The 66,740-nt window shown below is 50.2% G+C and overlaps 8 protein-coding genes across 12 annotated transcripts; 4 read left to right on the forward strand and 4 right to left on the reverse strand.

Annotated features, from left to right (window-relative positions):
- Positions 1-3,680: 3,680 nt before the first annotated feature.
- On the forward strand, positions 3,681-7,030 carry Snx32 (sorting nexin 32). Its single transcript, XM_027408602.2, is given in 14 exon segments — positions 3,681-3,776; positions 4,167-4,196; positions 4,198-4,288; positions 4,351-4,475; positions 4,610-4,732; positions 5,052-5,189; positions 5,297-5,360; positions 5,444-5,513; positions 5,694-5,733; positions 6,426-6,519; positions 6,609-6,767; positions 6,844-6,853; positions 6,855-6,971; positions 6,973-7,030. Coding segments are annotated over 14 exon segments (1,215 nt in total).
- A 1,394-nt stretch (positions 7,031-8,424) lies between these two features.
- Positions 8,425-11,817, reverse strand: Cfl1 (cofilin 1). The gene is made up of 4 exons (XM_027408601.2): positions 11,662-11,817; positions 9,528-9,835; positions 9,247-9,323; positions 8,425-9,083 (listed from the first exon to the last, which is right to left on the reverse strand). The coding sequence occupies exons 1-4, from the start codon at positions 11,662-11,664 to the stop codon at positions 8,971-8,973; spliced, it is 501 nt and encodes a 166-aa protein (XP_027264402.1). The 5' UTR covers positions 11,665-11,817; the 3' UTR covers positions 8,425-8,970.
- Positions 11,818-13,702: 1,885 nt separating this feature from the next.
- Mus81 (MUS81 structure-specific endonuclease subunit) lies at positions 13,703-19,830 on the forward strand. Of its 4 annotated transcripts, none has more exons than XR_003483979.2 (16): positions 13,703-14,109; positions 14,193-14,322; positions 15,143-15,228; positions 15,657-15,755; positions 15,873-15,944; positions 16,107-16,192; positions 16,679-16,819; positions 16,958-17,053; positions 17,153-17,274; positions 17,356-17,453; positions 18,147-18,263; positions 18,352-18,447; positions 18,614-18,742; positions 18,819-18,922; positions 19,144-19,279; positions 19,353-19,830. XR_003483979.2 is itself a non-coding variant. In XM_027408599.2 (16 exons), the coding sequence occupies exons 1-16, from the start codon at positions 13,975-13,977 to the stop codon at positions 19,417-19,419; spliced, it is 1,659 nt and encodes a 552-aa protein (XP_027264400.1). In that variant the 5' UTR covers positions 13,714-13,974; the 3' UTR covers positions 19,420-19,830. The 4 variants fall into 4 exon arrangements, 3 of the variants coding, with proteins under 3 accessions (XP_027264401.1, XP_027264400.1, XP_027264399.1); XM_027408599.2 differs by having other exon boundaries at positions 13,714-14,109; positions 15,876-15,944; positions 19,196-19,279; XM_027408598.2 differs by having other exon boundaries at positions 13,715-14,109; positions 19,196-19,279.
- Positions 19,831-20,439: 609 nt separating this feature from the next.
- Efemp2 (EGF containing fibulin extracellular matrix protein 2) lies at positions 20,440-27,639 on the reverse strand. Its single transcript, NM_001244849.1, is given in 10 exon segments — positions 20,440-20,734; positions 21,538-21,733; positions 21,927-22,053; positions 22,143-22,262; positions 24,036-24,155; positions 24,284-24,400; positions 24,642-24,764; positions 26,130-26,336; positions 26,954-27,002; positions 27,239-27,639. Coding segments are annotated over 10 exon segments (1,332 nt in total). The 5' UTR covers positions 27,350-27,639; the 3' UTR covers positions 20,440-20,572.
- Positions 27,640-33,745: 6,106 nt separating this feature from the next.
- Ctsw (cathepsin W) lies at positions 33,746-37,364 on the forward strand. The gene is made up of 10 exons (XM_027408603.2): positions 33,746-33,899; positions 34,489-34,573; positions 35,356-35,469; positions 35,795-35,949; positions 36,048-36,144; positions 36,221-36,301; positions 36,386-36,511; positions 36,691-36,755; positions 36,837-37,052; positions 37,130-37,364. Exons 1-10 carry the CDS (start codon positions 33,819-33,821, stop codon positions 37,238-37,240), a joined length of 1,131 nt encoding a protein of 376 aa, XP_027264404.1. The 5' UTR covers positions 33,746-33,818; the 3' UTR covers positions 37,241-37,364.
- Positions 37,365-37,530: 166 nt separating this feature from the next.
- On the reverse strand, positions 37,531-41,878 carry Fibp (FGF1 intracellular binding protein). Of its 2 annotated transcripts, none has more exons than XM_027408604.2 (10): positions 41,705-41,878; positions 41,327-41,525; positions 41,054-41,180; positions 40,177-40,277; positions 39,292-39,446; positions 38,891-38,999; positions 38,753-38,816; positions 38,393-38,479; positions 38,208-38,305; positions 37,531-37,664 (listed from the first exon to the last, which is right to left on the reverse strand). In XM_027408604.2, exons 1-10 carry the CDS (start codon positions 41,787-41,789, stop codon positions 37,595-37,597), a joined length of 1,095 nt encoding a protein of 364 aa, XP_027264405.1. In that variant the 5' UTR covers positions 41,790-41,878; the 3' UTR covers positions 37,531-37,594. The 2 variants fall into 2 exon arrangements, with proteins under 2 accessions (XP_027264405.1, XP_027264406.1); XM_027408605.2 differs by having other exon boundaries at positions 39,313-39,446; positions 41,705-41,877.
- Positions 41,879-44,612: 2,734 nt separating this feature from the next.
- Ccdc85b (coiled-coil domain containing 85B) lies at positions 44,613-45,648 on the forward strand. The gene has a single exon (XM_027408607.2). It carries the CDS (start codon positions 44,800-44,802, stop codon positions 45,406-45,408), a length of 609 nt encoding a protein of 202 aa, XP_027264408.1. The 5' UTR covers positions 44,613-44,799; the 3' UTR covers positions 45,409-45,648.
- Positions 45,649-46,243: 595 nt separating this feature from the next.
- On the reverse strand, positions 46,244-55,010 carry Fosl1 (FOS like 1, AP-1 transcription factor subunit). Its single transcript, XM_027408606.1, has 4 exons — positions 54,659-55,010; positions 52,328-52,525; positions 47,814-47,921; positions 46,244-47,301 (listed from the first exon to the last, which is right to left on the reverse strand). The coding sequence occupies exons 1-4, from the start codon at positions 54,761-54,763 to the stop codon at positions 46,873-46,875; spliced, it is 840 nt and encodes a 279-aa protein (XP_027264407.1). The 5' UTR covers positions 54,764-55,010; the 3' UTR covers positions 46,244-46,872.
- Positions 55,011-66,740: the final 11,730 nt, after the last annotated feature.

A 66,740-nucleotide genomic window follows, 5' to 3' on the forward strand; every position in this document is an offset into this window, starting at 1 on the left:
AAACAGACAGAGGAGCACAGTGAGGAAATACTGGACCAAAGCAGGATAAAACCAGATGGGCAAGCTCCAAACTCTGCATCTCCATGTCTGATGTCAAAACGCTCTTCAGATCTCCAGTGCCTTTCAGCTTTGTTGACTGTAACACATTTCTCTCTCTCGGGCTGGTTCTACTCCCTGTTAGCAGCTCTCCTCAGCAGGTATCCCATGGCTCTGGCATCTCCAACATCTTAGGGTCTCCAAGTCAATCCAGGCCTCTCCTTTACAGCTTCATGCAATGGCCTCTCCAGGCCTCCATTCTGGGACACTCCTGACACATGCCTGGTCTCAGTGGCTTTCCTTAGACTCAGAGACAAATTCCATAGCCCCTTTCTTCTATCCTTAACTCCAGAACCACATGACAGAAACTGCCAATTTCTACTGCCTACTGGGTCTGCAACACGGTCTCCTCATTCAATTATATCTTCACCAACTTTCTACTTTTGAGGGTGTCCTTCACTGCTTACACTTGGCTGTCTGAAAACTGGATCTGTAGACCTCAAACTCAGAGATCCACCTGCCTCTGCCTTCTGAATATTGGGATTAAAGGTGTGCACTATTAGAGCTTATCTCTAATTCCTTTTCACAAATTGGAAATGTAGCTGAGTGGGATCTTACCCTGAGGTCAACACTGCCTTTATTTCATTTCTTCATCTGTTTATCTCCTTGAACACAGAACTTAGCTCCACCCCACTCCCTGGTGCTCCTTTTCTCCTAAAATTGTACATTTAACCACATGACTAGGTTGTTTTGAGATTCCCTTTGCCAATGGAATTAATCCAAATCCCTTCACTTTAGCCTCAGGCAGACTCTTGTGGCAAGGACAAAAAGCAGTCACTTTCTTCACCAAAACATCGCAAGAACAATCTCTAGGCAACATCCTAAAATTCTTCTCCTCTGAAACCTCTTGACCCAACCCTCCACAGTTCAAATCATTCTCAGCATTAACTTCCATGCTCCTACTAGTATGACCCGCTAAGCAGTGCTTAAAGCATTCCACTGCTTTTCTAGCCCAAACTCCCAAAGTCCAAATTCCTCCAAACAAAAACATGGTCAGGTCTATCACCCCAGTCCCTGGTACCAACTTGCTGTGAAGAGACACCATGACCACAGCTACTCTTATAAAGGAAAACATGTAATTGGGGTGGCTCGCTTATAATTTCGGAGGTTTAGTCTATTATCATGGTGGGACATGGCAACATGGAGGCAGACAGGGTGCTGGAGAGGGAGCTGAGAGTGGAGGAGGAGTTCAGACAACAGGACAACAGGAAGTGGAAGGAGCTGAGAGTGGAGGAGGAGTTCAGACAACCGGACACAGCAGGAAGCGGTCTGAGACACTGGGTGTAACGAGCAAAGGAGACCTCAAAGCCTACCTCAACACTTCCACCAAGAAGGCAACAAGGCCACATCTACTCCAACAAGGCCATAGGTCCTAATAGTGTGTCTTAGTTAGGGTTACTATTACTGTGACGAAACACCATGACCAAAAGTCAAGTTGGGGAGGAGAGGGTTAACCTGGCTGACACTTCAACATCACTGTTCATCACTGAAGGAAGTCAGGGCAGGAACTCAAACACAGCAAGACCCTGGAGGCAGGAGAGGATACAAAGGCCATGGAGGGGAACTTTTTACTGGCTTGTTTTCCTGGCTTGCTCAGTCCACATTATTATAAAACCCAGGACCAGCACCTCAGGATGGCAACACCCACCATGGGCTGGGTCCTCCCCCACTGATCACTAAATGAGAAAATGCCTGACAGCTGGATCTCAAGGAGACATTTCCTTATCTGAGGCTCCTTCCTCTGATGTCTCTTATTTGTGTCAAGTTGACACACAAAACCACCTAGTACATAGTGCTATACCCTTTGAGAGTATTTTCTCTCAAATCACCACAACTATGTGGAGGTCAGGGGAAAATCTGAGGGAGTCAGTCCTTGCCTTCTACCGTATGGTTCCTGGAGATCACACTAGAATCATGCCTGGCAGCAGGTAACATTACCAGATGATCCATCTCACCAACCTCCAGCTCTCTTTTCTTTTTATGGGCCAGTGTTTTAAATGAGTCAGGCTGGCCTTGAACTCACTACATAGTCAAATCTGACCTTTAACTCTGTCTAGTCTCTTGAGGTTATTATGGGCTTGAACTCTTGATCTTCCGGCCTACACCTCCTAAGTGATGGTGTGCTTTGCCACACCCAGCTGAAACAACATTGTCTATCAGAAACAACCAAGGGTTTCCTTTATCACCACACCTACTGCTTATGCACTGTAGTGGAGAACTAGTAAGTCAGGAATAGGAAACAAAGGCTGGAAAGGAAAGAGTAAAACTTATTTAAGTTATAGGATTATATAAGTAATAAATAAATAATATAAGTAATAAATAAATCCAAAAGTGTCTAAAAACTAATGATAAATTTAGCAAGGTATTGTAATGATTTATAAAAATAAGTAGAGCTGGGTATAGTAGCACACGCCTTTAATCCCAGGACTGGGGAGGCAGAGGCAGGCAGATCTCTTGTGAGTTTGAAGCAACCTGGTCTACATAAAGTTCAGAACAGGCAGTGGGCTACACAGACAGACCTTGTTTCAAAAATAAATATGTAACCAAAATAAAATAACTAGGGCTGGAGTTTAGATCAGTGGTAGAACCCTTGCTTTGCAAGCGTGAGTCATGAGTGTATACCCTGCACAAGAGATAATAATAGTAGTAATAGTAATAGTAATAATAATACATGCCGGGCGTTGGTGGCGCATGCCTTTAATCCCAGCACTTGGGAGGCAGAGGTGGGTGGATCCCTGTGAGTTCAAGGCCAGCCTGGTCTACAGAGCGAGTTCCAGGATAGGCTCCAAAGCTACACAGAGAAACCCTGTCTCAAAAAAAAAAAAAAAAAAAAAAAAAAAAGAAATCCAAATCCCTGATAAGAGCATGATATGTTGTTCAATGGGTAACAAAAGTTAAAACTCTATGAACTACCGCTATGCATTCTCTAGTACCTCTACGAACGTGACCAAAGTGAAAACTATCACATATCTGCTAGCCTTGAATGCTTGGTCCTCTTACCTGTAACTTCATTCCTGGCTGTTGTTTTGTTTTGCTTGGAGCAGGCTTTTACTCTGTAGCATGCTTGACTGAAACTCATTATTATATTTAACCGCAGGCTGGCCTTAAACTTACAGCAATCTTCCTATCTCAGTTTCCCAAATACTGTGATTATAGGCACGAGACGCCAAGCCAGGCTTAGAAAGTTTTTTGTTGTTGTTGTTGTTGGTTTGTGTGTGTGTGTGTGTTTTTGTTGTTTAGTTTTTTGAGACAGAGGGTTTCTCTGTGTAGCCCTGGATGTTCTGAAACCAGGCTGGCTTCAAACTCACAGAGATCTACCTCCTCTGCCTCTCCAGTGCTGGGATTAAAGGCATGCACCACCACTGCCCAGCACAAAGGCATTTTGCATTAGGTACTATAAAGCAGTTTTCATACTGACAGAAATGAGGACTCAGGGCCTTCAAAAGAGCAATGAAGGCATTCTACCTGTCTCTGAGGATGGGAGCCAGGGAAATGGTACTGCTATGAGCAGGATCTCCAGAGGGAGAGGAGCACAAAGCAGCTTCACTTAGCCACTTTGCCCTCTCACCCCACAGCCTTCCCCCATGCTGCTGGATCTGCAGGGAGACAGCTCCTTACAGGTGGAGATTTCTGATGCAGTGAGTGAGTGGGACAAGGTGAAGTTCACTGTTCAAACCAAGGTAAAGTGGACTGTTGGCCAGCAGGTGGATTGCCTTTTGGATTGCCTTTGGTTGAGACCCCACCTTCCTGAAGAAATCACAGGTTTCAAATGGGGTACAGGATGGGAATGCCAAGAGTGGGTGCTTAGCAGTTTGGTGAGGGCAGGTTTGGGGGAGATGAGATTTTTTTTTTAAAGATTTTATTTATTTATTATGTATACAACATTCTGCTTCCATATATATCTGCACACCAGAAGAGGGCACTAGATCTCGTAATGGATGGTTGTGAGCCACCATGTGGTTGCTGGGAATTGAACTCAGGACCTCTAGAAGAGCAGTCAGTGCTCTTAACCTCTGAGCCATCTCTCCAGCCCGGGAGATGAGATCTTATGCAGGTCTCTGGGCTTCCAGAGTGGTCTCCCTCACTTTGCTCATCTGGAAATTCTCAGTGGTTCGGCAGCACAAAGAATTCATCTGGCTACATGACACCTATGTGGGAAACGAGGAGTATGCTGGCCTCATCTTGAGGAGGGGCTAGGCTGGGCTGAGGGCACAGGGATTGGCCTCCTTGGCAATCCATCCCTCCTTTGAGCAGATTCCCCCACCCCTCCCAGGCCAGACTTTGAGGCTTCAAGGGCAAAGCTGCAGAAGTTGGGTGAGGACAACAGCTCCACCACCCAGGAAGAGTTTGCCAAGATGAAGCAGGAGCTAGAAGCATGAGTGTCCAAACCCCATCCCTGCCCTCCCCTGAGCTCCAGGGTTCCCTGACTATGACAGATGTCCAGAGAGTCTGACCCCAGGTCTGCTGAGTAAGAGGGGGAACCTAGTGTGGTTGTTCACGCTCCTACAGGAAGTACTTGGCCATCTTTAAGAAGACTGTTGCAATGCATGAAGTCTTCCTACAGCACCTGGCAGCCCATCCTGTCTTGCATCAGGATCACTTCTTTGTCTTCTTAGAATTCAGCCAGAGCCAGGCAGTGGTGGCGCACACCTTTAATCCCAGCACTTGGGGGGCAGAGGCAGGTGGATCTCCGTGAGTTCGAGATCAGCCTGGTCTACAAGAGCGAGTTCCAGGACAGCCTCCAAAACCACAGAGAAACCCTGTCTCGAAAAACAAAACAAAACAAAAAACAAAAAAACAAAGAATACAGCCAGGATGTGAGCTGTTTGAGAATGCTGGGATCTGAGATCATCAGGGTGGGGGAATCAGGCCTGAGAATTCCTCTCAGTTTGCTCCCCATGTGGGAGAAGGTACAAATGCCCTATGCTAGCATCCCACCTCTCCCATGTGCTTAGCTGAGTGTTTGAGAGAAGAACAGAAAGGAGGTCTTGGGAGGTTTCCTGAGAAGCATTGTCAAATCTGCAAATGAAGTCCTCATCACCGGCATAACAGGGCTCAAGGTGACCTTCTGCCTGGGGCAGGGGAAGCCACTGGTTGGGCCTACCCTGGGCTGCCAGGAAATGGTGACACAATGGGTGTGCCTGTGCCACCATGTTCCTGGTGACTGGATAAGTAGTGTTCTTTTTCCATCCCTTAAGAGGACCACCACACCCGAATCTGAGGCACCTGCCAGAGGGCCAACCGAGTTATGCACTCCCGCAAGTGTATGAGGGGTTGAGGGGCTCACTCCATGGATGGAGCTTGACATGTAGATTTAGGGGCCCTGATTGGAATTGTTCTCCAACAGGCCTGGCAGATGAACTCTGTACTGCTGCTCTGAGCAGTCTTGGAACCAGGGAAGTCAGCCAGCTGAAGAGGTAAGGTCTCACATCCCTATCCTCTCCCTGTGCCTGCAATACTGCCCATGCCCATGATGGGCGTGCACTCTATAGCTTGTGCAGAAGCTTCTAATGGGGTTAAGGAAGAAAAGATTCCAAGGAGCGTTTGAGGGCAGAGAGGCGTTGAGCTGCCCCAGATCCCTGCTTTCCACCTTCCAGGAGCTTTCTGAACCTGGCAGAGCTCTTTAAATGACTGAGAGTAAGTACTGCCTTCTGCTCTCAGGGTATTCTGTAGAGAGCCTTCTGTGATGGGTAGAAGGCTCCCACTCTAGGCTACTTTACAAAGAAATGGAATGGAGCCAGGTGGTGTGGGCCTTTAATCCTAGCACTTGGGAGGCAAAGGCAGGGACATCTCTGTGAGTTCCAGGCCAGCTTGGTCAACAGAGCTAACAGTTCTAGGACAGCCAAGGCTACAACAAAAAAACTGTCTCAAAATAGAAAGAGGAATGGAGCCATTTTAAACGAGTGTATGATGTAGGTGGGTGTTGGGAGTGGATAGCAAGGCACAGGGATGTACACACAGCTCTGGGTGACTTCCTTGAGCATAACAAACATCCTGTAAGATACATGATTCACACTCTTCCCAAGTAGTCGTGGAGTATGCCAATCTCTGAAATGTGTGCTCAAGGACCTGCAGGGGATTAGTCTACTTCAGAACCTACCTAAGATAAAGATAAAGCCTTAGCTTGCCCTTTGGGTTATTTTGTGATCTGGTCATGGCCACCCTACTACTTGCTTATGAGTATGTGATCACGAGGCTTGCACACATGCACACTTTCCTGACCTGCCATCTGAAACTCATCTCCAGTAGTTACCAAGCAGGTCTCTCCTGGGTATATAGTGGAAGGATATTTCTCAAGCCCCCTTCCCAGTCTCACCTTCCTGACACAGAAGCTGGAAGGCAGGGTAATCTCTGATGAGCACCTGAAGCTATCTGCATGCTGAGATACTACAATGCAAGACTCCCAGGCAGCCAGGATGAGAGGTGCCCCTAGGTACTTCCAGGGAGGGAGGCCATGTAGAGACAGGCAGGCAGCAAAATCCCAGGCAACGGTCTTGTGCTGATGACCTTAGGACCTGCTGTGCAGGTGCTTCAGACACTGGCTGACAGTGAGAATGCTAACAAGGCATTGGACAAAGCTTGCAAAAGGAGCCGGTAAGTGCAGCCAGCAGAAAGCCACCAGAAGCTGTGCTGCCAGCGCTTTGAACACCTCTCTGATTTTGCCAAGCAGGGTGAGCCCTGAAGTCAGCATGGTCCCAGAGAGCATCCATCCTGACTGTCCTTATTCCTTTTCACCCTTCTCCCTAGAGCTCATGGACCAGGTCCAACAGGGTCTCCTCTTTCTCATTTGAGTGGGCAGAGCTGGAGCTCAAACAAGCCAAGGTGAGCACTCACTGCCCCTTTCTCCATGTGCTCTCATGCTGCTCCCACCTTCTTCCCCATTAAGGGGGGGGGGCGTGGTGATGGCGAGGCAGCAGTGTACAGCCAGGCTTAAGGTGGAGGGAATGCTATCTCCTGGGGGGCGGTATGTTTTCCTTTTCTTCATTGGGTGGTAAGAAGGAGCTGGAGGCTGAACAATGTAATAGAACCAGCCCTCAGAGAACTCTAAGGGCTTTTCTTCTGCAGGCCAGCACCCTTGCTGCCCTTAATGGAGAACCTCAGTGAAACCAGATGCTACTCTGGGAACTTAATGACAATATCCTTATCTTTTACCCTCTTCCCAGAGATGCCCCCTCCTTCTCTACCATAGGAGCCACTAGCCACAACCCCACTCAGGAACCCATTTTTCCTTGAACAAACCCAGGCCCAAAGGCAGTTGATCATGCCTGATGGAGCAGCATGGGGTCAAAGGTAAGCAGTTTCCAGTCAAGTCTCCACACCACCATCCCACCTCTGGCTTTTGAATTCCCACCTATTCTTCACAAATAAACAGCCTGGTTTTATAGCCAGGGGATCTGCTTGCCTTTACTTTAACAAGACATTGATGGAGACAACACTGGGAGCTCAAGAGGCAGTCCTGAAACCCCACCACTCTTTATCAAATAGGTTTATACTTTTGGGGTCTGTATTACTCTCAGCTTCTAGAAAGAACACATTCCCAATCTGCTGGTTGCTATAGCTCAGGGGTAGAATGCTCACCTACTATGTATGAGACCCTGGGCTCAATGCCTAGCACTGCAGAAAAATAAAGCTAATATCCAGTATTCTTCCTGTAATCGTACACAAAACAGAATGGGCCAAACTTAATGGGTCTTTGTGAGAAATCAAAGCAACATGTAGCATAAAACCTCAAAGGAAAAAAATAAAATAAAAAATCCCTATTTGGGTGAGGCTAAGGAAACCACCTTAGTGGCAAAGGAAACCTGACTGGGGGTCCTACACCCCAGTTCACCTGCCCTGGGGCACAACTTCTACAGTACTCTGGGAACAGGCTGGACTCCACAGAAATGCTAGCAAAATGTTCAAAGCTTTATTCTGGTAATAGGTGGGGCCCCAGACATCTGGGTCTGAAGTCCTGGGCTCCACCTGGCTGACCCACCCTGAATGAACTCCAGCCACAAGTACAGGAGGCCAAAGGCTCAACTTGGGGTGAGCCAGCACCTCAGGGAGAGGAAAAGCAGAGATCTAACAGAACCTTATAAAGCAGAGAAAATAGGTCACCTGAGTGAACTATATTTAACCCACAGGTGGAAAGGGGCTTAGTCCAATAGCAATGAGTTTTAGGTGCGACACTCTAGGCCCAACCTCCTTGGCACACCAACTGTGATACCCCACCTAAAAAAGGAAGCTCAGTCACTGGGGTCTGGGCTAGGGGTGCAGTAAAGGAAAACTACTGATCCTTACCAATATTTCCACCATAGCATCCCCCCAAATCCTAAACCCAAAAAGCCACCTTGTTAATTAGCCTTTTTATTGGTTTTGTTTTGTTTTTTTAAATTGAAGGTCCCTTACTGGTCCTGCTTCCATGAGTGGCCAAAAACAAGGGAAAGGGGAGGGCAACCAGCTGGCGCAGGGAGGGTCATTTCCACATTTCATTTACACACAGAACTAAACAGACAAGCACAGTCACTATTGTGGTTAGAAGTTGGCAGCATGGGATGGGGCGGGGATGAGGAGTAGGGGTGTTAAAAAAAAAAAGAAAAAAAAAAAAGCAGGCTCCCCCCAAACTGGGTGCCTGGGAAGGGACTTGGTCCGCTTCAACCCAAGAGGAATCAGAGGATCAGAAGCAGTTTGGGATGGCCAGAACCGTCAGGGTGGAGGGAAGAGGACGGTCCAGGGGGTGGGGAGGACATTTGGCAACTGGGGTGAAGGGATTACCCTCCCCCTGCTGGGATCCCCCCAGCCCCTCCGGTCTGGCAGGAAAAGGGGCAGCCTGCAACACCCATGAGCAGGTCTGGGGCTGCTAGATGCTCCAGGCAGGGGGCTGGAGGCGGCTCACAAAGGCTTGCCCTCCAGAGAGATGACGGCGCTGCCACCTAGTTTTTCTGCCAGGGTGCAGCGGTCCTTGACCTCCTCGTAGCAGTTTGCTTGTAATTCGTGCTTGATTCCTACAGAGAAAGAGAATGGTGAGCAGGGAGCACTGGGATGGGGAGCTTTGTGTCTGGGAAGCAGCCATCTGATCAGGAGAATGGAGGACCCATTATTGTCATCAACCCACATGGCAGTCTCGACTCACACAGAAGGGCACATGAAAAGGAGACCCATCCTTACCTGTCAGCTTCTTCTTGATGGCATCCTTGGAGCTGGCATAGATCATTTTGCTCTTAAGGGGTGCACTCTCAGGGGCCCTGAAGACAAAGCAAGGAAACTGCGGCAGCTATCCCCAAATAGGTGTCTCCAGAAAAGAAACTTGTTTAGGATGCTCAACATGGGCTCCCTGACATGTTCCTCATTAGTTTTGTTACAACCCTGACCCCCAAACCTAGGATGATTTCGGTTAAGCTCTCCTGAGAAAGAGAACATGTGGCAGAGAGCTTCAATGAGGAGCTCACCAGAAGATGAACACCAGGTCCTCCTTCTTGCTCTCCTTGGTCTCATAGGTTGCGTCGTAGAGAGCATAGCGGCAGTCCTTGTCGGGCAGCATCTTGACAAAAGTGGTGTAGGGGTCGTCCACAGTCTGCCCCACGTCTCCCACCAGGATCTCCTTGCCCTCCTCCAGGATGATGTTCTTCTTGTCCTCACTCAGGCAGAAGAGCACTGCCTTCTTGCGCTTCTTCACTTCTTCTGGCGTTGAAGACTTGCGCACCTTCATATCATTGAACACTTTGATGACACCATCAGAGACAGCCACACCAGAGGCCTGAGGGGCAAACCAAATAACAGGAAACCTCAGTCAGGATACCAAAAGGTATAGCTCTGAGCCCCGCAAAAATAGTAATGTCCCTGCAGACATACGATCCCCAATACAATCCATCATCTAAGGATTAGGTGGGTCAAACCCCTACAAGGGAGAGTACCAATTATCTAGCTCAACACCCCCATGAAAGGTTAGAAACAGCGCTTGTTAAAAGGAAAACATAGCCAGGAGTGGTAGAACATGCCTTTCTCGGAGTTCCTGGGCAGTCAGGGTGACAGAGAAAGTCTGTCTCTTAAAAAAAAGAAAAACAAACAAACAAACAAACAAAACAAAAAGCCTTTGCTGACTTAACGCCAAATTCAAAGAATCTGAAAGTTACTGATTGGGTTGACACCACTCAGCCGCTAAACTAAAATGCTGACTTTGAAGGAAAACTGAGCACCTGGGCCAGACTCATCTTCGGGCAAGAGGGGACCAGAACTTCGCAAAGACCCAACAGATGCTCAACAGTTCATTAAGTTTGCCAGAGCCTTCATTGCATAAACGACACTCTCACCTGCTGAGATCTCCCAAACAAAAAAATTACAACCCCTAATTAGGGCCCTGCCGGACAACTCCCTAAGAGTGGTGTCCTAAAGATCACTGACAAATACGTCAAACTGTAGTGCCTCAAATCGTCAAAAATTTTTTACTTTGCATGGCCCTGGGGGCCGACCCAAACAGAAATCTGTAACCAACCCCCCAACCATGGAACTGCAGAGGAAGCTAGCCACGTGATTAGCCCTCTTCCGGAGTAGGCGGGGAAAGGAGGTTGGGTTAGGCTCAGGGCCTTCCCAAGAGACAGTCGTATCCCAGAGGCGGCGGGATGTACGAGGTCTGAAAGCCTAAGAATCGCCTTTAGGAATAGCCGTGAGCCCCGTCAGCTTTGAGAGGTAGCACGGGCCAGTCACACAAGCATCAGTTTTCCAGGCCCTCGGGCTTAACATAAGAGTTGGGTGGCTTCCGGGCGGTACCCGCCTGGGTCACTTCCCTAAACGCGGCTCCACCCTCGGCCCCATCCGGCAGAGCCAAAGGCCTAGCTCGTCCAGAGCTGCGGCCGGGATGGCAGGGCCCAAGCATGTGCGCACGCGCTGGTGCACAGTGCCGTTCCAGCCATATCCTGAAGTACAGTGAACAGAAAAGGCAGTGTGTTATCGCTCTTTCTAGAATGGGGGCTAAAGCCCGTATAGGACCCACAACACCACGACCAGTGCAAGGTCCTAGTCTCCGGAGCCAGTGCCTCAACCAGGTCTCCGATGCGCTCGTACCCCCCCCCCCGCCAGCCAAGTTGCCCCCGCCCCTCCCTGGTGGCATCCCTGCCACCTGCTGTGGAGACAAACCCATCCGCAGAGGGAGGATGATGCGAGGAAAGGAACAGCCCTTGGGTGGGGCGCGCGCCGGCACCTCGCGCGCGCTTTTCCCTAGCGGCCCCGGGGCAGGGTTTGGATGCCGCGTGCTCTGGTCCAGCGCGCGCCATCGAGAACCGGCGAGCGTTGCCCTAGGCTCGGCACACTGGACCCCTCCCCCACGGCCAGTGACCGCGCGGGCGCAAAAGCGGAATGGGGGAGGGGAAAGGAGCCAGGGGGCGCGCTAGCGACGTCCAAATCGGCCCTTCCCAGCGCCCACGGGCGCGCACGCGCGGCCTGCCCTTCAATGCAAGACCCTTAATCTCGCTCGGGGCGCTGGGGGAGGGGATACTGAGAACGCTTCTCTGCCGCCCCCACCCCACCCGGCGCGCTAGCGACTGGTCACGAAACCGCCTCCCTCGGGCACAGTGGCCTAGTGCTCACCATGTTTCCGGAAGCGAAAGGGAGACAGGGAGAGCGACAGAAGAGCTGAGCCGCCGCAGCTGCTGCCGGGATCCGACTGAACGCGGCCTCTCCCGGCCCCTTCCGTTTAGTAGGAGCCGCACAATGAGGGGCGGGGCGGGCTTCCGGCGCTCGCCGCGCGGGCCGACGGGAAATGAAGTCCAAAGATTTTGCACCGATGTGGAGCTAAGCTGCTCCTGGGTTCTGCAGAGCCTGAGGCGCGGGGGAGTAGGTGGAGGCAGAGAGGCGGGGCTATTGCACGGAGAGTGAGCCCATTGGTGCAAGGGATCAGGAAACGCTCTTAGATGAGCAAGAGGCCCATGGCTTGATAAGATGACCTGAAAATAATTCTGTCCTGAGTCTCTCTTAATCCCAAAGTGAAGTGGATTCCCGTTATGTATGGCTCCTATTGATCAATGTTTTAATTTTCTGAATCACTGGCTTGGGATCCGCTTCCAAAGAAAGGAGGATCGCAATTATAACGGTGTCTCCAAGCCAGTAGACAAGCTTCCGTGAAGTGTCCCTCCATGTGGAAAGTCACTGTTGTCTCCCAAGAGGTCGTATGAAATTGCAACAAAAAATAGGATTTTAACAAACGGAAAACGTTACAATAGAAAGTTTGAGAGCTTCGGTTTGTTTAAAGACATTTGGCAACTTCTTGGGTCAAATATAATTCATGTGGGAAGGGTGAAGAGTTATGTATTAGAGACATATATTTCCTTTACCAGGCGATAAGAAAAGGAATATTTACTTGAATTTAGCTCTCGAGTTGATAGGTTTATGGTTATTTTAACAACAACAACAACAAAAAGAACCAGACAATCTCTCTGAGAGCAAGAGCTTAAAATAAACTGGGGTGGGGACTCGAACATTTCTTTGACCTCGAACAATGATCATAGCTTCACAATCGGCAGGAAAAGAGGGCAAAGTCGCAAGCAAGTTACAGGCGAAGGAAACTGGGGCCCTTGACCCGCCCCATAAGCCGAATAAAGGGTGTGTATGAAGAACAACCCCGTCGAGAGTGAGGCAACTCGCAGAGCATGCCGGGGGTTGTAGTCAGAGTCAAGCCGGCTGCACTCATGGTTTGAGCGGCGGAGCTCCCGGTGCAGGCGAAGCCTGACACCCCCCCACCCCCACCCCGTGCCCCTCTTAAAGAAAAGACTAGCTCCACCTTTTTCGAGCCTCGCGGTTTCCCAGAGCAACGTGGGGAGGGGCTACAGTTACCCTGGAGACGCGCTCCTTCCGCCCCCGGCCACGAGATGCCCTAGATGTCCTTATTAGGGAATGAGACTCCAGGGGGCGTGCCCAGCCCGAGCGCCAGCTTCTGGCTCCTTATAAGGCTGCCCGAGGAAGGAGGAGGGTGCGGAAGGCTAGATTGAAAAGAGGGTCGGCCAGTGAGGTGGACAACGACTTCCGGCATGACAGCTGGAGATCGTGGGCTGTTCCAATCCCTGAAGAGACCCCCTCCTGTGCTTTATTGATTATCAACCTGAGCTATCCGCCCACCCCCGACCCCCCCCCAAGCAAAGTGCCCACCTTCAGCCTCCCTGAGGCTCCTGCACTTTCAGTGAGCCGCAAAAGCGACGCGTCTGCCAGTCTCTTCAGGATCCAACCTCCCCATCTGCCAGGACGCACCTCACACCTCACACCACACACCCCCTCGCCGTTCACGTAGCCTGAGCCTTCGGTGTACATCCCCGACTTTGCCCCCTCACATTTCGAGATCTTTCTGCCACTTCTGCTTTACCTTTATTTCTTCCCTTGCACCCCTTCATAGACGTCTGTCTTGCACTTGTGTCCGTCCTGCCCCCCCCTCCCTTTTCTCGAGCCCTCTTTTTCCAGTCTCTTCTACAACAGCCTGAAATAGCCTTAGGAGACCTTGAGGCAAGCCGAGATCAGGCTCCTGTGCGTCTCCCCAGCCAGCCCTCCCGGTCACAGGGGGCGCTGTCCGGCCTTTCAATGGTCAGCACAAAACGATCCTGCCCTCTCTGGAATTTTGGGGTGAGAGGAAGGGGCGGGCCAAAGCCCCGTAGCCTGGGTGGGGCCTGTGCAAAGGGCAGGTGCTGCCGGGCAATGGGGGAGGTTCTAGGGGAAGGGTGGTACAGACCTAACTTTCCCTCGCCTCTTACTGTGTCACATAGAGGCGGGAGGGGAGGACACTCGGTGAGCTAGTCAGTCCCCTGCTAGAGTGCAGAGGTCTTACCCTCAGTCAGGTGTTCCTATACCAGCTGCTGAACTGTCGGGGTCCCAATCTCAGGGTTTCTGAAGGGCTCCAAAAGAGCCAGTCTAGATCTTATGGCGGCACGGATCCGCTTGGGCCGGAAGCGCCCACTGCCGGTTTGCCCCAACCCGCTCTTCGTTCGTTGGCTGACCGAGTGGCGGGACGAGGCAGCCAGCAGAGGGCGCCACACGCGCTTTGTTTTTCAAAAGGTGAGTCCCAGCTGGGTCTTCTGGAGCGGAACCAGATGATCCATGTAGCCTAGCTTGATGAGTTCCTTTCGTATGCTCGCCAGGCACTGCGCTCCCTCCGACGGTACCCGCTACCTCTGCGCAGCGGGAAGGAAGCCAAGATCCTTCAGCACTTCGGAGACAGGCTCTGCCGGATGCTGGACGAGCGACTGAAGCAGCATCTAGCATCAGGCGGTGAGAGCCTCAGGGAGTTGGTGATCCCCTAAATTTCCTGAGTGCAGGCTGTGTCTGCCTTGGATATCTTGGCTTCAAATTACCTACTATCAATGTGGTTGCTGTTGGACCCAGGGCTAGTGATTGTCTGAAAGCCTCGTAGTTCCTACGTACCAAGCTAGACGACTGAGACTGGGTGGGTGGCGTTGTGAAACAAGTCTGTAACCCCAGCATTAGGAGGTGGGGGAAAGAGGACTAGAAGTTTAAGGTCAGTCTCAATTACATAGGGAATTCAAGGGTAGCTTGGACTACTTGAGACTGTCTCAAAAATGACAAGGAGTTGGGCATGATGATGTAGTTTGTAATCCCAACACTCAGAGGAGGCAGAGTCATGAGGATCTTTTTGAGTTTGAAAACAGCCAAAGCGTCACACAATGAGACCCTGTCTCAAAACCAAACCCCAGTTCCAGGGGATCCAGCCCCAACCTCTGGCCTCTTCTGGCATTACGTGCAAGTGATGCACAAATATACACACAGGCAAAACACCCATACAATCAAACAAAAAATGTTTTTTAAATATGACAGCGGAGCCGGGCAGTGGTGGCACACGCCTTTAATCTCAGCACTCGGGAGGCAGAGGCAAGCAGATCTCTGTGAGTTCAAGACCAGCCTGGTCTACAGAGCGAGTGCCAGGATAGGCTCCAAAGCTACACAGAGAAACCCTGTCTCGAAAAACCAAATAAATAAATATGACAGCGGAATTCACAAAGTGAGCAGAAGTATCCAAACTCCTTCTGGCAAACTCCAAATTGGGTGCAGGACTGACTTTCTTCCTTTACAGGTGACCATGACCCCAACCTACCATCTGGAGAGAAGAATCAAGCAGATGAAGAGCCACCTGCTCAAGTCCAGGGCTCTTCCCTGCCGGTGAGGATTAGGAAAGAATAGGAAGCTAAATGGGAGGGTTGAGAGTTGGACTTGTTGGTTTGAGGCCCATGTCCAGCTGTTACTGACATAGACTGGCCTAGGATAGTCTCTTCCCCTCTTTAAGAGGCACTATCTTAATTCCTAAGTAGGAGTAGGGTTATGAGCCAGGAGCAGATGGAGCTCCAAAGGACGGTGCTAAGAGACCCAATCGAGAAAGTTGCAGGACTGCTACAGTGCTCTTGTTCTGCTGTAGTGGTAGCTGCAGCTGGCCTGGCACATACCCCCAGTCTTTGCTCCTTCTCTGGCTGTCATCATGTTCCATATTTACAGGGGTTTACAGCACCTCCCTCTCCGGGCCTATGTAGCCTACTGAAACCTCAGCTGACACTGACAGGCATTTGAATTCAGAGCCCTGCTGTCTCTCTCAGGTTCCCACCCAGCCTCAAGCAGGAAGTGCTGGTGGCTATTGGCCAGCACAGAACTCAGGTGCCCGTGAGGTCCTGCTGCAACTCTACAGGGAGCACCTGGTAAGTGTCGCCAAATATGAGTTGTGTGGGGTGAGGAAGACTCACAGAAGGACCTGGGCAGTGTTCGTACCAGCCGCTCTGGCCTTGAACCTACCCTCATTTCTACCATGCTTTCAGAAGAACCCTGATGGCCACAGCTTCCTAACCAAGGAGGAGCTGCTGCAGAAATGTGCCCAGAAGGCCCCCCGGGTGAGCATCCAGCTGTGAGCAGGCTGGTAGAGCCCACTGTAGTCTTCCTTCATGGCAGGCAGCCTTGCTATGAAACCTGATCCAATAATGGCATATGGCTAGGAGCACAGGAAGTTTAGGGAGTACTGGGGCCTCTCTGAGGGTCTCCTTTCATTTTCACAGATAGCTCCTGGAAGTTCCAGACCCTGGCCTGCCCTCCGAGGTCTACTCCAGAGAAACCTAGTCCTCAGAACACATCGGCCATCCAGGTGTGGGCAGGCTGCAAGGGGCACAAGAGACAGGGATGGGCACATGCAGGAGTTAGGACATTCTTAGGCTCTATAATGATGCATCAAGTCTCAGACCTGGTGCTGCCAAGGTTGGGAAGGCCAGCCTTCCCACTAAAAGCCTGAGGGTGGAGGACCTGGAAAGTACAAGCCACTGAGAGGAAAGAGGAAAAGTTGGTTATTAGGTGCAGAGAACTGCACAAACATTTGGTGTGTCTTAAAATTTGGCTGATTAGAGATGCCAGAATATTCTAGGGAGGAAAGTATGGCGCTGCATAAAAAGAGGGAGAAGGAGTTGTGAGACATGCATTGCAAAGCTGAGACAGCGTTAGGGAGGCCCTGAGGGACAGGGAGACAGAGGAGGTGGGGAGCCATTAACTTACACCAAGGAGGGTAAAGCTCACCTAACTTAGGGCAGCAGAGCTTGCCAGGTATAAAGAAGGTAAAATTGTATCTTCCACCTCCCAGGTATGCACTGACACCAGAGGGCCTAGAGCTGGCCCAAAACCTGGCCAAGTCAGAAGGCCTGAGCACACTGAACATTGCCATTAGGCCAGAGGAGCCCCATGGAGAGGAGTCAGCAGCCCCAGAAGCCACCTTGTCAGAACCGTAAGAAGGGAGGAGAAATAGGGGCAGCCATATCTCAGGGACCTGTAACTGTTGAACCACAGTTGCTGCTGTGAATTCTGGGGGCCTGCCCTGGTACTGAGAGTTCTAGCCTTATGCACAGCCCCCACTCCTTCACAGTGGCACCAGTGAAGGTGTTGTCCAGCAGCCACCACTGGAGCTGAGGCCTGGCGAGTACAGAGTGCTGTTGTGTGTGGACACTGGAGAAACCAGAGGGTGAGTGATGTGGGGGCAGCCTTGAAAACAACTAGAAGATGCTGGAGGGTGGTGAGTACTGGCTTACCCTGACCTTGGCCTTCTTTCTTGATATATTAGGTCGGGACACAGGCCAGAAATGCTCCGAGAGTTACAGCGGCTGCATGTGCCTCACACAGTACGAAAGCTGCATGTTGGTGACTTCGTGTGGGTAGTGCAGGAGACCAGGCCCAGAGACCCAGGTAAAGGGTCATGGGCAGGCATGGGAGGCTGGCCTGGGTGGGTCAGGGGAAGACAGTAAAGACTTTTTTACTTCTTGACAGCAACACCTGGGGAGTTAGTCTTGGACCACATTGTGGAACGCAAGCGGCTAGATGACCTGTGCAGCAGCATCATTGACGGCCGATTTCGGGAGCAGAAGGTGTCATAGTCTGAGCACTCCTTACTCCAGTTAGACAGTGTTGCTGGGCGGTCTCAAAACAGGCATCTGAGGCCTCCAGCCACACCCACTTTGAGCCCCTTATAAGCCATGTAGGTGCACAAGTTGGAACCCAAGGCTATCTAGGCTGGCCTGAGAGACGTAAAGGCCCCTTGGGTACCTAACCCTAGAGATCTCAGATAAACAAGAGTATTAGAAATGCAGAAGCTATGCCCAAGTCTCAGCAGTGGGGCTCACCCTAGGGTCACAGAGGCCAGTAACTGGCCAAGGGAAGCTTGGAGAATGTGTAATGTCCAGAAGTTCAGGGATTTCCTACAGAGTCATAGCAAGAGGCTCTGTGGAGGCTCCTCAATGACAGGCAAGGCAGGGTCTCCTTGCAATATCGTGTGTGTGTGTGTGTGTGTGTGTGTGTGTGTGTGTGTGTGTGTGTGATTGTGCGTGTTTTGTCAGCATGTATGTGTGTGTTAGGGTGTCAGATCTTAGAGTTACAAACCGTTGTGAGCTGCCATGTGGTTGCTGGGAATTGAACCCAGGTCCTCCAGAAGAGCAGTCAGTGTTCTTAATTGCTGAGTCATCTCTCCAAACCCATCTCCTTGCAATGTCAATATGATATGATGGCTGGCGCAGACATGTAGGCATTTGGGCCTGACCCACCGTTTCTGCCTGCCTTCCCAGTTCCGCCTGAAGCGCTGTGGCCTGGGGCACCGGATATACTTGGTGGAGGAACATGGGTCTGTCCACCACCTCAGCCTTCCTGAGAGTACATTGCTGCAGGCTATCACAAACACCCAGGTGAGCTGAAGAGGGCAGGACCAGGCTGACAGATTTGTAGTCTTATGGATTAAGCCAGGAGCCACCTCCCTTGGGTCCTCTTTTCCAGGTCATTGATGGTTTCTTTGTGAAGCGTACCATGGATATTAAAGAGTCAGCTGGCTACCTGGCCCTTTTGACAAAGGGCCTTGAAAGACTATATCAGGTGAGCAGATGCCTCCAACCAGCACTGGGCCCTCACCTGGGTGTTTGCTGCCCAAGGAAGGGTGGGTGAGATCTAGTTTCTCAGGTTTCCCACTGAGACCTGGGAAAGGAATAGCTGGGGGTTAACCCTTAGAGCCTACCCTAGCCTCAGTCCCCTCTTCTGTCAGGGCCATACCCTACGCAGCCGCCCCTGGAAAACCCCAGGGGATGCTGAATCAGGAGCAAGGCCTTCTACAAACCCTCTCTGCTCACTCCTCACCTTCAGTGACTTCAATGCAGAAGCTGTCAAGAACAAGGTACCACCCTGGCCTTGCCTCTGCTTAGGTGGCCTGGTCCCAGGTCACCTCTAATACAGGCCCATCCCAACCCCAGGCCCAGTCTGTACGGGAAGTATTCGCCCGGCAGCTGATGCAGGTTCATGGACTGAGTGGGGAGAAGGCAGCAGCCCTGGTGGATCGGTACAGCACACCTGCCAGGTACATCCCAGACAGCTGCTTAGTGCCTCTGCCTTTCCTGTGTCGAGTTCCACTTAACCCGTGCTCCTGGAGAGAGCATGGCTGTGTGGGAACCTTGGAAGGCTGTCCCAGTGTTTGCCAGGAAGGGAGGGCAAGCAGGATGGAGGAGGGCCTCTATCCAGGATCAGGGAATGTACAGTGTCTAGACTCCTTCACTCTAGACTGAACCCCTCCTGCTTTAGCTCTCATGATGCTGGCCCAGATAAGCAGCCATTGTATGCCCCCTCCCTCCAGTCTCCTGGCTGCCTATGATGCCTGTGCCACCCCTAAAGAGCAGGAGATGCTGCTGAGCTCTATCAAGTGTGGGCGTCTACAGAGGTAAGACACAATCTGGAGAGGAGACTGGGTGGCCTAAGGCACCAGGCCAACCTTCTGATTTGTCTTCTTACAGAAATCTGGGACCTGCTCTGAGCAGGACCCTGTACCAGCTCTACTGCAGCCACAGTCCACTGACCTGACCTATACCTGGAGACACACCCAAGTACCCATCTTCACCTCTGCCAAGGCTAGCCAGCCTTTGAACTGGGATCCTTTGGGCTATAATACAAGCTAAATGTTTGTGGTCTTAGGAGTTAAGGAAGCAGTGCCAAGGTCCTTATGAAATATGTAGGTACTGGGAGACTACACCTTGTAAGCCAGTGGTTTTGTTTTGTAATATTGGCAGTGAAACCCACAGCCTCATGCATGCTAGGCAATTCCTCTTCCATACAGCAATGATCTGCAGCCTTGGACAGTGTTTCCTCCCACTCCCATCCCCTCCTAAAACCCAGCTTGGCCTAGAACATGCTATGTCCCCAGGCTCTCCTGGAATTCCCAATCTTCCTAAGTCCACCTTCCAAGTCCTGGAATTAAAGGTGTGGACCACTATACCTGGCCCATATGGTTCTTTTTAAGGCACGCTCCTGGCTAAACATTGTGTAGTTATAATAAGCACTTAACTTGTGTTAGGCCAGACCCTACACATAGATAGATAGATGATAGATAGATAGATAGATAGATAGATAGATAGATAGATAGATAGATAATGCTCCTTAGGGGTTGGGCATTCCTGGTTAAGGAGATGGAGTCAATGGATCACTGTATCTTTGAGTGTAACTAAGTGGCCCCTGATCAAGAAAATTTCTTTGACAGAGGCACCACAACTTGGGATAGAAAAATGTTCTCAGTCCAGTCACCTCATTTTGGCGATTGGAAAACAGTAGGGCTTGTCCAAATGCATAGTTTGGAGTGGAGTCCCAGACCTGGCACTGACTTGAACATGGTTTCTGGGGCCTGTCATCAGCCAAGCTCTGAGTTACGGCCTGAAGTGTACACTCCTTAGAACTCCCTGCTAAGGCTGATTCTGAAGGATGACTCTTATCTCTGGAACCTTCTCAGCCCAAATGCAGACAGGACCCTTTGGGTGAAATCTGCCTGCTTCTCTCACAAACCCAGCCCCTTCCCAGGCTGAGGTCACTCACCCACCTCAGCCACTAGGACTCCTTTCTCCCTTTATTGTCCTTCACATCATTGTCTCTTTAAGCAGAACAGTCACTCCTCAACCCCAGGCTCCTTAAGCTATGAGAGGGAGAAAGAGGGGGGCCCCACCCAGCCCTTCCCTGAGGGTCTCCTTCAGAAGGTGTAGGCTCCCACAAAGACGGTGAGTCTCAGTACAGAGCTGGCCCGATAGCTCATAAGAGAGTTCATGGTGACCATCTCCAGGTCCAGCACATACTCCCGGGGTCCTGTCACTGGCCTGGCAAGGACCAGCATGGCACTGACATTGTTGATTTGCTGCAGAACATAGAGATTGTGTTAGCCTATGAGCCAGGACCCTACTCCAGCATCACCCCCCTGCCCTATGGCTGTGAACCTGGGAAAGAGTGACCTGGCTGCTGCTCACATTCTTAACCAGCTCTGACTTTTCTCTTCCCCTCCAGTATCCATGTCCCTGCCCTGGTTCTCCCCTGACCCTATCCACCTTGATTTCCCTCCACCATGACCACATGATGACTCAAGTGGTGGAAGTGATAGGCCTTTGGTGACCCAGGCTGGCACACGTCCCCTTTTCAAAGTATGTCTGTCTGTCTGTCTGTCTGTCTCATTGTTTTGGTGCTGGGGAAGGAACCAAGGGCCTGAATAATAAGCACATGTTCTGCCATGGAGCTGTGCCAAAGCAATCTGAAAGGAGAAATAAGTTCTCATGCTCAACACCTCAATGCTGAAGACAGCATAAAGACCATGGATTCCAGGTTCTTAACATTGCACCAGCATAAATGCTTTCTTCCACTTGCTTGTGAAACTGGAGTCTCTAATTCCAGCCCTGCAGGAACCATATTTCTTGTTTTATGAATAAGGATATCAAAGCCAGATAAGAGAAACCAATACTGGGACTCAAACCCCATTAACCAACTGCCTGGTTAGAATTGCCTGGGACACGTGTATTGGGAATGTAGAAATCTCTGACTTCAAACATGAGCCCAGCTTCCTAGGACAGGGCTTTGAGAGAAGAGGCAGGCAGCTCTCACTTAAATGGCTTCAGGCATACTGTTTTAGATTATTCAAGCCAACTGGGTGTGAGCCAAGAAGCACCTTACCCTAATGTAGAAGTCCCCCTGCGTGTTTCCAGCACGGATCTGAAAGGCATTGTAGGCGCCAGGGTAGACGGAGGTTGCCTGGATCTGAAACACGTCTGCAGGCACACTTCGCTCTGAGGTGATGCTCATGTAGCGGTGCACAATGGATGAAGGTTGCTCTCGACACAGGGGGTTCGAGACAGGGCAGAAGCAGCGGCTAGAGACCCCAAGAAGGACCCCAATGAGGGCCCATTTCCCATATACCCACCTCCTAAAGAGGAACCCAAGCATATAAGACTATAACTCCCATGACACTTCATGGGTACTCACCAGCCCGATTAAACCAGTTAGCCCCCACAGACCTCTGGGAATTGTAGTTACCACAGGAAACTGCCATCTGGTTGACTCACTTGTCCGACACTTGGACATAGGGCTCCACGCAACGGTTGGTGTCCACACAGCGGTAGCCCCCATGGAAGTTCACACAGGTTTGGGCCTCAGAACACTGGTGTGCACCTGTTTCACACTCGTCAATGTCTGTACCAAGGAAGGTGAGGTTGGACTCTGGGACTGACAGTAAGCTACCAGACTCTAAAACCCTGCCCACCCACCAGAAGCACCTGTACCTTGGCAGAGCCTTGTGGCCAGCAGCTGGTAGCCTTGTGGGCAGTGACAGGAGAAGCGGCCCGGCTCATTGACACAGCGATACTGGCAGAGGTAACTGGAGTAGCTGCACTCATCGATATCTGAGGGAGGGTGAGGATGAGGACCCTGGGCCAAAGGTAGTCCTCACCACTGAGTCCCATGGGCATTTACTGAGAGAGCCCCCCCCCCCCATAAAGCTGGATGTGGGAAGAGAGAAGGGATGAGGAAGACCCAGTAATGCTCAGAAGGGGGACTGACATGTCAAAGGAGGTTAGAGGGGCTGGGGATACAACTCAGAGGTAGAGTACTTGCCTAACACGCTGGAGGCTCTAGGTTCCATCCCAGCACAGAAAGGAAGAGAAAAAAAGAAAAGAAAAAGAATAGAAGCTTGGCATGTTGCTGTAGGTCTATAATACCAGCACTTGGGAGGTAAAGGCAGGAGGATTATACCAAGTTCAAGGCCAGCTTGTCCACACAGGGAGTCCAGCCAGGATTATATAGCAAGTTCAAGGCCAGCCAGGGCTACATAACAAGACCCTGCCTCAAAAAACAAATGGGTGTTTGATCACAACACTTGGGAGGCAGAGGCAATCAAATCTGTCTGAGGCCAGCCTGGTCTACATGAGAGACAGCAGGCCAGCCAGAGCTACAGACTGACATTCTGTCTTAAAACAAGAACAGACCTTCCAGCTTAGAGGGGCCCTCTCTTCCCCAGAACATTAAGAATACTTAACACACCAGCCCAACATGGCGGCCTGTGCCTTTAATCCCAGCATTACTCAGCAGACTCTGTAGGCTAGGCTGGTCAACATAGAGAGCTTCAGGACAGCCAGGGTTACATAGACTCTGTATCAAAAGGCACCAGGAGGCTGGGCAGTAGTGGCACACACCTTTAGTTCAGCATTTGGGAGGCAGAGGCAGGTGGATCTCTGAGTTTGAGGCCGGCCTGGTCTATAGAGTGAGTTCCAGGACAGCTAGAGCTGTTGTACAGAGAAACCCTGTCTCGAAAAACAAACAAAAAGGCACCAGGAATCTAGAGGCTTGGGCATAAGTCCTACTAACTGATTTTAGGAAAGGTCCATTTCCATGCTGGTCGAATGAGCGGGTTGGACTAGAGGAGTCCTAGGGCCTAACTTCTGTTTTTCCAAGTCCTGTGATCTACACTTAGAATCCCCAGACTTCTGCTGAGTGTACACCCCACATGCAGTGCACTGCCTCTTTGCATCCATTCCTTTCAGGCAGCTGAACACCAATGATGTATTTCACAGAATAGCATAAAATAAATGGGGGGCACGCTGGGCAACATGGCGAGAAGCCTGGGATCAAGCCCTGGTCCCATCTCATCCTTTCTGTCTGGACTTTGACAAGTCACTTCATCTCTAAGTGGAAAGATGAAAGGTACCATTTTCTCTGGGCTTTTTGCTTGCTTTTTTACAATTCTGCCAACATACCTGGAGGAATTAGTGTCCTGTTTGCAAAAGCAAATCACCATTGACCAGACTAAATGAGAATGTAAGTTATAAACAAGTGGTGCTCCCCACTTTTGCTGCCTGAGACTTGATGAAGCCTTTTATCATGGTCCCTCTCCATATCCAAACAACCTATTTACAATAGAAATGTGCCCAGAAAGAAGAGAGACTTGTCCTAGTGCAGGATTCCAGTGCAAGTCAACTCAACTTCCAGGAAGACTGGCACCTACATCCTTTCCTGTCTCTCCAGCAAGCTTCAGTAGGGCCTCCCATAGCATCCCCACCCTCAGCGACCAGCTCAGGATACAGAGAATGAGACATGGAAGCCTCAAACAAACGACTGTGTGACTAGAGTTGGTCCTGGGAGGACCAATGCACTATCCAGCAGCACAAGTGGACTCTCACCACTGCAGGAGAAGCCATCCCGGTGCAGTTCATAGCCTTGGTTACAACGACACAAGAAGGTCCCATAGGAGTTGAAGCAGCGTTGCTCACATGGGGCTCCCATGTCACACTCATTCACATCTGAGGATGCCAGAGAAAACAGGAGTGGTGAAAGCAGAGGCACTGCCCAGAGTCCCACTCTACATGGGCTTAGTGAGGAGATCCTGCCCCTATCCCATACATCTCTACCTAGGACCCCAGAGTCTCACCCACACAAGAACGGTTGTTAGGACCCAGCTGGAATCCTGGCTCACACTGGCAGCGAAAAGAGCCTGGCAGGTTCACACATCGATGCTGGCAATATCGGTAGCGACACTCGTCTATGTCTGCAATGGAGGCAGGGGAGGGGTAAGCAGGACACAAGTCAGGTGGGGCCTGAGCAGGCCGAGACAAAGGCCTCAGCACGCATGCTTACTCCTGTCTTTTTCAGGGACCTGAGTTGAGCCACCGACATATAGTCTTCTGTGTCTAATGACAGGAGGGTACCAGCAGCAGAGGACTAGGATAAGGATAAGGTCAGACCAAAGTCACAAAGCAAGAACTAGGAAAGCCACTCTCTGAACTCACCCACGCATTCGGGCCCAACTTTTCGGTAACCATCAGGGCAGGTGCATTGGTAGGAACCAGGCAGGTTATGACAGTCTTGGCTAGGGCGACAGTCATGCAAAGCCTGGGCGCACTCGTCCACATCTGTGGGAGACACCATGCAGCCCTTACCCAGAGTCCCACATGTTACTGACCATGTCAGCACATCAACTTGGAAGGAGGTGGCTCACACCAGACTTCATTCACATGGGCACATGGGTAGCTGGCACCAAAATATGAAGATAGGATATAGGTCCTCCCAACAGCACAAGAAAACAGTCCACCAGGAAAAGCACCCATTAGCTGAGCATATAAAACAAGGCCTTGTCAGGTCTGGTGGCACACACTTTTAATTCTAACACCCAGGAGGCAGAAGCAGGAGGATCCCTCTGAGTTCCAAGCCAGCCAGAGCTATAGAGTTCCAAGCCAGCTAGAACTGGCTTAAAAATAAATGAGGCGTTGTCCATTCACACCCTCAGCTGACTCTAGACCAGGATCTTCCCTCCTCCAAAGCCAGCGGTTTCCAAGGCCGAGACCTGATAAAGAGCTGGCAAGAGGCTGGGAGCAGAGCTCTAGCATGTCTGCACAGGAAGTGAGGGAGCTGCTGGGGACTTCCTGGGCCAGCAGACCATGCACCAGGCCTGCTGCAGGTGAGGGTTCAGATGTTTCTCTGAGGAGCCAGAGGCTTCTCTCAGCAAGGAAGGAACATGAGGTCTGCGGTATTTAGTGTGGAAAATTACTTTATTTATGTTAGTTACTGCTTTTGAGATAGGCTCTCATGTAGCTCAGGGTGGCCTCAAACTCCTTATGCAACTGAGGTAACCTTTAACTTCCAATCTTCTTTTCTCTACCTCCCTGGTGGTGGGATTACAAGTGTGTGCTGGGGATCAAACCCAGAGACTCTGTCTCAAAAAACAAAGTACACAGTCCTGCAGTGGTGGCACACACCTTTAGTCCCAGCACTCAGCACTAGGGAGTCAGAGGCAGGCAGATCTCTAAGTTCTAGGCCAACCTGGACTACAGAGTGAGTTCCAGGACAGCCAGGGCTACACAGAGAAATCCTATCTCGAAGAACAAGGTGCTAGGGAGGGACAATGAGAGAGAACAAATATGAAGTGTGTCAGGAGAATGATACCATGATTTTAAAAACTTTCACTTTGCTTCTTTTATTTATTTTTAAATTTACTTTTTTATTTTATGTGCATTGGTGTTTTGCCATGGGTACCAGGTCCCCTGAATTAGAATTACAGACAGTTGTGAGCCACCATGTGGTTGCTGGGAATTGAACCCAGGTCCTCTGGAAGAGCAGCCAGTGCTCTTTACCTCTAAGCCATCTCTCCAGCGCCCCCCTTTGTTTTCTTTTGGTTTTTACTTTTCTTTTTACTTTATACACTAAATACAAAATTAATTTTAAAAAGACATGTAAGAGGTCTGGAAGCATTGGTGCCAGCCAGCATGGCTCCCACTTACCCACACAGCTCTCCTGTTCATCAGGTTCATAGCCTGGTGGGCAAGGATTGGGGTGTTGAGCAGGGGGCACTGGTGGTGGAGGGCCTTCGCCATGTAGATCATTAATGACAGCCGCAGATCGAGGCAGACACAAATAGCCCCCATAGTGGTTGATGCATTTCATTTCGCCCTTGCAGGCCTCGGGGATGGTCAGGCACTCGTTGACATCTGCAGAAAGGGGCCTGCTGGGCACAGCCAGTCACCTGGGCTGGCCCTGGAGGTAGTGGGAGGCAGAATCCCAGCTTGGCCTTCTCTAAGCTGAGCAACAGAGCAAGGTTTTCTCTCTGCTCAGCAAATTAAGGCTGATGACCCAGAACCCCTCCCAGTGATTTGCAGGACTGGGGATAGGGCCACCTATTTTCGCCGTTGTCCCTATTCTCCTGCCTCCAAGTGAGTTTCCATTCCTCCTCAAAACCCTGCCTCTACCTCTGCCCCAGAGTAATTTGCAGGCCTCCAAACCCACAGAGTGTGTACTGCTCTCCCAGGTTGCACTGGGATAAAGAGCTGGGCTAGGAGAGTAGAGGGCAGTTGGCGGAAGGTGTGCAGATCTCCGTTTCTCTGGGCAGTCACCAGGTGCTCTCCTGTCTACTGCAAATAGAGGCAGAGTTCATTGCACTTCTTGAAGGGGTAGGACTCCTAATTGAGTGGCTGGCTTTGGCTCAGCCAAGCTGGACAGTGAAAAGGCCATTAGGTTCCTGCAGCTGGTCTAGGAGCCAGGTTATCCCTGGGAAACAATAGTTGCCTTCCCAGTTCCTGAAAATGGCTAGTATCCCAGGCATACTCACCCCGGCAGTGCTGGCTGTCTGCGTCCCACTCATAGCCATCTGTACATTCCTGGAAGGGGACCCCAAGTGGCCAGTGACCACTCTGGAAGTCTCCTCCAACTAGCCAGAACAAGGCCAGGGCCTGAGCTCAGTTATGCTCGGGTCAATTCACACAATGACTCCCAGTCTTCCACCAACCAAGCAGAGGAGAGTCTTCCCCAGGCACCCCAAGATCCTGGTCCTTCCCATCCCATCCCATCCCATCCCATCCCATCCCATCCCATCCCATCCCAAGCTGGTCCCCACCGTGTAGCTGTCCGGCTCTTCCGAATCCTGTGGAGACGCTGCTCCCAAGAGCAACAGCAGGAGCGCCCAGAGCAGTAAAGACCCGGGAAGGCAGGAGGCAAAAGGGAGCATCCTGGGGCTGGGAGGTAGTGGGCAGGGGTCAGGGGCCTCTGCCACGACACCCCCCATTCCCTGTATCAGGAAGGGGACACTGGATTCCCGGCTGTCTCAGAACTGTGCTGGGAGCACCGGAGCCTTCCAGAGTTGGGGGCCGAGTCCTTTCGCAGGCCTGGGGCTCGCAGGCCCGCAATCCCGGACCGCCCCGCCCCCGCCCCGCGAGTCGTGGAGCGCAGGCCTCTCGGCTTGGCGTAGCGCGGACCCGGCCGCGACACGGCCCGCGCCCTCCCTCCGCTGGCGGCCACTCACTCGTTGACTCCGGCAGTGCCTGCGGGCGGACGGACGGACCGGACCGCGCAGCTCGCTGGACGCGCGGCCCCAGGAAGCGCCCCCGCCCGCCCGCCCGCCCGCCCGCCCGCCCGCCGCGGCCCACCCCGGCGCCTCCGCCCGCCCTTCGGCGGATTCCTGAGCCCGCGCCAGGGGGAGGGACCCCGACCCCCCGGCTTCTCCACCCCGGGCCGGCCACAGGCCCCCACCCGGTCCCCCGCGGCGCCGCCTGGAGGCGCCTGCGGGCGCCCAGCCAGAGTTCCCTAACGCTTGGGTCCCGGGGCCACTGACCTTGATGTTTGGCCCCCAAATTCACCTGGGGACCCCGGGCCCTCATTCAAAATGTTGTCCTAGCCACCTAGACCCTATCCAACCTGGTCCTCTAGAATCCCTGAGTGTGCACTCGCACCTCAGCTGTAGCTAAACACCCAGACCCTGAATCTGCGCCTCTCAGAACCTACTCGCCACTTATTTTCTCAAACCTCCAAATCCTACTACTTGCAGAATTTTATCCTGTGCTCCCCACATCATCAGTTAGATGGTCTCAAACATTCATCCAAGGTTTCCGGACATAAAGTTAATTGTCCCTCTCCCTCCGGCCATGAGCTCCGCGGCCTCCAGGTGGTCGCTCTACTCAGGGCACTGCTTCCCCGGAGCCTGCCTGCACAAAGCTACGCTAATGTGGGGGTGAGGGCAGCTGTCGTCTTGGCCCGAAATGAATGGAACCCCCGAGAAACTGGCAAACTTGAACTTGGGCGCAGAGGACACTAGGGCCCACTGCCAGCCCTTTTCCGACCCTCTTTCCCTTCAGGTCCCCCACCCAGTTTCCGTCTTGGTCCCCAGCAAAGATCATGCCTTGAGGGAGGAGCCGGTGTGCCTCCGGCTCCCAGGAAGGGGCGAATGGGCGGGACTTCGCGTTGCCCACGTCTCAGGGCGGGACTAGACGGGAAAGGACTGCGTGTCCAGGGTTCCCTTGCCTGGCCCTTGCTGGTTACGGCAATAGCCTGACCTTCCTTTCCCTTACCCAACCTCTTTCCAGTCTTTCTTTCTTTGTTTTATCTTTTCGAGACAGGTTCTCACAAGTAGTTCTGGCTGTCCTGGAACTCACTATGTAGATCCACCTGCCTCTTGCCTCCCAGGTGCTGGGATGAAACGCGTGTGTCACCATGCCCAGCTCTGCCATGATTTAAAAAATGTATTTGCCTCATTTCAAGGACTTGTCTATATGTAGTATATCCCTGTGTGCCTACGTACCAGTGTAGGATATTGTGTCACTGAATCTAGAGTTCACTATTTCTGCCCGTCTCCACCTCCCAGGACCTCCTGCACTGGGGTTTCACACAGGCATCACCACCACAATTGGCTTTTGTGCTGGTGCTGAGAATCTGAACTCAGGCCTTCATGTTTTGTAGTGAGCTACCTCCCCGGCTTCCATTGCCTTTGTTTTTTTTCTAAAGAAAAATATTTTAATGATGTGTTTAATTATGTGTGCATCTATGTACTGGTATACATACCTGAGTGCAGGTGCCCAGGGGCCAGAGGTGTTCCCTGGATCTGGAGTTACTGACAGCTCTGAGCTGCCTGATGTGGGTGCTGAGAACCAAATTCAGGTCATCTGAAAGAGGAATACTGCAGCCATTTCTACAGCCCTGTTTTTTGTTTTGTTTTGTTTTTAAAGCAGTAGAGGAGTAGGGGTGTATCTCAGTGGTACCATGTTGTTTAGGATGACGAGGACTCCAAGGTTCAATCCCAGTACACACACACACACACACACACACACACACACACCACGTAGAACAAAGCACAGAGAGACAAGAAAGGCATGGGGAGTGAGTGAAGTCTTGAGTGAATGTGTATTATTGATATTAACATAGCCATGTCAAGGACCCCAACCCCCCAGACCTGTGGGTATGGCAGGACCTTTTCCAGGTCAGGCTCAGACGAATGGGAAGGCCTTCCATGAGTGAGTGCAACACCAACAGGGTGTGCATTTTTTAATTTCAGATGACTGAAGCATGAAACTGCTTCCCGAAGAGACCCCCTAAAGAGATTAGCAAACTCTCCTTCTTCAGCTCAAGTAATAAACTGGTTGAGTTTCCAGGCTGCTAGTGTGTCTCCCTCAGAACACACGGCCCACCATAACCCCCTATGCATGTCTGTTATTTCTTCATTCCCCATTGCCCAGTCAGGCCAATCTCAAAGCCCCGCTAGTGGAGACAGAGAAGAAAAAAGAAAAATAAGAGAAAAAAAGCCTGGCAGGGTGGCACATGCCTTTAAATCCAGCACTTGGAGAGGAGAGGCAAGCAGATCTCTGTGAGTTTGAGACCAACCTGGTCTCTTTATTTCTTTTCCTTTTTTTAATTTAAATTAGAAATAAGCTTCATTTACATATCAATTCCAGTTCCCTCACCCTCCCCTCCCTCCAGCCCCTCACCAAACCCCATCCCATCCCCTTTCTTCTCCTTAGAGAGGGTGAGGCCTTCCTTGGGGGGATCTTCAAAGTCTGTCATATCATTTGGAGCAGGGCCTAGAACCTCCCCTGTGTGTCTAGGCTGAGAGAGAATCGCTCTATGTGGAGTGGGTTTCCAAAGTCCATTCGTGTACTAGGGATAAATACTGATTCACTACCAGAGGCCCCATAGAATAACTAGACCTCCAAACTGACACTGACATCCTCGTTCTTTTTTCTTTTTCTTTTTCTTTTCTTTCTTTTTTCTTTTCTTTTCTTTTTTTTCTTTTCTTTCTTTTTTTTTTTAGCTTGGTTTTTCAGACAGGATCTCTTTGTATAGTCCTGGGTGTCCTGAAACTCACTATGTAGACGACCAGACTGACCTCCGATGCAGAGATCCGCCTGCTACTGCTTGTTTTTTGTTTGTTTGTTTTGTTTTGTTTTTGTTTTTCGAGACAGGGTTTCTCCATGTAGCTTTGTAGACCAGACTGGCCTTGAACTCATAGAGAGAGATTCGAGATTTGCCTGCCTCTGCTTCCCAAGTGCTAGGATTAAAGGCATGCGCCACCAGCACCTGGCTGCTACTCCTTCTTGGGGGCTAGAATTAAAGGAGTGCACCACCCATGCTGCTGGCTTACACACACACACACACACACACACACACACACACACTTTAATATTAAAGGTAAATTGCAGCTGGTCAGTGTTGGCACACGCCTTTAATTCCAGCATTTGGGAGGCAGAAGCAGGTGAATCTCTATGAGTTTAAGGCCAGCCTAGTCTAAATAGTGAGTTCCAGGGCAGCCAAAGTAACAAAGTGAGACTCAGTCTTGAAAATAGCAACAACAAAACCCCAAAACCAAAAAGTAAATTGCATAGTAAATGATTTATAGCTCAGTTAATCTGTTTGTTTGTTGGTAGCGGGGTGGTGGTGGCACATGCCTTTAAATCCAGCACTTGAGAGGCAGATGGATCTCAGTGAGTTCAAGGCCAGCCTGGTCTACAAAGCTAGTTCCAGGGTTGTTACACAGAGAAACCCTGTCTTGGAAAAAAAATCTGTTTATTGGTGTACTATTTGAAACAGGGTCTCATATAACCCAGGCTGGTCTGGAATTTAGTATGAAACCAGGCTAGCCTTGAACTCCTGGCATGCCTCTTGTCTCAGCCTCCCATGTCCTGGAATTATAGGCATAAGCCACCATAACCACCCACTATAGCTGTTACTAATGCAAGTAAAAACTCTTCATTACCAAGATCTAACCATACTAGGCACAGGCAAGGACACTCTACAATCCTCTTGTCAAGCCAGAGATGGTATGCAATTGCTACTCTACTTCACAGATGACAGGGGCAGGCAGATTTGTCCCACATGACACCAAAGTAACAAGAACAGTGTTAGAACTCAAGTCTCTGACTCTGAGACTTAACCTTGTCCCCTATTAAAATGAGAAGGAAGGAAAAGAAATAAAAGAAGAAAAAAAAAATGAGGAGCTATCAAGTCAACACCTGGCCAGGCTCTTTGAGTGTCATCCCACTCAAGAACTGTTGCTGTCACTTAGAGGCACTAAGATCCAGAGAGAGATGACTCAGAGCATAGTTGATGACTAACTTGGGTATGAACATCCAATTTCGTGCCATTAAGCCCCTTGGAACTGCCTTCCTGAGGGCTTCCTCTGACCTCTGGCAACCCAGTGACTACCTAACATCCCTGGATTGGCATCGAGTCCCTCTGAAGCTTCCTATTTGGTTGCTATCTCTTTCCTAAATAGTGAGAGGTTCCTGGGCTCATGGCCTAGTCATGTCTGGTTGCTGGGCAGGAGCAACAGGATAAACATGAACAAGTGATGAAAAGGGGAGAATCATTCATTCATTCATTCATTCATTCATTCATTGTTTGCTGAGTGGTTACTGTTGACCAGATGTGCCAGGCACCAAGGATACAGCACTGACCAAAACACATCAAAACTTGTCCTTGAGAGCTCATGTGTGAGAGATGGAAGGGACAAAGGAAAAAGCCCGGCCCCTTCCTTTCAGCCTTCCACCAGAGAGAGCTTGAATGTCAGATCCACTTGGGGCACGTAACTGGGCTCTAGGGCCATTGGGCTAGGCATCTGTGAACATCCTGCCCACTGTATTTTAATGAAAACAGCATTGTTTTTTTTTTACTTATTTTCCTTTCTTTTTTTTTCAGCATTATTTTTTTAAATAGTCTCTCAGCTTACTGTCCCAGGAAGATATATGAGTGGAGTTTAGTGGAACATAACAATTCTAAGACAATTCCTCATTCGGAGATGAGGTAGAAAGCATGTAAATGGATGACCCCCCCCCCCAGGATAAGGCCCCTCCTCCTTGACCCCAACCACAAAACCTGGGAAGCCAGTTCTTCTACCTATCTACCTTCTACCAGAGGGTCTTGGCTGCTGTTTCCCAGCCTGGAGGTCGGTTCAGGGAGCTTCTTCTTTAGCCCACTTAGAATGGAGGCACTAGTTAATAGGTATGAAGGCGCTGCTGAGTCCCTGACACACTAGCTTTGGGCTTGTTCTTTCTGTGATACTTTCTTTTTTTCTTTTTCTTTTTTTCTTTTTTGGTTTTTTGAGACAGGGTTTCTCTGTGTAGCTTTGTATACCTGGCACTCGCTCTGGAGACCAGGCTGGCCTCAAACTCACAGAGATCTGCCTGCCTCTGCCTCTGCCTCTGGAGTGCTGGGATTAAAGGTGTGCGCCACCAACACCCAGCAGCACCACCAATGCCCAGCTTGTCTTTCTTTCTTCTCATTCATAGACCATGGGACAAAAGCTGACTATAAGCTTTCAGTCATCCAATACACACTGATGTCTGTAATTAAAGGACTCAGGTCTAGGCAGCAGGATCTGGAATTAAAGGTCTTCCCCAACTACCTAAGTACTTTAAGGCCAGCCTGAGCTACATGAGACCCGGTTCCTTCCCTCACAAAAGAAACCCCAAACTGTCTGGTATGACAACACTCTCCTTTAATCCCAGAACTCAGGCAGAGCCAAGCAAATATTTGTCAATTTAAGGTTAGCCTGGTCTACACAGCTGGAGAGTTTTACACCAGCCAGGGTTACATAGTGGGACCCCATCTCAAATACATCAAATGAAACAAAACAACCCAAACTAACTGAGTACTCACTAAGCCTGCCTCCTATTTCCAGATGGTCTAGACACAGACAGACTGGATACTCCTGTGTGGTTGGAAGATAAGTGGACAGAAGTATAAAAGGGGCTCAAGAGGCTATAAACAGCTATACCTGAGGCTGGGGTCTCAAGCAGAAACAGCTTCTAAAAGATGGTGGCCCTTAAGTTGCCTGAGTTTCACAGGGTTAGGGTTAACCTAAGAGTGAGCCCCTAAGGGATCCAGACCACAGCTGACCCCTATCTGAACAGCAGGCACCTATGGCTTGTCCTGTCTAGGTTTTTCATCATGGTGGTGATGTCTGTCATCACTGTCCACTTAGATCTGCCTCCCTGTCTCCTTAAAAGCAGGTTTGTGCTTATATTCCCAGAATTTTCTGGAACAGGGTAGCCAAGAGCTGCTACTGAAAAAAAGTTGGTGGGGGAGAGCCAGTCAGCTGGAAGGAGGGTCTACCTTCCACCCCCAAGCCTGGTTTCCCCTCGTGGTTTCTCCAGCCCCGCCCTTTCCAACTTGGTCTACACAGCTTCCTGCCCGCCAGCACTTGTGGCTGCACCATGATGCTGACTGCCCACCTGTCCTACTTTCTGGCCCTGTTGACAGCAAGCCAAGGCCTCAATGACTCCTTCCTCACCAAGGTAAATAATTCTAATCTGCTCTCCATGCCCTCCCCTGCCCATCCCAATGCCTAGGGTCTTCTCTTTATGAATTGGTGTATGTTTTGTCTTTTTAATTTTCTTAAGACAGGGTCTCACAGGGAATGGTGGCAGGAGGATCTCTGTGAGTTTGAGGCCAGCCTGATCTAATAGTGACATAGTAAGTTCCAGGACAGATCGGGCTATATATCTATGTAGAGAGATTCTGTCTAAAAACAATACAAAAACAAACAAACAAACAAACAAACAAAAAACATCTTACTTTGTAGCTCAGATTGGCCTTTATCTGTGTAGCCCAGACTGATTCACTGGCTTAAAACTCTCAGATGTCTTTCTGCCTCAGCCTCTTGAATGCTGGGATGAACATTCAATTACGGGGATGAGCTGTTCTGTGTGGCTTTATCTTTCCCATTTCTTAGAGGGAGCAATTGAGGCTAACATGTGATTGCTCACATTGAGCAAAGAGGAGAATGCCTGATGACTCCTTAGCTCCGTCCTTGTACCTTGGTTGGGTACAAGGTTGAGTTTATGATTCTTTCCTATGCCTCTCCCCACTTTGGCTCCTTGCTAGGATACAGGCCCCCGACCACTGGAGTTGATAGAAGTCTTCAAGCTATTCCAGATCAAGTACAACCGGAGTTATGCAAACCCAGCAGGTATCATGGGTGCGGATGCTTCCAGTCCCTTTCCCTCTGTCTACTTAAGAGATGAATTAGGGCTTGGGATGGGGAAAAGACCTGGCCCAGGCCACTGAGTGGGAAACAGGGTCCATAGTGTACTCTTTGGCTTCCCTAAAGTATGATAGGTATGGAATGGTTCTCACTCTGCAGCCACCTAACTGTGACTTCCAGGTGGGGGGTGGAGGACCACCATCTAGTCACATTTTCAGTCAGCAAATATCCAAGGATACGCACTTTGTCTCCAAGGTGTCAACTCTGTCCCCCATCCTTGCCCTGTTTACCTGGACCAGCCCCAAGCTACTGGCTGTTCTTTCTTTCACTCTGGGGTTTCATCTCCCACAAAAGGCTGTAGGTTGTGTGTGTGTGTGTGTGTGTGTGTGTGTGTGTGTGTGTGTGTGTGCGTGCGTGTGTGCACATGCACATGCACGAGCTCATCTTCACACCCTACCCACTCACCCTCCATACCTGTGGTCAGATGTGAGAAGAGGAGGCAGAGAAGGTACAGCCCACAGGTACAGGAAACTTATCTCAAACCTATTTCCTTTCCCATTTACTGTCTTTCCCACCTTTCCCCTAGAGGGGGCCTCTGGGGGAAATTCTAACCTCATGTGGGATGGATAACCACTTTCTTGCAGTGGAGAGATAGTGATTGGTGCTATAGGAAAGAGCCAGCACTCACCTGGGTGGATGTGGGTGACCCAACCAATGGCCACTTCCTGCTCTGAGACCTATCGGCAAACAACTCCTTTTTGGCCTAGAATATGCTCGCCGTCTGAACATCTTTGCCCACAACCTGGCCCAGGCTCAACGGCTGCAGGAAGAAGACTTGGGCACAGCAGAGTTTGGGGAGACTCCATTCAGTGACCTCACAGGTACCAGAACCCTCCTAGCCCATAGGTAGGGCATCTGGCAGAAAGACAGAGCCAATCTTCCCCTTTCAAGGCCAGCCTGGGTGACTGCCCCAAATCCCAGAGCACAAGGCAGGAACTCTATGGCCCGTGTCCCAGCTTGGCTCACAGGCCAGGGATAGAAGGTGCAGAGACTACACCAGAGTGAGCTGGGCCTCTCTGGGTCTCACTATCCCACATGATGCTCCAAAGGCATCCCAGGGATAGGGAGAGCCAAGGTTTTGGAAAGGGAGAATACAGAAGAGAGGAGTGTCAAACCTGTGACCTCTGTGGCCCTGTTTGTCCCCAGAGGAGGAGTTTGGCCAGCTATACGGGCAACAGAAGGCACCCAAAAGGATTCCCAACATGGTCAAAAAGGCAGGGTCTGAAAAGTGGGGGCAACCAGTGCCCTCTACCTGTGACTGGCGTAAAGCAACAAACATCATCTCATCGATCAAGAACCAGGTATCTGTCCCCACCCAGTTTTGCCCAACCTACCCCGAAGAGGGGGAATGAGGTCAAAGCCTCCATGCCTTACCCTGTCCCACCCTCTTTCCACCCAGAAAACCTGCAGGTGCTGCTGGGCCATAGCAGCAGCGGACAACATTGAGGCCCTGTGGCGTATCAAAACACAACATTTTGTGGAAGTCTCTGTGCAGGGTATGGCAGGGAGATGTGTGTCAGGGAAAGATGGCCTATGGGCCAGCTCACCTACACCATCCCTTTCTGCCCCCAGAGCTGCTGGACTGTGAGCGCTGTGGAAATGGCTGCGATGGTGGCTTCGTGTGGGATGCATATATGACTGTCCTCAACAACAGTTGAGTACCAGGCCTTGTGGGAGGACAGTGGGATGAAGGGTATTCAGTGGTTAAGCCTATTTCCTGGTCTTGCTTGTCTTCAGGTGGCCTGGCCAGTGAAAAGGATTACCCATTCAAGGGGTACCCCAACCCCCATGGGTGCCTAGCCAACAGGTACAAGAAGGTGGCCTGGATCCAAGATTTCACCATGTTGGGCCGTGATGAGCAGGGTATGGCCAGGGTGGACATGGGGGCTGTGGGCAGGGCGCAGAGAAACCAGCATGGAGTCACACAGGCCTGGCTATGGGAGACACAATTAAAGTCCATTCCTCTGTGAGAAGAGGAGCAGCTCAGGGTAGGCAGGGCTTGATGGCACCTTCAATAATCTCTAGTAATTACCCATTTCCAGTGATCGCAGGCTACCTGGCCACCCATGGCCCTATCACTGTGACTATCAACATGAAGCTGCTACAGGTGAATGGGGTTGGGGGAAGAGAGAAGGGGCACACGGGAGAGGCAGCTCCAGACTTAGCTCCTCTATTCCCCACCCTGCAGGGTTACCAGAAGGGCGTGATCAAGGCCACACCCACTACCTGTGACCCCCAACAAGTGGACCATTCTGTCCTACTGGTGGGTTTTGGCAAGGGCAAAGAGAAGGAGGACATACAGTCAGGAACAATCTTGTCCCAGACTCGCAAGCCTCGAAAACCTCGCCGCTCTGTCCCATACTGGATCCTGAAGAACTCCTGGGGAGCTGAGTGGGGCGAGAAGGTGAGTAGAGTGGGATGAGGGAGGGCGCAGACGAGTTCTTCTCTGCCTTCTGGCACTGATAACCCCTAACTTCCTAGGGCTACTTCAGGCTATACCGGGGAAACAACAGCTGTGGCATCACCAAGTACCCCATCACAGCCTGTCTGGACCATCCAGTTAAGAAGCCCCCAATCCCTTGTCCACCTTGAGGCCAGCAGCCATCCCTCAGCCTCTCCCACATGGCCGCTATTCTCCTTGTCAGCCCCACTTTGAGGTTCCTCCTGGCTTCCCATTTTCTCTGTATGGCTTCATAAACCAAGACATGGTTCCCTGGCTCCTGAGTGGTTTCAGCTGGGGTATGGAGAGGGAGGGTGGGGGTACAAAAGACCTCATCTGGGTCATGGTCCAGTCCCTGAGGTGCCAGTATAAACATCCTCACACACTGATGACATAGGTGCACATTGTGAAAGGCCCCGAGCTCCTCAACCTGGAACAAGGACCAGTTTCCAAATGTATGGCAACTTTATTGTCAGGGTATGCCGGAGTGGGGGGGGGGGAGGGCGCTAATCATGATAGAGGCGCAGAAGGCAGCCACGGAGGGTACCCATGTAGCGGTCCCAGAGGACCTGGTGCCTGCAATGACAATGGCAACAGTGATAGCTGATGTTCACGCAACACCATGCCCGACACACTGCTATGATTGCTGTCTATACCTTAACTCATCAGGAATTCCTATACATATATATATATATATATATATATATAATATATATATATATTTTTTTTTTTTTTTTTTCATAGCTTGATTTTGGAGATAGAATCTCATTCTGTAGCCCAGGCTGGCCTGGAAAACAGCGGCAATTTTGCTCCAGCTTCAGAAGCACTGGGATTATAGAAGTGAGCCATCATGCCTACTTCCTTCTCCCCACTTCCTGCACAGTGCTGAGGATTGAACACAGGGCCTTGTGCATGGTGGATAAGTATACTATTACCAAACTGCACCCTAGACTATTTAGTTTCCATGAAGTTCTATGGCATGAAAGCTCAAGCACAGAAAGGGTAAGTAACTTGCCCAACGTCACAAAGAGAGGTGGAACTTCCACCCACAGGGTGGTTCAGTAGGAAATAGTCTACTGGAGGGCAAATAAGTTTGCCAGTAGGCCTGGCACCTCTCACCGGAAGCCATCCAGGGAGTGGACAGACAGTGAATACTGGTTGAGGAAGAGCCGCACATCACTCAGTGGCCAGTGGTCAGAACGGCAGGGTTCCACAAACTGTAGGCTCAAGGCAACAAGTAGAACCCTCAGAACCACTCAGAGGCAGGGCAGGCTGGGGATGGGGTGTGGGTCAGGACTGCTCACCTTCTCTACAAGGTCCACAAACAGGTCTCTGACGTCCTTATTGTGGGTCAGCTTGGCAGCCACATTCACCAGCCCCCGGGACAGATTCTGTGGGGCAGGGATCTTGGGAGTTCTGTCTTCTGCCCCAGAAGCTGGAGGCTGAGCACTGAGGGTGGGGAGGGCCAGGCCCCTCCCCAAATCTATCCACCTCCCTCACTCAATCAAGTCCCTTTTGTTATGAGCTTGGTCCCCCTCAGAGGCAGATAGAGCCGCAGTGCCACCTGCTGGTCAATTTCGGGCATGAGCAGAGTTGCCCAGCAGGGACAGAACACAGAAGGCTCCTGACACTTTAAGGGGAAGGGCCTGGACAGGGCCACAGACCTTGAAGTTGGTTTCCATCTCAGAGAAGACACTCAGCTTTCCCCGGAGGGCAGTACACACCAGGCTGTAGGAAGATAGGGTCATACTATAGCCATCGGAGACCATTTTATACCCTGGCTCATGGATCCCTGAGGTCACCTCTTATGCAAGTCTAGAAGGTCCTTGTCAGCTACTAGAACTTTGAGCTCCTTCAAGTCTTGGAGAAACTCCTTGTCTAAGTCCACATCCATGTCGTCCATCTGGGAGTCTGAAAGACCATGAAAGAAGTTGTGGGTGGATGAGAGACCATCTTGGGAGGCCCTGAACTTTCCTCACCACTACCTCACTGGGATCTCAAAGATGGAAGGTGGAATGATATGCCCCAGGCTACACAGTAGGGAGCCCTTGGCCAGCAAACAAGGTGCATGTGGAGTACGTGCACTATATGTAGAGGTGGCCTGGAGTTGAGGGCTAAAGTAGGATGCTGAGTACTGTGAAAGCTACAGGAATAGCTGCTGGCAGAGAACCAGTCCCCAAGAAGGCAGGGAATGTTCAGGCACCTGGGTCAGTGGGGGCCTCACCGACGGCTCCAAGGGTCCAGTTCTGGATCATAAGCTCAGCACAGAAGGCAAAGTCACCAAAGCTCAGGTACTGTAGCTTTTTCTTTCCTGTTTCAAATCGGTTGTTGGCAAAAAAGACGATGGCTGCATAATCTCTGCAGACGGGACAGTGGGTATCTTAGGACTAGAAATCCCTTCTCAGGGTGTCTCAACCAATAAGCTTGTTTTGGTTTTTCAAGACAGCGTTTCTCTGTGTAACAGCTCTGGCTGTCCTGGAACTTTCTTTGTAGGCCAGGCTGGCCTCAAACTCACAGAGATCCACCTGCCTCTGCCTCCCAACAGCTCTGGCTGTCCTGGAACTCTCTTTGTAGGCCAGGCTGGCCTCAAACTCACAGAGATCCACCTGCCTCTGCCTCCCCAGTGCTGGGGTTAAAGGTGTGCACCACCACCTCCTGGCTACTTGATGAAACCTGTTGTTGAAGAAACCTATTCTTGAAGAGACCTGTTGTTGATTTAAATCCCTCTTAGTAGGTAATCCCATCTGTAATCTTGGCTAAGCATTTTAGTTCTGGTCTACTTCTGCTTTAACTCACCACGTGACCAACCACAGAGCATTATTTTACCAACCTCTCATCTCTGCAAAGAGAGGGTTCAGGCAGTCTTCCTAAGGAATTGTGGCCTGTGAAAGGTCATACTACCATCGCTGAGCACATCTTAGATGCTTTACAAATGCCTTAACCCTGGCCAATTTAATGCAATTTACAGGTCACTGATAGAATAATAATTAGAATAGTCAGAAGGGAAAAGGGTCAGGATGGGGAAGGAAGGTGTGCCAGTCTAAGGTTCAAGGAAACTGTGCAGGCAGGAAGATGGCTGGCCTCTCACCTGGCTAGGCGGTCAGAGAGGAGGAAGTGTTGCTGGATATTATCCACCAGGGAGCCCCGCATTTCTTCCACCACCTTGAAGACTCGCTTAAAGTTGTCAAACTGTAGGGCATTTAAAGAAGGAAGGAGACTGGTCAGAGGTGTTCATGCATGAACTGGTAGAGGGCCTCTTCCTCTCCTGTCCACCTATCCAGTTGGCAGGTACTAATTTCCCACTAGTTATTGCTTCAACAAATGACTTGGGTTTTGTTTGTTTCTTTCTTTCTTTTGAGACAAGGCCTCGCTGTATAGCACCAGCTGTCCTGGAACTCACTATGTAGAATGGTCTGGCCTCAGACTCACAGAGACCTGCCTGCCCCTGCCTCTCTAGTGCAGGGATTAAAGGCCTGGGCCACCACACCCCAGCATTACTGGGTATTACTAACTGTCATCAGTCAACAAATGTTTGTCAGCATTTTTCCTTAAAAAAAAAAAAAAAAGTTTCTTTGTTTCTGTCCTTAAGTTCAATTTAGCATCTAGCTCCCTGCTGTGGATTTCAAGGGGTAGATATGGCCAAGAACAGTCAGTACCTTCTAGGCAGGAGCACCATGAACAAAAACAAGAAATGTAAGCCTGGAGAGGTCTTCAGGAACCCAACCAGAGTCTGAAGGTCAAGGACAATGGGAGTCAACCAATAAGCAATGGAAAGCCACGGTCAAAACTGAGCCTATGAAAGGCCACTCTGGCCAAATGGGAGGTGGAGGGAGAAGAGACTATATATGAAAAAGCTGCTTCCACAATCGCAGGCTGGAAGTAGAAGCAGGGCACTGGGAGCTGGGGTAGTGAGCACAAGATTAAGGGGTGGGCTAGATGGGATATGGTTTATATGTGGAACCCACCTGCCTACGGCAACTCTTGAGTGTAATTCCAGTTTTGGTGCTGATGTCATCCAGGTCTTTCTTGGTACCCTTGGACAGCTTCTTGCCCAAGACCTCCCGAACAAAGGCCTCGTCAAAGGTGTAGTACCTTGTGGAGGCATAGGACATTACTGGTGATCCATTGAGTAAGGAGAGGGGAGCCTGGGGTATGTCCCATCCTCCCTGAGCCTCAGTTTCAGCCTGAAAAATGGGTGTAAGTCAAACTGATACTCCCGCCATCCCCTAGGTGAGCACCTTTCAATGAGGAGCGCCTGTCGGGAGGGAGGGATCTGGAAGATGAGCTGGTGTAGCAGCTTCGGCGGCGCATGCAGCAGTCGCTCAAGCATGTGAAAGGTGCGGTAGTGGTCCATGGTGTCGCTCTGCAGCACTCCTGCGGTGGCGCCTGTCTGCTCCAGTATTCCGGAGCGTACTCGCAGAGCCACCGCATCGTTCACTAGGGAGAGGGCACTACCATAAGGTCCCATCCTGCTGAACCTAGAGGCCCTCGAAGGGTTCCAGCTTCAATCCTCCATCCCTGACTCCCAGAGGTTGGTCCACTTCCCTAAGAGAAATCCTGGCCACGCCTTCTCTATCACCCAAAACAACTGCTTCCCAGGAGGACGATACACAGACCTGAGTAACCATCCAGCCAGAGGCGATACACGTCTTCATCTATAAGGGTCGTGTTGCCCACGAAAATGTCTAGTTCGCTGGTCATGGCGATGCCTGGGCCGGATTCGCCCAGAGCTGCTGCAGCTAGCACGGCCCGGGGCCGGGCAAGCAGCCGCAGAGCCACTTCCGGGAGTGCGGAGATTTCGCTCCGGGCACCCGGAGCCAGCGAAGGACCACTTCCGGGACGGAGTGGTAGGCAGGAGTAGCGCTGCTCTCTTTTCTCAGCTCGTCAGAGAATATTTGGAAGACCTCCGGATGGATAGTCTTCTCCCATTCTCCCCTGTCTTGCAGATTCTCCCATTTCCCCCTGCTTTCTCTCCTTTTTCTCAGCTCTCTCAAAGCCTCCCAATTTTGACATAAATTAGAATGTTTTCGAGGCGTTATCCTAAGTCTCCGTGCGTGCTACTCTTCTTCCATAGTCTATTAGACAGATGAGCATCTTTCTTGTTCTCACCATGTATTTTGTTTTTGTTATTTTTGACTGTGTGTGTGTGTGGGGGGTATGTGCGTGTGAGTACAGGTGCCCTCGGAGACCAGAAGTATCAGAGCCTGTGGAGCTGGGTGCTGGAAACTGAGCTCAGCTCCTCTGCAAGAGTAGTATTCGCTCATAACCACTGAGCCATCTCCCCAGCCCCCACTATGGTTTTTCACCACATACCACACCCCCACACAAGCTGTGACTTCTCTTAAAGTCTTTGAGGCATCTGCAGGGCCATCTATCTGCTAAGATGCTCCACTGTCGTCTTTGTCTTCTCATAAAGCAGCAAAGGCTCGACACAGGAGCAACAAGCCTGACGACCTGAGTTCGATCTCCAGGACCCATACTGTGTAAGGAAAGAATCCAACTCCGGCAAATTGTCCTCTGACCTCCACACATACACTGTTGTACTTAAACATAGTATAGTTTCCTTTTTTTTTTTTTTTTTCCGAGACAGGGTTTCTCTGTGGCTTTGGAGGCTGACCTGGAACTAGCTCTTGTAGACCAGGCTGGTCTCGAACTCACAGAGATCCGCCTGCCTCTGACTCCCGAGTGCTGGGATTGAAGGCGTGTGCCACCAACTCCCAGCTATAGTTTACTTTTTTAATTACTAAAAAAAAATTAACCTTAGTCGGGCAGTGGTGGCGCATGCCTTCGATCCCAACACTTGGGAGGCAGAGGCAGGTGGATCTCTATGAGTTCAAGACCAGCCTGGTCTACAAGAGCTAGCTCCAGGACAGCTTCCAAAGCCACAGAGAAAACCTGTCTGGGGGTGGGGGGAGAATTTGGCTTCTGGACTGGAGAGATGACTCAGGAGTTAAGAGCACTGGCTGCTCTTCCAGAGGTCCTGAGTTCAATTCCCAGCAACCACATGGTGGCTCACAATCATTTTTTTCTTCTTTTTTTTTCACAATCATTTATAATAGGATCTGATGCCCTCTTCTGGCATGCAGGTATACAAACAGAGCACTCATACATAAAATATAAATAAAAAAAAAGAATTTGGCTTCTAAGTGGGCGGTGGTGGCGAATGCCTTTAATCCTACCACTCAGGATGCAGAGGCAAGTAGATCTCTGTGAGTTCAAGGCAAGCCTAGTTACAGAGCTAATTCTAGGACAGCCAAGGCTACAGAGAGAAACCCTGTCTTGACAAAAACAAACAAAAGAAAAAGAATTTGGCTTCTACCCACCCTTGAAGCCAGGCTAGTCTAAACTGGCCACAGTATTCCAACGGCAAGCACCGGAGCCACCAGCTCTTCAAAGCCTGCTCTTACCACTTTCCATTTATCTACACTTACCAGAATTTCACAACTATCCTCAGTTATGCCTAGTGTAGCTAGACTCTTGGAGGCATCGATGTCTTTTACCACACTTCCTGCTTTCTCTCCCATCCCTTTTCTCTATTGGCAGTCTTTGGTTTTTGAGACAAGGTCTCTCTACATAGCCCTATCTGTCCTGGAACTCTCTGTTGGCAATCTTACGTATCTTTTAGGACCCCTCAGATATTTTCTCTTTGGGAATCCCAGAGATTATTTGTGCATCACATCCTTCTTCTATGTGCAAGAATGAACCAGGGCCTTGCACTCACTAAGCAAGTGCTTCATCATTGAGCCATATGCTCGGTGTGAACTTGGATGCCCTCCCCATCTCTCTTCCCCAAAAGATTTTCTTTATTTCACATTGTGTCTGTGCCCATGAAGGCTAAAAGAAAGTGTCAGATCCCCTGGAGTTAAAGTGGCTATGAGCCTCCCCTGGAGGAGTGAGTGCTGGCTTCTTAGCTCAAGTCCTTTCCAGGAGCAGCGATACTGAGCTATCTCTCCAGCCTCCACACTCAGCTCCCCCCCCTTTTTTTTCTTTTGCCACATTTTAACCTTCTTGGTCAAAAACAGGATTCCGGTCAAATTTATTTCTGCACAGGCCTTTCACACAACAAAAGCTTATTAAACAAGCAAATCCTTTGTGTGGCCCATCCTGCAGGCAGGAAACGCTCCCTGGGAGGAAGGGAGGGAGGGTTGGTTGATAATGAGCCAGGAACTTTGGACTCTGGATTCAGAGTAGCTGGGAGTGATGCTTGAGAGTTCTGGCAAAGGAAGAAGAGCTTGGAAAGCCATCTGTTCAGGTTCTGTTGCATGGTGGGCAGGAGTCAAAGGCAGACACCTGAATATCGATCGATTCTTAAAAAGTGCTCGAAGAGATTTGGGACGTGGAGTCCCGCAACGCCTTCAAGTCCGGCTGCGATGACCATAGAAGGAAAGGACAGAGAAAGTCCCTACTGTTAGAGGGTCGTGACACCCAGGTCCGGAGTGGGAAAAAGAAGAGGCGCTACGGGCTTAGGCTCCGCCCCTTCCCGGGAGACTTTCCGGATTGGCTGTCCTTCTTCAACATCAAGAGGCCCCGCCCCGGCGCGCGCCCTGCCTCGTGCCCACCCCAGGGTGGCTGCTGCTTCCTACGCTGCCTCCTCCACAGCTTGCCATCCTCAGAGCCAGAGCCCGGGCCGGAGCCTGAGCGGCAGCCGGCCCGAGGAAGGGCTCCAGAGCCTCGGCGGCGGGCGGGCGATGCTGCAGCTGCCTGATCAGCCATGGAGGCCGAAGCAGGCGGCCTGGAGGAGCTGACGGATGAGGAGATGGCGGCGCTGGGTAAGGAGGAGCTGGTGCGGCGCCTGCGGCGGGAGGAGGCGGCGCGCCTGGCAGCGCTGGTGCAGCGCGGCCGCCTGATGCAGGAGGTGAATCGGCAGCTGCAGGGTCACCTGGGAGAGATCCGTGAGCTCAAACAGCTCAACCGGCGCCTGCAGGCGGAGAACCGGGAGCTGCGCGACCTCTGCTGCTTCCTGGACTCGGAGCGCCAGCGGGGACGGCGTGCAGCGCGCCAGTGGCAGCTGTTCGGGACCCAAGCATCCCGGGCGGTGCGCGAGGACCTGGGTGGCTGTTGGCAGAAGCTAGCCGAGCTGGAAGGCCGCCAGGAGGAGCTGCTGCGGGAAAACCTGGCGCTTAAGGAGCTTTGCCTGGCACTGGGCGAAGAGTGGGGTCCCCGCGGTGGCTCCGGCGGCGCAGTGGGCTCAGGCGCCGGGCCCACTCCCGAGCTCGCCCTGCCCCCGTGCGGGCCCCGCGACTTAGGCGATGGAAGTTCCAGCACTGGCAGTGTGGGCAGCCCAGATCAGTTGCCCCTAGCCTGCTCCCCCGATGACTGAGGGCGCTGCATTTTCCACGCCAACGCCTGCCTGAATTGCTCCCTGAGCACGGAGACTGCTGTGGACCTCCAGACCTGGTAGCTGCTTCGGCTGAGCACCAGGGCCCTGGTATGGACTGAAAAAGCCCTGGCACTGAGGAGGGCCCCTTGCTCTTGCTGGCAGGGCAGTAGGGGAATGGAGGCTGAAGTGGAGGGACTTGCTGGGTGGTTGGGTGGGGACTAATAAACTGGGAAGAGCAGAGCCCGAAGCCTGGCCAGCCTGTGTCTGGAACTCGCCGTGGTTGGGAAGAGGGCGGAAACCCAAAGACGTGGTGCAATTCCCACCCGGAGGGACTGCAGAACTAAGGGCTGACTCCTCATTACCTGGAGTTTTGGGTGGGATTTAAGACAGTGGTAGAGCACTTACTCCCCCAATGGGCGCCAAGACAGGCCGAAATCCGGCCCCTGAAGTGGCTCTAGCTCCCTTCCAGGCTCCTTCCTGTCCGAAACAATGGGGCAGGAAGCAGGTGTTGGGGGCCTCAAGCCCACTGGCTGCCTGTTCGGAAGGTGGAAGGGTATGACACGGTCCTTCCCTGCCCCCAGTCCTTAAGATAGGAGCAGTGTGATTCCCCATGGGGAAAAACTGATCATCTTGTTTGCTTGCACTCCAGAGCATTCTCAGTCTCTCGAAGTACAGGAGATGAGGCAGAGCAGAGGTAGCCCCATTCTTCAGATGAGAATGTCAAAAGTCCAAAAATATATGATAGTTTCTTCAAGGTCACAGCTGAGACTGGAACCTAGAGCTCCTGTTCGAAACAGTCTCCTTTAGCTTCTGGATCCAACATGACAACTCAGACTAGAGCTTCAAGCCTTTATTCCATTTTGGAAGGTTTGTATAAAAATAGTCTCTTTAGGAAAATAAATAGCAGCTGCCCTTGATGTGGAGGCTTGGATACCCTGGAAGTAGAGGCTTCTCAAAGCTTGGGAGTGCAGCTCAGCTCATCACAGAAGCCACCAGTGCCTCCTGAGTTGTGCCATTCAGGAGGAGCCTGCAGGATGCCCTGTCGCTGCTGGCAGTGGAGCTGTGTGAGTTAGTGTTCTAGTAAAAGGACACCTGTCTGGGTGTAGGGCTGGCTGGATCGTATGAAGAAAGTGACATAGCATGAGAGTGGTCTGCAAGGAAGGGAAAGGGCTCCAAAGGACCACTGGGGATCTACAAAGACTGGGCTGCCAGGATTTCTCTGGCCTAAAGGGGACATATTTTGTCTCTAATTTTGTGCAAATTATGATAGGCCAGCTCTAGAGAAACAATGAGCAGCTTTGGGGACCCCCCCCCAAGCTGGCTCTACATCAAAGCATAATATGTTTGTTCTAATCTGAGAGATAAAGGACCTGCTGGTTTGGAGCATGGTTATGGTCCAGGCCTGCTGGATCAGTGGGGAAAAGGAGGCTGGGGTAGCACCAGCAAGGGGTGTGGTTGGGTGTCTCACAAAGCCAGGAGTGTGGGAGAACCCAGGGGGTCGGAGGAGGGGTCGCCACTGCTGCTGCTACTCTTTCGATGTGCTGAGGAACAAGGTTCTGGTGTGCTAGGGTAGGTGAAAACCAGACTGGGAGTAAAGGGAGTCAGAGACGGTGTGGTCATGAGCGTGGGGGTGTGCAGGGCTTCAGGTTCAAGTACAGGCCCTGGAGAAAGGGAGATACAAGGTACCGGGCGGCAGGGGGCTGGTGGGCTGCCGCCGCCACGGGCGCCAGAGCCGCTGGTGCTGCTGGTACCACCTGTGTCCTTATCTCCTTCTGGGATTTTGCAGATGGGGCGATGGGCTTCCAACACCAGCTCAAGGCGCTCCTTCTGTTTCTGCAGCTCTTCAATCTCTCGCTGCAGGCTCGATTTCTCGTCCTCCAATTTGTCGGTCTCCTTTAGGAGAAATTTAAGAGGGCTAAAGATCTCTAAGCCTCAGGCTGGAGTATGGGGGATGTGCCCTCAAGTCCCCTGCAAGTCCCATGAGACTCTTGGAGAAAATGGGCATGACTCCCATCAGGCCCAGGACTTGCCTACCAACATCTCTGCTTCAAGGCCCAAGACAAATAATTTTTTGTTTTGATTTTTGGGACAGGGTTTCTCTGTGTAACTGCCCACGCTATCCAGGAACTTGCTCTGTAGACCAGGCTGGCCTCGGACACACAGATATCAGCCTGCCTCTGCCTCCCCAGTGCTGGGATCAAAGGCGTGCGCCACCATTGCCCCTGTGGCAAATAATTTTTAACCCAACTGTTCTTATACTTTTCCCAGGACTTCCCCTCAGGCAGGGAGGAAGGTGGAATGTGGAGGAGTAATTTATTGGGTTTCTTGTGCTCCTAGGAACCAAGGTCACTCTTGGGCTTGGTGGGCCCAGGGCCTGGGAACTGTCTGTACCAGCTGATGCTCACCGCCTGCAGGAAGTCTGTCAGTTCCTTTCTTCGGTTTCTGCACTTAGCTGCTGCTAACTTGTTCCTTTCACGCCTCACTCTGCGGCGCTCTTCCTCCTCTGGGCTGATCTAGGTTGAAAGAGAAGAAGCACTGAACTTGCCATCCATCTTGGGGCCTTTCCTTCAGCCTGTCATTTAGGTGCCACCGTTACACAACTGCTGCTCTGTACCAGGCGCTCGTACCTAGCTCCAAGCTAGCTTTACTGCTTGCTGGTTTCTTTCCAGTAATGCTTTCCCACTCCATAAACTTTGACCTTCCTTCCTCTCATCCTTCCTCAGCTTAGGACTAAACTAAGATGTTGAAAGCCTTATTTCCCAGGCATAAGTAGCCTTCCCTCCTGAGTCTACGAGACACGATTATCTTTTTATAGGACCCTCAGCCTTCTCATCTGTGGAAGATGGAATTTCTTCCTTCCCTGAGGAGCTATGAATCATAGGAGGTGCTCATAAGTGTCAAAAGCTATTGGAAATCTACTGTGCCAGCAAAGTACTTCAGAGGATTTTTCTTTTGTTCAGTGCTAGGGATCAAACCCAATGCCCGGTACATCCTAGCTAGGCAAATGCTCTACCACTGAGTTATGCCCCTAGCCCTTAAATAGATTCTTTTTGCTTTTTATAGTTTTTGTATTTTAGATCAGATCTCACTGTGTAGCCCTGGCTTGTCCAGGACCTGCTATGTAGACCAGGCTGGCCTGGAACTCACAAAGATTCACCTGCTTCTGCCTCCCAGGTGTTCGGAGTACAGATATGTGACACCACACCAGGCTTGTTTTGTTTTGTTTTTTTAAAGAGACGAGGTCTCGTGTATCCCAGGCTGGCCTTAAATTCAACATATAGCCCACCTGCAAAATACTAGGATTATAGACTTTTCTCATCACTTCCAGCTTCCCTACACAGATTCTTTTTTGTTGTTTTCTTTTGTTTTTTGAGACAGGGTTTCTCTGCATAGCCATGGCTGTTCTGGAACTCACTCCATAGACCAGACTGTCCTGTAACTCAGAGATCCGCCTGCCTCTGCCTCATAATTCTTTGTGTATATTTTTGTGTGTGCTGGCTGGAAGTTGATATTGGGTATCTTCCTCAATTCTCTATTTATTTATTTATTTATTTATTTATTTATTTTGAGGCAGTGTCTCTCACTGAACCTGGAGCCTAGCCATTGGCTAGACTTGCTAGCCAGTTATCTATTGGAGATTGTCAGTCTCAGCCTGCCCCCCTCCCTATGCTAGAGTTACAAAACCTACTCTTGGTCTCTATGTGAGTGCTAAGGATCCAAAATCTGGTCCTCATGTGATAGTCACTTGACTGACTGAACCATCTGCCTGTCTTCCTACACAGAGTCTTTTTTTGTTTTTGGGTTTGAAAAAAAAAAAAAAAAAAAAAACAGGGCTTCTCTGTATAAAAGCCCTGGCTATCCTTGAACTCACAAAGATCTACCTGTCTCTGCCTCCTGAGTGCTGGAACTAAACGTGTGTGCCACCATGCCCAGCTAGAGTCTTCAAACATCACATGTATGTATGTATGTATGTATGTATGTATGTATGTATGTGGACACAGTGTGCCAGAGCACTGTGGAGGTCAGAGGACAGCTTGTAGGAGGTATGTCGCTCCTTTCGCTATGTCAGTTTCAGGGACTGAACTCAGATTAGGCTGGGCAGCAAGAACTTTTACCCATTGACCCATCTCATCAGAGATTGCTTTAAGATAAAAAAATTAATCCGGGCGTTGGTGGCACACGCCTTTGATCCCAGCACTAGGGAGGCAGAGGCAGGCAGATCTCTGTGAGTCTGAGACCAGCCTGGTCTACAAGGGCTAGTTCCAGGACAGCCTCCAAAGCCACAGAGAAACCCTGTCTCGAAAAACCAAAAAAAAAAAAAAAAAAAAAAAAAAAAAAAAAAAAAAAAGACAAAACTTTATGTGTATGAGTGTTTTGCCTATGCGTATGTATGACCATCATGAGCATGCAGTGCTGGTGGAGACCAGAAGAGGGCGTCAGAAGCTTCAGAGGGAATTATGGACAGTGAGTTTCCACGTGGGTGCTGGGAATGGAACCTTGATCCTCTACAGAAAGAAGCCAGTGCTAACTGCCAAGTCAGCTCTCTAGACCTCAATATACTCTCATGTAAGAACTGAAGCTCAGGGAGGAGAATAAAGTCCAGAGCAGGATTTAATAGTCACTCGACTGACACTGAGTGAAAGGCCACCTGATGGAGCCACCTGCCCCAGGAGGAGCCCACCCACAGTTCACAGTTCCAACCCAGCAGCACCCATGATCTAAAGGTTACATTCAGGGAAGGGCTAAAGGAAGTGCAGAGGGATCATAGCCCAGCTGATCACAGAGGCAGCTATTCTATTGCTGGAAAGTCTGCTGTTGGCTATTCTTTGGTCAGTCTCACTTATCTCCCAAGGTCTGGCCCTCCCTCTTCATCCTCTACCCAGCCAGGAGGGCAAAGATTTGTGTGTCTGTGTTCACCTGGGAACATGTGCATACACTGGGGATTGAGTTCAGGGCATGGTCTTCGCCACAAGCTACCAACCGCAGCCAGGTTTGTTTGTTTGTTTATTTATTTTGGTTTTTCGAGACAGGGTTTCTCTGTGGCTTTGGAGGCTGTCCTGTAACTAGCTCTTGTAGACCAGGCTAGTCTCAAACTCATAGAGATCTGCCTGCCTCTGCCTCCCAACTGCTGGGATCAAAGGCATGCACCACCACCATCTGGCTCCAGGCTCCCTCCCTCCCTCCCTCCCTCCCTTCCTCCCTCCTTTCTTTCCTTCTTTCTTTCTGAGACAGGGTTTCTCTGTAGTTTTGGAGGCTGGCCTGGAACTCACAGAGATCCACCTGCCTCTGCCTCCCAGTGCTGGGATCAAAGGCATGCGCCACCAACGCCTGGCTCCAGGTTTATTTCTTTTTTCTTTTCTTTGTTTCTTTCTTTCTTTTTTTTTTTTTTTTTGTTTGTTTTATTGGAGACATGGTTTCTCTGTGAAGCTTTGGAGCCTATCCTGGCACTATAAACCACGCTGGCCTGGAACTCACAGAGATTCGCCTGCCTCTTCCTCCCAACTGCTGGGATCAAAGGCGTGCACCATTAACGCCCAGCTCCAGGTTTATTTCTTACAGCATATTTTTTTCCCAGGCAAAATTTAAGTTCAGTTTTCTTTTGTTGTTTGGTTATTTGAGAGAGGGTTTATGTATCCCAGAAACATGTATTCCCATGTTTCTGAGACTGGACTTGAATTGATCCTCCTGTCTCTACTTTCTAAATACTGGGATTACTGGCATGCACCTTCATGCCCAGCAAAGTCAGCTTTTTAGTTTGGAGACCTCACCCCACTGCACATTCATAGTGCTCCAGGGAGTACTTAGGTCTTAGATCCTCCATCTCAGTCAGGTATCCTAGTGTACACACGTAATCCTAGCTCTTGGCAAGTTGAGGCAGGAGGACCTCAAATTCAAGGCTAGCTTGGGCTACAAAGCAAGACCCTCGATCAAATAAAAATATACCGTTATTCATTTGAGAAAGGACTTCAGGGAGGCAAAAGCTCTCCTCTCACTTTGTCTGGAACCTTCTATGAATTCCCCTTGAGACAGTGTGGCTCATTAGGGTCTGACTTTGGGAGCTGAGCAGGCCTGAGGCCACGGCCACTCCTGTCTCATTGTACGGATCAGGACAGTAACTACCTCTCTGTGCCTTCACTTCCTCTGCTGGGAGATGCAAAATTGAAATATATTTTCCATTTACTTCTTGTTTTTTTTGAGATAGGGTGTCTGTGTGTAGCCCTGGCTGTCCTGGAACTCGCTCTGTAGACAAGGGTGGCCCAGAACTCAGAGATCCACCTGCCTCTCCTCCCGAGTTCTGGGACTAAAGGCATGCGCCACCACTGCCTGGCTTCCCATTCACTTTTTTGTGAGCATCAAAAGAAATAAAGAAGCCAAGCGGTGGTGGCACACGCCATTAGTCCCAGAACTCGGGAGGAGAGGCAGGTGGATCTCTGTGAGTTTGAGGCCAGCCTGGTCTACAAAGCTACACAGAGGAAACCCCGTCTTGGAAAAAAACAAAAACGAATAATAATAAAATGAATTAGAAACTGAGATTCAGAGGACGTTGACCATGCACTCCTATTCCTCGCTCACCCCACGGTACATAAGCCTACCCACTCCATGCATGTCAACAATGGACATCTCTGGACACTTCCTTCATTTCCACTTTACATTCTGTCCTCCCCACCTCCATTCTTGTTCCTCTAATTCCCAAGAAGATCCTTTCAGCTTTCCACACACAAATCCTGTCTATGGTTTAGTTTGACATGCAGCCTTCTCCAGGAAGCTTTCCTTGACTCACAAGCGGCCGACCTTTTGCCTCTTTCTTAGCCTCCCAGGGACTCCTATGGGCAATGGAAGTTCTCTCCTAGCACGATCCTGTCCCCTGCCTCCTAGGACCCCTAAGGGCTATTGAAAGTGCAACACCTCTCTTCCTTACCTGCTCACAGGGCCTACGACGCACCCCTGGAGGTGGCCCTAGGGCTCGTATGACTCCTGGCCGGGGCTGAGGGGGACTGTACTGGGGATAGGCCAGAGGTCGGGGATAGCCACTGGGTCCCAGGAAATGAGGCTGCACCATCCACTGCAATTCCTGGCTGCCACTCACAGCATTGATGCTTGGCACAAGGTGGAACTTCTGAGGAATAAGAACAGGGGGTCAGTGATGAGGCAAATTGAGGGGCTTTCAAGAGACACAGGCTATACTTCTGTCTCCTCTCAATGCGGATACTGGCTTTGGGAGACCACAAGGAACACAATTGGGCAATCAGAAACTTGTTCATGAACTGTGTGACTTTGGGCAGGTCACAAAGTGTCTCTTTACCTCTGTTTGTCCCCATCAGAGATAATTCTTACCAAGTGTGAACTGTCCCTGTTCCCAACTACTTTATAAAGAATGACTCATACAGTGGGTACAATCGTATCTCCATTTTCAGACAGGATAACAGTTGACCACAGACCTACAGCCAGCAAGTAGAAACTGAGATTTGAGCCCAAATGGCTGGCTTTTCTCACTCTTTCTTGCACCCATCCTCACAACAGAGGATGGGTGCAACTCTGAGAATTAGGTAAGGGAGTTTGTTGTTGTTGGGGGACTGGATCTCATGGAGCTCAGGCTAGACTCAAACTCTTGACCCTCCTGCCCCCACCTCCCAAGCACTGAGACTATACAGCAGCCCACGTGGCTTAGAATGTGCAATAGAGTCAGGTGTCCAATATGATGAACAAGGGCTATGTCTCAAGCATCAGCTCAGCCATTTACTGGCTTTGTGACTGGAACCAGTTATTTAGCCCCAATGTTTCTTCAGTTTCCTTGTTCTTAATATCATGCAACATTTCACTGCTGCTGAGAAGCTGGCTCTGCTAGCTCAGAAACCATGTTTAATCGGCTTTAATTTTTTTTTTAATTTTAGAAACAGGATCCCTCTATTATGTAGCTTTGTACCAAATTTGTCTTGAACTCCCAGAAATTGGCCTGCCTCTGCCTCCACCTCCTGAATACTGGGATTAAAGGCATGCCCAATTGTCTATTTAAGATTCTGGAGGCTCAAAAGTGATGGGGTTTTTAAGTACAAAATAAGGTGAAGAGATGAAAAGCCCTTCATAGGAGGCCTGGCATTCTTTAGTTCTTTTTCTGCCAGAAATCTGAGGCATGTGTTGGGATTGGGGGGAGGGGTGGGGAGGATGAGGGGTGAGGTCTGGGTGTGTGTGAGTGTTCTGGGGCACAGACTGGGTTTAAGCCCTGTGAGCTAAGGGTGTGGGCTCCCTTCCGTCCAGGAAACACCTCACATGCCTAGGCAAGCCTGGACGGCTATGTCCTCAGCCCAGTACTGGGGGACACAGTAGCTCAGTGACCCCAGTTCTGGGCTAGAAGCATCGCTAGGGGCATCTCCCGCTCCCAGGTCGTCGGTCCCAGGGCGTTTGGGGCCAGGAAGGGAGGGGCACCCAGGGTGACTCAGCCACAGTGACTCGGTTCGCTGTGACTCGGCGGAACGGACGCAGCTCCTTCCCTCCCCTGGCAACACGTGCTCGTGGTCCCTCGACAGGAAATGGGCACCTGCAACCTCTCAAGTGTCCCTGGCCAGTAGTGGGAACCGTCGGGTGCTTAGAGTAAGGGGCGCGAGAGTGGCCTGGTGGATGACCCGGAGCATGTCCCGACACTTCGTGGTCTCCATTTGGCTTAGAGAGTGTAGTCAGTCTCCAGGAACCCCTCAGAGCCACTGCCTGAGGCCCCCGGGACTCCACTGCGTTCAAAAGGATGTGGACTTGACCAGGCAGAGGAACAAATTGGAAGCGACACTCGTACTTAGCCGCAGACAGACTGCTAAGGATTCGCTGTCCCGGCCGAGTTCTAATGAACCCCCCTCCCCCAAATCTCCCCTGTGCCCAAGCTCCAGGTCCCGGTTACTAAGCTGGAGATGGAGCGCTCCTCTGATCCAGCTCAGTTTTGGGTTGGGGCAGGTGGGACACTATTTAGGGGTAGACAAAAGGAAATAAAGACCGTAACGGAGACAGAGGGGTAGGTTGACAGTCAGCTAGGGAGATGCGGGCGGGCGAGAAGGGGGACTCGTAGATCTTCGCTCCTCCCGCTGCGCCTGTCCCCCTGGCCACGGGGGACACCGGTTCCTGGACAGCGCAGAACGTGCAGGATCCTCTGTCGCGCGGACGCTGCTCGGGGTTCCGGTCCCAGTCCCGGAGCAAACCAGACTAACTCCAGCATCCCCAACGCTGTCCAAACCCAGGTCCCCCTCCGGGGTCCGGCCAGCCTCACCTGATGCTGGGCGGTCTGCGCCTGAGCCTGCGGGGGCTGCGCGGGGCGACCGTACGCGCTGCCGGCCCCGGAGCTCGGTCCCGGTTCCCCGAAGTCTCGGTACATGCCCTGGGCTGGATGCTCGGTGGGGTCCGCGTCGGCGGCTGCGGTTCTGACTCACTGGAGCCTCGCGGAGTCTTGTCTTTTTTATGAATGAAAAGTTGTCGGGCTGAACCACTTGCACCGCGGGGGGTGGGGGCGTGTCGCAGCGGAGCCTTTCACCTCTCCGAGGGGGACCCACCTCTCCGAATGAGCCGCTGTGGGCTGGTCCGCACGGAACCTCACGACCCCCTGACTTGGTGGCCAGCCGCCTCTGCCGAGGGAAAGCGACCTACTTGGCGTCCCCTAGCCTCTGCGGTGGCCCCGCCCCCTCTGACGCAGCTGCCCATACATGGTGCAATTTCCTCGCCGCGCCCAGGTACAGCGAGGATTCCCCCTGACGCACCTAGCTGAGGTTGGGGCTTGCAGCTGCGCCCCGCCCCGTCTGGACTAGCCAAGGCTCCCAGCGCCATAAAACAGGGCGAAACAATCATGTAGCCGATAGAAGAACGGGAAAACTAGCAGGAAACTGTTGAAGTGAATTATAAATATGATGGATTATTGCTGTCATCATTATTTGCCTGGCACTGTCACCCAAGTCAGCCGTCCTGGTTTAAGGCCACTCCTCTGGAATCCGGGTGGGAAGTTTGTTTGATTAGAGTTTACTTTGTTGTTTGTTGAGGGAGATTGGTTAAGGCAGGGTCTCTGGTAACTTAGGCTGGCCTCTCTGGTGCTGGAATGTGCCACCATCATGCCTGGCTTTTTTTTTTTTTTTTTTTTTTTTTTTTTACATAGAGTCTCAGGTAGCCCAGGTTGGTCTTTACCTTCTGTGTCTTAGGATAGCCTAGAACTGCTGGTGTTTGCCTTCACCTCCGGAGTGGAGGGCAGATATTACAGGCATGTGCTACCACACCCCGTTTCAACTGGTGTCAAGGCCTCTGATAGACTAAAAAGTGAGTAAGTGACAAACCAGGGTTACAAAAATGTTCTTAGATTTTAACACTAAGTGAAATTCACTTAGTGTACCCACAGATAGAAAGCACTATAATTGTGTCTGGAGACTCCAGAGCTATCACAAGTTTTAATCTAAGTCTCTACAGGCAGAGAGAGCCTACAGAGGGACACAAGTGTCCTGAGATGCAATCAATGAGGCTTCTTGACTGGAGGCACTCCTCCAGGACTGTGTGTGTCACCAACCTTCTTTGAAAGTATGTGAAAGGTCTTTGTGAGGGTGAGGCCCTGGCCAAATGTGCTGGGGAGATAGGTGCCATCATAACCCCCACTTTACAGATGGGGAAAACTAAGGTTGACAGCTATTGAAATGAGTTGCCTAAGGCCACCACTGAGTAAGTGGCTGAGTCTGGTGACCAAGTCAGGCCATCATAGCTTTGAGCCCTCACACTGTACATACATGTAGAATGTCAGGCTGCCAAAGCTTCCCTTCTCGGCTTCCTTGCATTTCAACGGAAACTGAAGAAGTTTCCCCTCAGAGAAGCATGGTCCTAGGCTGTCTTCTTTGGGAACAGAAGCCTGGTGGCCAGAGTGGCTCTGGGTTTCTAGTCATAGAGCTATACTTTGTGTCTGTGTGACCCAGGCAGATCACCTTCCTGAGTCCCGGATGGGCCTCTCTGTTGATCACACAGGGCTGCTATGGGACCCAAGGAGACCACAGATGTGGAAGTGTTTTGCTTTCGCAGCATCTGCAGAAGGTCACTAGCCTAGTGCCTTTCCCTTGCTCCAATTCTATGAAATGCCTGTCTTCCTGGAGAGAAATCATAGCAGTTTGCCAGAAAGAGAAATGCAGGTGTGTGCATGGGGTGGGGGGTAGAGGAGGGAGAGAGAAGAGTCTTGGGAGCAGTGAGACCACAGAAAGAATATGAATACGTACATGGTGGACTCAGAAAGCTCTGGGTTCTGGGTTTGAATTCTGGACAGGCTGACCATCCACTGCATGTCCTGGATGACTCACCCAATCTCTCTGAGCTCCTGTTTCCTCGTTTGTGAAATGGAGACATAGTGATAACTACGTCTCAGGATTGCTGGAGATATACATACGATAACGTCACAGAAACAGGTGTGGTAGTGGTGGTGGTGGTAGTGAACGCCTGTGATGCCAGAGTGCTGGAAGTAAAGGCAGGAGCACAGGAGACGTTCAAAGTCTGCATCTGCTACAAAATGAGTTCAAGGACAGACTCTGTCTCAAGAAACAAAACATGGCTGCAGAGATAGCTCAGCAGGTCAAAGTGCTTGCCACAACAGGCCTAACCACCTGAGTTTGCACCCTGGAGCATATGGTGTCAGGAGAAAACGGATTCCCAAAAGTCGCCCCGATCTCCTCATGAGTGTTGTGGGACATTGCACTCTTGCATGTGCACACACTCATGCTTGAATGTGAGTACACACACACACACACACACGCACACACACACACACACACACACACACACACACACACACACACACACCACTGATCTTTGAATTCTTTGGCTGACCAGAGCTGGACAGATGACATAAGCAGCCAGGTGTTGGCACATAGGAGAACTGACCTGGGTCCAACCTGACTGCATACATCCTCCTGCTACAAAAGAGATTACCCTGCCTTCTCCTCACACTGTAGCAGCAGAGCAGGGCCCAGGACTCCAGTGCAGTGTGTGTACGTGACTTGAAAGTCCCTTCCTGCTCTAACCGTGGGGCCACAAGAGGCCCTTTCAGAACCACCACATTCCAAGCTCCTCAGTCATTAACTCCTGCCTTGCGGTTGCACAGACGTTCCCCAAGCCTGACCTCACCAGCTCCCAGCCAGGGAGCTGGAGGAGAACCCCCGGTTCTGCAGTGACTACTGGGAAGTCACTGTCCCTGGGTTTCTGTGTGTGCTTGGCTCAGTGGCTTCCCATCAGTGAATCCAGAGAGTCCCTACCTCTTGAGCTGCAGTGAGGCCAAAGGAAGCAACCGATGAAAGTTTGCAGTTTTGTAGGTTCTCTGGGCTACTAGGGAGTTGGAGGTGATGTTTGTGTTTTGCAGTTTCTATTCTCTTCTTAAATTGAAGTTTACTTTCTTAATTGGGGTGAAATTCACAAAACATACAATTAACCATTTTATGTGTACAGTTCAGTGTCATTTAGTGCATTCACAATGCTGTGTAACTACCACCTCTCTCTGGTTTCAAAACTTTATTGGTTTAGAAAAACACCCTGTGTCCATTAAGTAATCACTCCCAATTTACTCCTTGCCCCATCCCCTGGTAACCACTAATCTTTCTGTGGATGTGGCTTGCCCATTCTGAACATTTCACGTAAATGGAGTTACACACTATGTGATCTTTTCTGTCTGGCGTCTTTCAGCATAAAGACATTCAAGGCTCATTTGTGTTTTCCCTTGGATTTGATAACTTGTCTTTGTTTTTTTTTTTTTTTTTTTTTTTTTTTTTTTTTTTCCGAGACAGGGTTTCTCTGTGGCTTTGGAGGTTGTCCTGGAACTCGCTCTTGTAGACCAGGCTGGTCTCAAACTCACAGAGATCCGTCTGCCTCTACCTCCTGAGTACTGGGATTTAAGGCTTTCCGAGTACCAGTCTTTGTGAGGACAAAGGCTTTCATTTCTCTCAGGTGTTTGCGTTGGGTGGAATTGATGCATCTCCCTTGGGAGCCTCCAGACAATATTCCATAGCAGCTGTGCCACTACACATCTTCCCCAGCACTGTGTGGGGCTTGAATTTCTTCAAATCATAGCCAACCCTAGTTAGTTTCCAAATGGGGATTTAAAAATGAAAGAACTGGGACTTGAGAGATGGCTCAGCAATTAAGAGGATTGGCTGTTCTTCCAAAGGACACAGGTTAAATTCCCAGCACCCATATGTTGGCTTACAACAGTCTAACTCCAGTTCCAGGGAATCCAAGAGCACCAGGGACCTGTGTGGTATACAGACACACATATAGGCAAAACACCCAAACACATAAAATAAATACATAAATTAAAGACTAGTGGATGCAAAGTGTTACCTCATTGGGTTTTGATTTGCATTTCCTTAATGAGCAAAGAATACTTTCATGTGTTTGTTGACTTTTTTTTTTTTTTTGGTTGTTGTTGTTTTGAGACAGGGTTTCTCTGTGTTCCTGGCCATTCTGGAACTCACTCTACAGACTAGGCTGGCCTCAAACTCAGATTTTCCTGCCTCTGCCTCTGGAGTGTACCACCACCTCTTGGCTTGTTGGCCTCTTATCTACAGTATCCATTCTAGTCCTTTGTCCATTTCTGTGATCAGAGATTATTTTCTTTTTGTAAAACAGGGTATTACCTAGCCCAGGCTGGCCTCCAACTTCCTATGTAGGTAAGGAGGATCTGCCTTCCAGGTGCTGGGGTCATAGCTGTGGGACACCACGTTTAGTTTTTTTTTTTTTTTCTTTAAAAAATTGAGATATGCAGTAGTTTTTTGTATATCCTAAATATAAACTTTGTGATTTGTAAATGTTTCTTTTTCATTATATTGTGTTTGTTGAAGGGCAGGGTCATGATATGTAGCCCAGGCTGACCTTTGACTCATAATTCTCCTCCTTCCACCTCCCCAATGATTGTATTACAGGCGTATTCCATGACATCTGGCTCTTAGCTGTCTTCACATTTTTTATTATATTTGTATTTATTTTGTGGGCATAGCTATTGTGTGGAGGTCAGAGGACAACCTGAGAGAGTTGTCCTCTCTGTCCCTCCTTCCATCATATGGATCCTAGGGACTGACTGAACAAAGATCATCAGGCAGAAGAGCAGGCTCCTTTATCTGTTGAGCTATCTCACTGGGCCCTTCCTATAAACACAGGCACACACACACACACACACACACACACACACACACACACACACACACACTTTGGATATGGTGGCACACACCTTTAACCCAGTACTCCAGAGGCAGAGGCAGGCGGATCTCTATGAGTTTACAGCCAGCCTGATGAGTTCCAGGCAAGTCAGGGCTACATAGCGAGACCCTGTCTGGAATAAAATTATGCACCTGTGTGTCTATTTGTATACATATATGTGTAGAAGATGCTTTTAGACCTCTGTGTGTTTTAGGCGGATCTGTTTATAAAGTTCAGATTTTCTGGTCCTCATTTTCTCATGCCTCAAGTTCTGGAATGCTAGAATTACACGTATGTATAACTATGCCTGGGATTATATGTATGTGTCACTATGCTTGGGATGATGTCCTTTTGTTGTTGTTTGTTTTATTTTGGAGACAGGATCTCATGTATCTCAGCCTGGTCTCAAACTTGCACACAGCAAAGGCTGGCCTTGAACAACTGATTCTCCTACCCCAAGTCTTCCAAATGCCGGGATTACAGCCCTGGTTTTGACACCCAGCTTGATTATGCCCATTTTTCTTTTCACTACAGGGTCTTACCAGGTAATTTTGGTTGGCTTGGAGCTACCATGCCCAGCTATGATGTCCTTTTGATGCACAAAAGTTCAAATTTTTTGCTTAACTCAATTTATCTTCTATTTTTTTCATTTGTTGATGATGTTTCTGACAATAAATCTGGAGTCGATTGTTCAATCCAAAGTCAGGAGGTCACATTTTTCATAGTTTTAAAGAGTTAGCTCTTTTTTTGGGGGGGGGTTTCTAGACAGGGTTTCTCTGTGGCTTTGGAGGCTGTCCTGGAACTAGCTCTTATAGTCCAGGCTGGTCTCGAACTCACAGAGATCCGCCTGCCTTTGCTTCCCGAGTGAAGAGTTAGCTCTTAAAGTTAAGACATTGATTAAAATGGAATCAAATGAAGATATCACAACATCCAATGTGTTTATCTAACTGACTTTTTTACACATCCTTTTTTACACAAGCCTTTGTAGCTGTCACCCACATCAAAATAGAGGAGAGTATCATGATTTGGGGAGTCCTCCTATTGTGCTGCAGATGGCTTGAGGACTCTTCCAGTATATTGCATGGTGAATAAGGCTGCCATAAGCATATCTGATATATCCTTCAGTGGCCAGTTACTGACATTTCTCTTGGAAGTGTGTCAGGGAGGGAATGGTGGGGCCACAGGGTATGAACTTACTTGGCTTCCATGAATTTTTCTCCAACTGTTCTCCAAAGTGATTGTACCAGGGTGCATCTTGCAGCCATATACTGATGACTTTTGTTGTTTTTGATTCATTTATTTTGAAAGATTATCTGTCTGTTTTTATGTGTGAGTGCTTTGCCTGTATGTATGTATGTGGACCATATCATGCAGTGCTCAGGGAGGCCAGAAGAGGGCGTCAGATTCCTTGGAATTGGAGTTCTAGATGGTTGTGAGCTGAGATATGCGTGCTGAGAACCCAACTCCAGTCCTCTGACCTGTCTGTCTCTCCAGCCCATTTTAAAACAGGCTCTCATATAACTCAGGCTACCCTCAAGTTTGTTGTGTAACTGAGGCTAGCCTTGTATTTCCAAACCTGCTACCACATCCCAATTGCAGAGGTTACAGGCGTGCTTGACGTGTGTGTGTCTTTCCGTGGGGATTAAAGCTGGGTCTTCCAGCACGCTAAGCTTCCTCTGCCCTGGCTTCCCTGCTGTAGCGAGCCTCCTCCCTCGCACAGGCTGGCCCCTCTGCTGGGTGCTCTACTCCTCCCATTGGCACTTGCATCCAGCATCACTCAGTTCACCCACCATGTCCCCAGCCCCATTCTTGGTCAAATCCCTCATGAAATACAGCTCAGTTGTCTGATCCTATGAATAATTTTACTTTTAAATCTTCCTAGAATGCCTTCTGAAAATGTGGTGATCTGGAGGGATTTGTGTATGTGCCTTCATTGGTGTCTGTGTCTACCTCTATCTCCAAAGTGAGGGGGCATAAAAAGAGTTTCAGGGAAGAGATGATGATGCTTTGTTTTTCAAAGACAGGATTTCTCTATGCAGTCCTGGCTGCCCAGGAACTTGTTTTGTAGACCAGGCTGGCCTTGAACTCACAGAACTTTGCCTACTTCTGCCTCCCGAGTGCTAGTATTACAGGTGTGTACCATGCCTTGCATGGAAGAGATGATTTTACTTTTGTGTTTTATTTGGTTGTTTTGTTGAATAGGGTCTTGCCTTGTAGGCCAGGGTCAAACTGTTGTTAAATTCATGGCAATCCTCCGGTCTTAGCTTCCCATGTGCTAGGATTACAGGTGTGAGCCACTGTGTCCAACTTTTTTTGTACTGTTTTATATTTTTAAAACGTTATTGATTTTTGTTAAGTTTTATTTCATCTATGAGTGTCTTGCCTGCAGGATGTATGTGTACCATGTGTATGCAGTGGGCATGGAGGCTAGAAGATAGTAACAGAACCAAGGCAACAGAGTCACAGACAACTATAAGCTGTCATATGGATGCTGGGGACTGAACCCAGGTTCTCTGCAAGAGCAGCCAGTGTTCTTACCCAATTAGCCATCTCTATAGCCCCGCTGTTTTTGAGATAGGGTCTCACTATGTAGACTACGCTGGCCTTGAACTCACAGAGATCTACCAGCCTCTGCCTCTCGAGTGCTGGGATTAAAGGTGTTCACCACCACTGCCCAGCTAGTCTTTTTATTTAAATGAGATCTGGGGTGGGCTACACACCTGTAGTCCCAGGTACTCAGGAACCTGAGTCCAGAGGATTGCTCTAGCCAGCAGTTTGCCAACCTGAGCAACTGTTGTGGGATATTTGTACACTGTGAAGATGTATTGCTGTGGTTGGTATAATAAAAAGTTGAATGCCCAATAGCCAGGAAAAGAAAGGAAGAGGAGGGATCTAGGTGCGTGAGGGATGCAGGGGGCATAGAGAGGAAGCAGGAGGTGCAGGGTGAAAGAAAGGTAAAAAGCCACATGGTAAAGTGTAGATTAGAGCCAGGTGGTGGTGGTGGTGATGGTGCACACCTTTAATCCCAGCACTTGGGAGGCAGAGGCAGGCGGATCTCTGTGAGTTCGAGGCCAGCTTGGTCTACAGAGTGAGTTCCAGAACAGCCAGGACTGTTATACAGAGAAACCCTGTCTCGAAAAAAACACCTCTGAAATGTAGATTAATAAAAGCAAATTAATTTATTAGAGCTAGTAGGACAAGCCTAAGCTAAGGCCATGCTTTCATAATTGATAAGAAGTCTCCCTGTCGTTATTTGTGAGCTGGTGGCCCAGAGAAAAATCTGACTATAAGCAACAAAGCAACACAATCCACTTGGTTGAGGAATGTTTTACACAACTTGTACTTTTTTAGTGTACTGGTCATGTGTTTTGACTTACATAACTATCTTCCAGTCAACATAGAATACATCTGAACCCCCCCCCCCAAAAAAAAAAGCCCTCCCACCCTTCTATAGCCAATGCCCTCATCCCAAGAAGTCACTTGACTCACTTCCATGGCCATAGATTAGCTTTTTCTCTTCTGGAATTCCGTACCAATAGAGTCACACTGCATATGCTTTTAATTCTGGCTCTGGTTCTCATTATCATGTCTATGCAGTTCCTTCGCAGTGTGTGTGGCTACTCTTGACTCTTTTTTATGATTGCGTAATATCCCATAGATGTACTACAGTTTCATTGACCCAAATGAACCGCACGAAAGATTGAATGGACTTGGATATAGTGCAGCAACCCTGTAACCCTGGAACTCAGGGCAGGGGAATCACTGGAAATTCAAAACCAGTCTGGTCTACACAGTGAGTTCCAGGCCAGCCTGGGCTATGTAGTCAGACACTGTCACAACAAACACCAGGCAAGGTGTTTATAGCTGTAATTCAAGCACTTGGAAGGGAGAAGCAAAGAAGATCAGGGGTTCCAGGTTATCCTCTACTACATGGCAAGTTCAAGGCCAGCTTGGGCTACATTAGAGGAAATGGAATGAAAATTTTCAGGGACTAAGGGCTGACAAGGACTTGGCCTTGGCCCCAAGACACTGACATCCTGGAGAGGTGGTCAGAGCATAAGGGAAACACAGCATAGGGGCCAGAGCCTGAGAGCATCTGAGATATTCCCAGAGTCCCCAGGAAGGAAGCAAGCATTCTTTTCAGCTGGGGTGGGGGCCAGTGAGAGAAGTCTTCCCGGCAGAAGAGTGCTGAAGGTCAAGGAGACATTCCTAGGGTTGGAGGCAGTGAGCACAAAGGCTTGTGGGTGGACAGAAAGGAAGGCCTTGGTGGCCAAGGTTCAGGGTACCCAGTGGAATGTGTGTTGAGGGCTTGAGCTGAAAGGTGGGCTGGCAAGCCTCAGCCAAGGCCCTGGAGCAGCAGGCTGAGGAGCTTGCCCCAGGCTTGGGGACAAAATGGCTGGGGTAGATATTAGAACAGGGATGTGGCTGAAGTCTGGGGAAGGGATTGAGCCCCTTGCTGGATAGAGGGCTTCGTGACCTGACTATTCTGACTCAGCAGGGGTGGGAGTCGGGGGGGGGGGGGTACAAAGCAAGCCATTTGATGGGTCCATTCTGTGGTAGATGGAGGGGGAAACAGTGGAGTAACGTTGTAGTCAAGATAGGGGCTCATGATGGGTGCATGGCAGCCTTCTTCCAGAGCATTTCCTCACTGGTGTGCCTCATCCTCTGCAGTCACTCATGCTACACTGCTGTGAAGCAGATGAGGCCCTTGGTGCCAGGGAGCTACAGTGTGTCAGGGGCAGCTCTGGACTCTTCAGTCTTCCTATTGGGTTCCTGTCACCAAACTAGCCACTTTCCAGGAGCATTCTAAGACTTCTGTCACTCTGTCCCCTCTGGGATCCTCAGTGTCCTCCTTTTAATGTTTTGTTTGTTTGTTTTTGTTACAATTTTTGATTTATTTAATTTTAAAATATGTGTATCTGTGCCTGTGGGTATGAGTACATGGGTACAGGTGTCTAAGACTGCCAGAGAATTTCTGTTCTCTAGAACAGCAGTAAGTGGTTTTTTGTTTGTTGGTTTGGTTCGGTTCTGGTTTCCTTTTTTTTTTTTTTTTTTTTTTTGAGACAGGGTTTCTTTGTGTAATAGGTCTCTGACTGTCCTGGAACTCACTTTGTAGACCAACTTGCCTCAAACTCACAGAGATTCACCTATCTCTGCCTCCCTAAGTGCTGGGGCTAAAGTCATGCACCACCACCACACAGCTGTTAACTTTTTGAAACAGGATCTCAGGGCTGGAGAGATGACAAGGACCTGGGTTCGATTCGTAGCACCCACATGGCAGCTTGCAACTGTCTGTATACCTTTACACAGACATACATGCAGGCAAAACACATAAAATAAATGCACATAAAATAAAAATAAATTATTCTAAAAAAATACACAGGCCAGGCAGTGGTGGCACATGCCTTTAATCCCAGTCCTTGGGAAGCAGAGGCAGGTGGATCTCTGTGAGTTTGAGGCCAGTCTGGTCTACAGATGGAGTTCCAGGTTAGGCTCCATAGCTAAAGAGAGAATCATACTACAAGTCTGGGCTGATCTGGAACTCTATGTAGACTAGGCCTTGAACTCTTATTAGAGATCTGCCTTTCTTTGCCACTCTAAATGCTGGGATTAAAGGCGTGTGCCACACTACGAAGCTCTTTTTTCTTCTTTCCTTTTTTTTTTTTTTTTTTTTTTTTTGACATTTCTCTGTGTAGCCCTGTCTGTCCTGGAACTCGCTCAAAACCAGGCTGGCCTTGAACTCACAGATGTGACCGCCTCTGCCTCCTGAATGCTGGGATTAAAGGCATGCACCACCTTGTCTGGCTCTTCACTCTTTAAAGACCTCTCTCTCTCTCTCTCTCTCTCTCTCTGTCTGTCTCTCTCTGTGTGTGTTTGTGTGTGTGTGTGTGTGTGTTTGTATCTGCAGAGGACAGTGTTGAGTGCCCTGGACCTAGAGTTATGGCAGTTATGAGCTGCCTGACACGCGTGCTAGGAATTGAACCTCTGGAAGAGAAGCTGCTCTTTTAACCACTGAACCATCCTCCCTCCAGCCTGTTTCTCCTTTTTGTGCATCATATACTGTGCTTTCTAAAACCAGGAGTTCCAGTGGAGATCTGTAGGGTGAAGGTGAACACTGGGCCTCTCTGTCCCACTTCCACTCATGCAGCTGGGAAGGCAGGAGGAGGTAACTGTATGAAATGGCCTGGAGGGTACCAGGGCTGTGGGAACAGCTCTGAGAGAAGAAAAACACATTGTAACTGGAGTGAAGGCTGGCCAGGATATGTCAGATGTCCTTTCTCACCCATTGTATAGATGAGAGGCTCATAGTAAGACCAAGCACATACACAAATACTCTTTGCAATCATCCTTCGAGTGTGCATTAACTCTTTGCAAAACCTTCTTTTGTCCCCGTGGAAACTTCCTGACTGGGTAACCTCAGCAATCCCTTCCATGGCTCTGTTTCTTCATTTGTGTCTGCTTTTCTGTGTTGTTTGTGGGGTAGACGGGGTAATGCATGGATAATGCTTAGAGGGAGGATCCTAGGAAGGTAGGAAACAAGTTAGGGAGATCTTACTGATAAATTAGTGTCATGGGGCCTCTTCCCTCTTCTGTGTGTCCAGAATGGCTCTTCCCAGAGTGGCCCGTGCTCCATTCAAACTCAAGCCAAGGAGTGTTGGTGCTTGTCACCCAGTTTTTCAGCTCCTTCTAAATCCCCAGACCCAAAGCCCACCCCCACCCCCACCCCCAACACACACTTCCTGTCCCCAGGCTCCCAGGAGCCTGGCATGCTGATCCCAGGGGTGCCAACTCCTGCTTTGGGCCAGGAGTGGGATGAAAGCCCATGCTGGGATGAAAGCTGGCGGGCCTGGGCTGGACCCATAAATCGCCCCACCCAAGCTGCGAGGACCTCCAGGCACTGGTGTAAACTGAGTCATGGGGGGCAAGGGAGTGAGTCACGTAGCTGGTGAGAGAGCGCCAAGTGGGGCAAAGCATGCCTGCATGGGGCCACTGGCCACACCTCATCGAGCCACAGCTCTCAGGCCCCCTTGTGTACCTGCAAGCCCCTTCCCTCAGGCAGAGGGGAACAAGCCCCTCCATGGCAGTGGGCAATAAAACTTTCACTTCCTGTCTTCGTGTGCATGTGTGTGCATGTCTGTGTGTATGTTTCTGTG

The sequence above is a fragment of the Cricetulus griseus genome, chromosome 3, assembly GCF_003668045.3.
Source record: "Cricetulus griseus strain 17A/GY chromosome 3, alternate assembly CriGri-PICRH-1.0, whole genome shotgun sequence".
Classification (NCBI taxonomy): domain Eukaryota; kingdom Metazoa; phylum Chordata; class Mammalia; order Rodentia; family Cricetidae; genus Cricetulus; species Cricetulus griseus.

Bases quoted from the DNA above. Each gene is read 5' to 3' on its own strand.
- Cfl1 (XM_027408601.2), bottom strand. The intron at 9,324-9,527 runs GTGAGCTCCTCA...CTTTGTCTTCAG, and splicing joins GACCTGGTGTTCATCTTCTG to GGCCCCTGAGAGTGCACCCC. The intron at 9,084-9,246 runs GTAAGGATGGGT...CTTTCTCTGTAG, and splicing joins CATCAAGAAGAAGCTGACAG to GAATCAAGCACGAATTACAA.
- Mus81 (XM_027408598.2), top strand. From the start codon at position 13,975: ATGGCGGCACGGATCCGCTTGGGCCGGAAGCGCCCACTGCCGGTTTGC. The intron at 14,110-14,192 runs GTGAGTCCCAGC...TATGCTCGCCAG, and splicing joins CGCGCTTTGTTTTTCAAAAG to GCACTGCGCTCCCTCCGACG. The intron at 17,054-17,152 runs GTGAGTGATGTG...TTGATATATTAG, and splicing joins GACACTGGAGAAACCAGAGG to GTCGGGACACAGGCCAGAAA.
- Ctsw (XM_027408603.2), top strand. From the start codon at position 33,819: ATGATGCTGACTGCCCACCTGTCCTACTTTCTGGCCCTGTTGACAGCA. The intron at 34,574-35,355 runs GTATCATGGGTG...TTTTTGGCCTAG, and splicing joins GAGTTATGCAAACCCAGCAG to AATATGCTCGCCGTCTGAAC. The intron at 36,145-36,220 runs GTATGGCAGGGA...TTCTGCCCCCAG, and splicing joins TGTGGAAGTCTCTGTGCAGG to AGCTGCTGGACTGTGAGCGC.
- Fibp (XM_027408604.2), bottom strand. From the start codon at position 41,789: ATGACCAGCGAACTAGACATTTTCGTGGGCAACACGACCCTTATAGAT. The intron at 41,526-41,704 runs GTCTGTGTATCG...CCCTCTCCCTAG, and splicing joins CTGGCTGGATGGTTACTCAG to TGAACGATGCGGTGGCTCTG. The intron at 39,000-39,291 runs GTGCCTGAACAT...ATGGTCTTTCAG, and splicing joins TGAGGCCCCCACTGACCCAG to ACTCCCAGATGGACGACATG.
- Ccdc85b (XM_027408607.2), top strand. From the start codon at position 44,800: ATGGAGGCCGAAGCAGGCGGCCTGGAGGAGCTGACGGATGAGGAGATG.
- Fosl1 (XM_027408606.1), bottom strand. From the start codon at position 54,763: ATGTACCGAGACTTCGGGGAACCGGGACCGAGCTCCGGGGCCGGCAGC. The intron at 52,526-54,658 runs GTGAGGCTGGCC...CTTATTCCTCAG, and splicing joins CGCAGACCGCCCAGCATCAG to AAGTTCCACCTTGTGCCAAG. The intron at 47,302-47,813 runs GTGAGCATCAGC...TTTCTCCTAAAG, and splicing joins TGACAGACTTCCTGCAGGCG to GAGACCGACAAATTGGAGGA.